General features: G+C 51.8%; 2 protein-coding genes across 2 annotated transcripts in view; one reads left to right on the top strand and one right to left on the bottom strand.

Moving 5' to 3' along the window:
- The window catches only part of LOC129693505 (uncharacterized), a 74,192-nt gene extending 63,364 nt beyond the window's left edge, over positions 1–10,828 (bottom strand). Inside the window, exon 1 of the mRNA XM_055630316.1 lies at positions 10,610–10,828. Coding sequence (XP_055486291.1) covers positions 10,610–10,661 — 52 coding nt within the window. The 5' untranslated portion in view covers positions 10,662–10,828. The remainder of the gene's footprint in view (positions 1–10,609) is intronic.
- Positions 10,829–17,057: 6,229 nt separating this feature from the next.
- LOC129693504 (mucin-5AC-like) lies at positions 17,058–68,686 on the top strand. Its single transcript, XM_055630315.1, has 12 exons — positions 17,058–17,147; positions 19,775–19,933; positions 23,025–23,205; positions 27,630–27,753; positions 33,047–34,538; positions 37,899–38,040; positions 40,829–41,689; positions 43,457–43,587; positions 52,399–53,470; positions 62,927–63,055; positions 67,226–67,366; positions 68,376–68,686. The coding sequence occupies exons 1-12, from the start codon at positions 17,058–17,060 to the stop codon at positions 68,684–68,686; spliced, it is 4,833 nt and encodes a 1,610-aa protein (XP_055486290.1).
- The last annotated feature ends 2,557 nt before the right edge of the window (positions 68,687–71,243 follow it).

Here is a 71,243-nt window from a genome sequence, read left to right as displayed (position 1 = left end):
GCCAGCACCGCCATTCAATGTGATCATGGCTGATCATCCACAATCAGTACCCCGTTCCTGCCTTCTCCCCATATCCCCTGACTCCGCTATCTTTAAGAGGCCTATCTAGCTCTCTCTTGAAAGTATCCAGAGAACCGGCCTCCACCGCCCTCTGAGGCAGAGAATTCCACAGACTCACCACTCTCTGTGTGAAAAAGTGTTTCCTCGTCTCCGTTCTAAATGGCTTACCCCTTATTCTTAAACTGTGGCCCCTGGTTCTGGACTCCCCCAACATCGGGAACATGTTTCCTGCCTCTAGCGTGTCCAAACCCTTAATAATCTTATATGTTTCAATAAGATGCCCTCTCATCCTGCTAAACTCCAGAGTGTACAAGCCCAGCCGCTCCATTCTCTCAGCATATGACAGTCCCGCCATCCCGGGAATTAACCTTGTGAACCTACGTTGCACTCAATGTCAAGAAAGTGCAAAAGTGTGAAAACGCACACCTCCAGATTCAGGGAGAGTTTCTTCCCATCCTACCACAACTAGAGCATGTTGTTCACCCCCCATCTACCTCATTGGAGACTCTCGGACTATCTTTAATCAAACTTTACTGGGCTTTTATCTTGCACTAAACGTTATTCCCTTTATCATGTGTCCGTACACTGTGGACGACTCGATTGTAATCCCACGTTGCCTTCCCGCTGTAAGGTTTGCATGTAACAAAAGCTTTTTACTGTACCTCGATACATGTGACAATTAACTAAAACTAAATTAAACTTTGTCATTGCCGATCGAGTTGGCACAGACACATAGAGAATAGGTGCAGGAGTTGGAGCCAGCACCACCATTCAATACGATCATGGCTGATCATCCACAATCAGTACCCCGTTCCTGCTTTCCCCCCATATCCCTTGAATCCGTTAGCCCTAAGAGCCATATCTAACTCTCTCTTGAAAACATCGAGTGAATTGGCTTCCACTGCCTTCTGTAGCAGAGAATTCCACAGGTTCACAACTATCTGGGTGAAACAGTTTTTCCTCATGGCCTACCACAGTCTTAAACTGTGATCCCTTGTTCTGGACTCCTCCAACATCGGGAATATGTTTTCTGAATCTAGCCTGTCCAATCCCTTAAGAATTTTATATCTTTCTATAAGATACCCTCTCATCCTTTTAAATTCCAGTGAATACAAGCCCAGCTGCTCCATTTTTTCATCATATGTCCGTCCCGCCATCCCGGGAATTAACCTGGTAAACCTACGCTGCACTCCCTCAATAGCAAGAATGTCCTTCCTCAAGTTAGGAGACCAAAACTGCACACAATACTCCAGGTGTGGTCTCACCAGGGCCCTCTCGCAAATCCTCTCGCAATGAAGGCCAACATGCCATAAGCTTTCTTCACCGCAGTGACTGATGTACAAAGACACCCCAGTCTCCCCTTTTCCTAATCATTCATTCATCATTCAGATAATGTGTGTAGGAAATAATTGTAAATGCTGGTTTAATTCGAAGATAGACACGAAATGCTGGAGCAACTCAGCGGGACAGGCGTCTCTGGAGAGAAGGAATGGGTGACCCGAAACATCTCCCATTCCTTCTCTCCAGAGATGCTGCCTGTCCCGCTGAGTTACTCCAGCATTTTCTGCCTATCTATCATTCAAATAATAATCTGTCTTCTTGTTCTTACTGGGCTAGTGCCTGAATTTGGCCCATAAATCCTTCCCGTCCACATATCTGTCCAAGTGGAACATAGAGAACAAAACTGCAGCACAGAAAACAGCCCTTTGGCCCACAATGCCCGTCATCAACACAATACCAATTCCCCCTACCTGCATGTGATCCATATCACTCAATATCCATGTGCCTAACTAAAAGCCCCTTAAACACCACTATCATATCTGCCTCCACCACCACCCCCAGCAGCGCGTTCCAGGCACACACCACCCTCTGTGTAAAAACCTGCCCCGCACATCTCCCCTCTTTGCCCCTCTCAACCTGTGCTCTCTAGCCTTTGATCTTTCCACCGGGGGGGGGGGAGGCTTTGTGTACCCTATCTATGCCTCTCATAATTTCTTTTTTTTAGTTCAGAGATACAGCGCAGAAACAGGCATTTTGACCCACCGAGTCCGCGCCGACCAGCGATCCCCGCACAGTAACACTATCCTACACACACCAGGGACATATTACAATTTTACCAAGCCAATTAACCTACAAAACTGTACGTCTTTGGAGCGAGGGATGAAACCGGAGCACCTGGAGAAAACCCACGCAGGTCACGGGGAGAACGTACAAACTCCGTACAGACAGCACCCGTAGTCAGGATCGAACACGGGTCTCTGGCGCTGTGAGGCAGCAACTCTACCGCTGCGCCACCGTGACATCCGTATTTTTCTATACTCTCCCTGCAACAACCTGCGTTCCAGAGAAAACAATCGCAGTCTGCCCAACCTCACCCAGTAGCTAATTCCCAGTCATCCTGTTAGCATCCTGGTAAACCTCCTCTGCACCTTCTCCAAAGCCTCCACGTTCCTTCCTGTTATGGCATGACAAGAATTCTAGCCGCTTCGACAGCTTCCACTGACAATAGACAATAGGTGCAGGAGTAGGCCATTCGGCCCTTCGAGCCAGCACCGCCATTCAATGTGATCATGGTTGATCATCCACAATCAGTACCCCGTTCCTGCCTTCTCCCCATATCCCCTGACTTCACTATCTTTAAGAGCCCTACCTAGCTCTCTCTTGAAAGTATCCAGAGAACCTGCCTCCACCGCCTTCTGAGGCAGAGATCTCCACAGACTGACAACTGCTTCTGGACTCCCCCAACATCGGGAACATGTTTCCTGCCTCTAAAGTGTCCAAGCCCTTAATAATCTTATATGTTTCAATGAGATTCCCTCTCATCCTTCTAACGCCACCCCTCAGCCTCCTACACTGCAAAGAAAAAAGTCCCAGCCTATCCAACTTCTCCCTGTAACTCAAGCCCAGGAACAAAACTCCCCCTAACCCTTACTCAGAGAGTCAGGGTCTCCCAACAAACTCAATAGCTATCCATATCACAAAATTACCTTGTCCACAGTCTTGTTGCAGATTCCCGTCTGCAGCGATCTTTGCTGACATTATCTGCAGCCACCATTCATCAGCCACACCTGACTGGGCTTTACTAGATTAGTCAGACGTGACCAATGAGTTAGAAATGTTTGCTGACTTCCCTTTAGCAGCTCAGACAGTCCGTCTGTGAGGCAACGTTTCAGTAACTTTTGTATTACTGAAATTGAAAGGCTTGGATAGAGTGGATGTGGAGAGGATGTTTCCACTGGTGGGAGAGTCTAGGACCAGAGGTCATGGCCTCAAAAATCAGAGGGCGTTCCTTTAGGAAAGAGATCAGGAGGAATATCTTTAGTTAAGAGGGTGGTCAAACTGTCAGAGAAGGCTGTGGAGGAAAAGTCAGTGGATATATTTGAGGTAGAGAGATTCAGGTGTCAGGGGTTATGGAGGCCAAGAGTGGATATATTAAAGGCAGAGAGATAGATTCTTGATTAGTACGGGTATCAGCCGTTATGGGGAGAAGGCAGGAGAATGTGGTTAGGAGGGAGAGTTAGATCAGCCATAATTGAATGGCGGAATAGACTTGATGGGCCGAATGGCCTAATTCTCCCCTACAACTTATAAGCCCTTCGGCCCACAAACTCCATGCCAAACATGATGGATGTCAAGAGCAACTCTCTCATCTGCCTGTACGTGATCCATATCCCTACATTCATTATATATCTGTGTGCCCATCCAAGAGTCTCTTGAATGCCACTATCGTATCTGTCCCCACCACCATCCAGGGAGAGGCTTCCATGAAAAACTTGCCGCACATCTCATCTTAAAGTCGTGGCCTGTAGTATTTAGATTTTTTATTAATGTCCCGTGCACGGAGGTACAGTACAAGACCCAAAACGTCCCCCATTCCTTCTCTCCACAGATGCTGCCTGATTTGCTGAGTTACTCCAGCATTCTGTGAAACGTGTTCTCCACAATGCTGCCTGACCCGCTGAGTTACTCCAACACTCTGTGAAACGTCACCTATCCATGTTCTCCACAGATGCTGCCTGACCCGCTGAGTTACTCCAGCACTCGGTGAAACGTCACCATTCCATGTTCTCCACAGATGCTGCCTGACCCGCTGAGTTACTCCAGCACTCTGTGAAACATCCCCTATCCATGTTCTCCACAGATGCTGCCTGACCCGCTGAGTTACTCCAGCACTCTGTGAAACGTCACCTATCCATGTTCTCCACAGATGCTGCCTGACCCGCTGAGTTACTCCAGCACTCTGTGAAACGTCACCTATCCATGATCTCCACAAATGCTGCCTGACCCGCTGAGTTACTCCCAGCACTCTGTGAAACGTCACCTATCCATGTTCTCCACAGATGCTGCCTGACCCGCTGAGTTACTCCAGCACTCTGTGAAACATCACCTATGTTCTCCCAGATGCTGCCTGACCCGCTGAGTTACTCCAGCACTCTGTGAAACGTCACCTATCCATGTTCTCCACAGATGCTGCCTGACCCGCTGAGTTTACCAGCATTTTGTGTCTCTTCGATGTAAACCAGCATCTGCAGTTCCTCTCTACACATTTTATTTTGCACGCTATGCAAACAGATCAGGTAATACTATGGGGTGGGAGGTTGCAACCTTCACCTGGTCCACCCTGTTTCGACTAATGCAATCAACCCGGCGTGCACAAACAAGATCAAATAGAACAAGTTGACCTCCAACTTTAGGCTGTGCACGCCATACGCAAGAAGTAGGTAATACTGCACATAAATGTAATCAGGCCAAACTCAAGGACAATAGATGGAGCAAAGGGGAAGATACAAAATGCAGAAAACATGTTCATCCTGTGAAAAAAGGTTCTGACTGTCTAACATATGTGTGCCTCTCATGATTTTATACACTTCTATCAAGGTCTCCCCACCAACCCCCAGCCTTCCAGAGAAAACGATCGAAGTCTGTCCAAGCTCTCCCTGTAGCTGACACCCCTAACTCAGGCAGCGTTGTGGTAAACCTCTTCTGCACCTTTGCCATGGCTCCTTGCTGTAATGGGGTGACCAGAACTGCATGCAATACACCACACATAGTCCTGCAAGTGTGCAGTTTTGGTCCCCTAATTTGAGGAAGGACATTCGTGCTATTGAGGGAGTGCAGTGTAGGTTTACAAGGTTAATTCCCGGGATGGCGGGACTGTCATATGCTGAGAGAATGTAGCGGCTGGGCTTGTACACTCTGGAGTTTAGAAGGATGAGAGGGAATCTCATTGAAACATATAAGATTGTTAAGGGCTTGGACACGCTAGAGGCAGGAAACATATTCCCGATGTTGGGGGAGACCAGAACTAGGGGCCACAGCTCAAGAATAAAGAGCAAGCCATTTAGAACGGAGACAAGCAAACACTTTTTCCTCACAGAGAGTGGTGAGTCTGTGGTGGAGGCCGGTTCTCTGGATACTTTCAAGAGAGAGCTAGATAGGGCTCTTAAAGATAGTGGAGTCAGGGGATATGGGGAGAAGGCAGGAACAGGGTACTGATTGGGGATGATTAGCCATGATCACATTAAATGGCGGTGTTGGCTCGAAGGGCCGAATGGCCTACTCCTGCACCTATTCTCTATGACTTTGGAAATGCTCTACACAGCAAGAGTTCCCAACCTGGGGCAGATATACGCCAGGGGGTAAAGTTCACCTACTCAGGGGTAAATTTGTTGATTCTGCATTTGAACATATTTTATCTCATTGACTGACTGTGTTTGGTTCTGTTATAGACAATAGGTGCAGGAGTAGGCCATTCGGCCCTTTGAGCCAACACCGCCATTCAATGTGATCATGGCTGATCATCCCCAATCAGTACCCCATTCCTGCTTTCTCCCCATATCCCCTGACTCCACTATCTTCAAGAGCCCTATCTAGCTCTCTCTTGAAAGTATCCAGAGAACTGGCCTCCACCGCCCTCAGAGGCAGAGAATTCCACACTCACAACTCTCTGTGTGAAAAAGTGTTTCCTCAACTCCGTTCTAAATGGCTTACCCCTTATTCTTAAACTGTGGCCCCTGGTTCAGGACTCCCCAACATCGGGAACATGTTTCCTGCCTGTAGCGTGTCCAAGCCCTTAACTCTCTTACGTTTCAATAAGATATCCTCTCATCCTTCTAAATTCCAGGCCCATTCTATCAACATACGACAAGCTCAGCCGCTCCTTTCTATCAACATATGACAAGCCCAGCCGCTCCATCTTCTCAGCATATGACAGTCCCGCCATCCTGGGAATTAACCTTGTGAACCTACGCTGCACTCCCTCAATAGCAAGAATGTCCTTCCTCAAATTAGGGGGCCAAAACTGCACACAATACTCCAGGTCTACCTCTATCTGTTGATCATTAGTTGTTCAGAAATAAATTGCTATTAAAGTTGCCGGGGGGTAAACGGGGGGAAAAAGGTTGGTAACCCTTGGTCTGCAGCTTTCCAACTTGAAGGCACAGTAGCTCTTCACCCCTCTTCACGGTGTGTACACATTCTCCAGACGTTGAGGCCAGCCTCCGCCCAGTGAAGATAAGCCAACTTGGCTCTCTTATTTGGGCTCAATTCAAATATTGCACAAGACATTTTATCAGGTCATGTTTGTTAATCGGTGTGGACTTGGCTTGCCGAAGGGCGTTTTCACACTGTATCTTTACAACTAAATACAGCGGATACAAGTACAATATTTAAAACAGACATACAGGTGAACATAGAAACATAGACAACAGGTGCAGGAGGAGGCCATTTGGCCCCTCGAGCCAGCACCGCCATTCATTGTGCTCATGGCTGATCATCCACAAACAATAACCCGGGCCTGCCTTCTCCTCATATCCCTTGATCCCGCTAGCCCAAAGAGCTCTATCTAACTCTCTGTTAAATTCATGCGGTGAATTGGCCTCCACTGCCTTCTGTGGCAGAGAATTCCACAGATTCACAACTCTCTGGGTGAAAACGTTTTTTTCTCATCTCAGTTTTAAATGGCCTCCCCTTTATTCTTTGATTGTGGCCCCTGGTTCTGGACTCCCCCAACATTGGGAACATGTTTCCTGCCTCTAGCATGTCCAAACCCTTAACAATCTATATGTTTCAATAAGATTCCCCCTCATCCTTCTAAATTCCAGAGTATACAAGCCCAGCCGCTCCATTCTCTCAACATATGACAGTCCCGCCATCCAGGGAATTAACCTTGTAAACCTACGCTGCACTCCCTGAATAGCAAGAATGTCCTTCCTCAAATTAGGGGACCAAAACTGCACACAATACTCCAGGTGTGGTCTCACCAGGGCTCTGTACAACTGCAGAAGGACCCCTTTGCTCCTCAACTCAACTTCCTCTTAAGATGGATGACTTAACGTGCTGCCAACAGGCCACGGCTCTACCATTGATATTCCGTCCATTCTTCAAACGGTGCCGAGACCTTCCAGAAAAGCTGCACATTTCTCCAGTTTGGGGATTTACTTTCAACAGGGATCAACTACAGAACAGCTGCAGGTATATGGCAGGGAGCACACTGACTGCTTGCATCATAGCCTGGTTCAGTAGCTCCAACGCCCAGCAACGAAGGAGATCATAGTGAGTAGTGGACACTGCCCAGGTCATCATGGGTATGGGCACAGAGGGTGGTGAATCTGTGGAATTCATTGCCACAGGTGGCTGTGGAGGCCAAGTCAACGGATATTTTTAAGGCAGAGATAGACAAATTCTTGATTAGAACGGGTGTCAAGGGTTCTAAGGAGATTGTGGATGAGAGGGAAAAGATAGATCAGCCATGATTGAATGGCAGAGTGGACTTGATGGGCCGAATGGCCTAATTCTGCTCTTACAACTTATGAACTCCCCACCATTGAAGGGATTGTCAGGAGTCTTACATTCTGTCAAAAGACATTGATAGAATTCTAACTAAAGATGCCACATTAAATACCTCGCAAGATTGGAATATCTTCATCCATTGCATTCTTTTCTGGAGTTACTCCATCACTTACACCCATTTCACTAGTTTGTACTGTTCAAGAAGGAACTGCAGATGCTGGAAGATTGAAGGTACACAAAATTGCTGGAGAAACTCAGTGGGTGCAGCAGCATCTATGGAGCAGTCTGAAGAAGGGTTTCGGCCTGAAACGTCGCCTATTTCCTTCGCTCCATAGATGCTGCTGCACCCGCTGAGTTTCTCCAGCAATTTTGTGTACCTTCACTAGTTTGTACTGTTTTCCCTAAATCTCCAGCCCTCTGCTCGTTGTCACTGTGAACACCACCATTCCTTAAGCCCCACCTCATCCCTTATCCCAGACAGCCCTTCACTCTAGATATATCTACAACTGCAGATGCTGGTGTAGACCAAAGATAGACAAACAGAGTGCTGAAGCAACTCAGTGGGTCAGGCAGCATTTGTGGAGAACATGGATAGGTGACGTTTCACAAAGTGCTGGAGTAACTCAGCGGGTCAGGCAGCATCTGTGGAGAACATGGATAGGTGACGTTTCGGGTTGAGACCTTTCCTCACACTCAAGGGTGTGAAGAAGGGTCCCGACCTGAAACGTCACTCATCCATGTTCTCCACAGACGCTGAGTTACTCCAGCACATGGTCTCTGGGAACATAGTATACCATCTGACCACTCCCAGGGCAATAGATGTGTCTTTGCGCTGGGATCTCGCTCCATCTCTTTCCTGCACTGTGCGGAGACGGGCAACTAATCCTTAACGGCCCTCCATCGCCACTCGCCAACTCCTTCCACGAACCTGCTACACTTCTCCACCCTCTCGTCTCAAGGGGAGGGGGTGCCGGGGAACAATCTCCCTGCATCATTACTTCTCTCTTGTTCCCCTGTCTCAGCTGAATGAGCCACCAGTCTCCTCACCAATCTCCATTCACTTTATCCCTGGGTCTGAACCCCCCCCCCCCCCCCCCCCTCCCACCCCCCCCAGACCCCCCCACCCCCTCCCCCCTCCCCTGTCCCCCCCCCCCCCCCCCCCCCCGCCCCCCCCATTGCACTCTAGGGGTGTTTCTTCCTCACTCTAGGGTGCTACCATCTGGCCAGGCACAGGTCATGTTCGCCCCGCACCCAACCACAGAAATATCGAGAAATAAGTGCAGGAGTAGGCCATTCGGCCCTTCCAGCCAGCACCGCCAATCAATATGTTCGTAGCGGATCATCCACAATCAGTACCCCGTTCCTGCCTTCTCCCCATAATCCCCTGACTCACTTGGCCCTAAGAGCTAAATCTAACTCTCGTTTGAAAACATCCAGTGAATTGGCCTCCAGAGAACCTGGGGAGTGGGGTCCTCCACCTTCTGTTCCCCCTCCAGCACCCGAGGAGGCCACTCCCTTTTCCCCCATCCAGCGGTGACTGATTTCCCCTCCTCAACCGCTCTCACCCTGGGGTGCCATAATCCTGCCAGGTACCCCAGGGTGCAGATCCCTCCCCCATCACTCTCCCTATTTTCTCCTCTGCTATTGCCTTCCCATCTCCATTCTCCTCTCCTCACCCTCTCCCCATCCCTCCCTTTTCTCCGCTCCCCCCACCCCTCTCCCTCCACCATCTTCTCCCCCCAATCCCTCTACCTCTCCTTTCCCGTTCTGTCTCCTCCCCACCCCTCTCCCTCCTTTCCGCTCTCCCTCCCTCCCCACAATCACTCCGCTCCTTCCCTCTGCACCCCTCTCCTTCCCCATCTCTCTACCTCTCCTTTCCCTCTCTCATATCTCCTCATCTCCCCATCCCTCTTTCCTCATCACCTCCCTCTCTCCTCCCTCTCTCCTCATCACCTCCCTCTCTCCTTCCCTCCCTCCACACCCCTCCGCATCCCTCCCTCCCTCCCACCCCCCCCCCCCCACGCCCCTTCTTCTCCCCCTCCCTCAACCATCTCCTTCCCTCCCCTCCCCCTCCTCTCCTCTCCCACCACCCCATCTTCCTCCCCCAATCCCTCAACCTCTCCTTTCCCCTCTCTCATCCCATCCTCCTCCCCTCCCCATCCCTCTCCTCCATCCTCAACACCTCCTCCCTCTCCCATTTCTCTCCTCCCCCATCCCTCCTCCTCTCCCATCCCTCCTCCCCCACATCCCATCTCTCCTTCCCGCTCTTCCTCCCCTCCTCTCCCTCTCCCTCCCCTCCCTCCACAACCCTCCTCCCCTCCATCACCCCTCCTCTCCCTCTCCCTCTCCTCCCTCCCCACCCCCCCTCTCCCTCCCACCCCCCTCTACCTCCACTCCCCCTCTCCTCCCCCCCCCCTACCTCCCCCCCCCTCTCCAAACCCTCCCCCTCCTCCCCCCTCTCCCTCCCTCCCCAACCCTCCCTCTCCCCCCCCCCTCTCCCTCCACTCCCCACCTCTACCTCCAACACCTCTCCCTCCCCTCCCTCCCTCCTCCCTCTCTCCCACCTCTCCCTCCAACCCTCTCCCTCCCCACCCTCCCCTCCCCCCTCCCTACCTCCCCCCCCCCCCCCTCCACCTCTCCCTCCACTCCCCCCTCTCCCTCCACCCCCCCTTCTCCCTCCATTCCCCCCCTCTCCCTCCAACACCTCTCCCTTCCCTCTCCCTCCACTCCCCTCCCTCCACTCCCCCCTCTCCCTCACCATCCTGCAGCCACCAGGCGGGCTCGATGTGTCCGTGCTCCTTGTCCGCCATGCTGCCCACGGCGCTGGCTGTCCGGCTGCTGCGCTGCTGGAGTCGAGTCCGGGCCGGCGGCCCCGCTCATCCCCGGCCTCCCGCTCCCTCAGTGACCGCTCCCCCGGTGTCAGGAGCCGCCGCCGCCGCTGCCCCAGCCCCGCGGGCCGCTCAACATCCCCGCCGGAGGCGGAACTGACGGGGGGAGGAGGGGAGGCAGCTTGCCAGGACAGCGCGCAGGGCAAGTAGGCAGCTGTGACAATTGATATGGTGCGGCGGCCATCTTTCAGACTGGCATCACTACAGTGAGTGGAGCGTCGGTGACTGGCACCGTCTAGACGGCCATCTTTCAGACTGGCATCACTACAGTGAGTGGAGCGTCGGTGACTGGCACTGTCTAGACGGCCATCTTTCAGACTGGCGCCACCTCCCACTGCAGTGAGTGGAGCGTCGGTGATTTGTATTAGACTGGCACCCTCGAGACGGCCATCTTTCAGACTGGCACTAACCGATCACTACAGACAGGGGGGCCCTGTGGCCATCTTTTAGACTGGCATCACCAGCAAAGATTATCCTCTATAATCTTTGATCACCAGTCCCAGCAAAGTGAAGGTTCCAGTGGCAACCTTTCAGATTGTCATCTCTCCCCAGGACAGGGCAATGCAATTTCCACTTGCTGCAGCTCCACAGACCTGTGCACACAATAACACACTGAATAAGGGGTAGGCCATTTAGGACTGAGATGAGGAAAAACTTCACCCAGAGAGTTGTGAATCTGTGGAATTCTCTGCCACAGAAGGCAGTGTAGGCCAATTCACGGGATGTTTTCAAGAACGAGTTAGATTTAGCTCTTGGGGCAAAAAGAATCAAGGGATATGAGAGAATGGAGCAGCTGGGCTTGTCCACTCTGGAATGTAGAAGGATGAGAGGGCATCTCATTGAAACATATAAAATTATTAAGGGTTTGGACACGCTAGAGGCAGGAAACATGTTCCCGATGTTGGGGGAGTCCTGAGCCAGGGGCCACAGTTTAAGAATAAGGAGCAAGCCATTTAGACGAGGAAATACTTTTTCTCACAAAGTTCCACGGTGTGCAAATTACAGACAGCCTCACCTGGTCCAGGAACACCACTGGGACCGTCACACGGGCCCATCAGCGACTGCACTTCCTGAGGAATCTAAAATAGGCCTCACTCCCCACCAACATCCTCAGGACTTTCTACAGGGGTACGGTGGAGTCTGTACTCACGAAGTGCATAAATACGTGGAACTCCACCTGCAACTGCTCGGACAGGAAGGCTCTGAAGAGGGTAGTGAGGGGAGCAGAGAGGATCATTGGCGTCTCCCTACCCTCGGTACAAGAACTGTTCCAGAGCCGCTGTCTGAAAAAAGCTCAGAGAATTGTTAAGGACAAACTGCAACCCCCTCCACATACACCTGGATCTCCTGCCATCAGGCAAGAGATATCACAGCATCAAAGCCCGGACTACAAGACTGCTAAACAGCTTCCTGCCGCAGGCTGTGAGGCTGCTAAACAGTCACTCCTTACTCACAGTCTCCTGATTCTGCGGCTTGGCACGGACACTTTAATAACTGGAAGGTACACAAAAATGCTGGAGAAACTCAGCAGGTGCAGCAGCATCTATGGAGCGAAGGAAATAGGTGACGTTTTGGGCCGAAACCCTTCTTCAGACTGATGGGGGGTGGGGGGGAGAAGGAAGGAAAAAGGGAGGAGGAGGAGGAGCCCGAGGGCGGGGGGATGGGAGGAGACAGCTCGAGGGCTAAGGAAGGGGAGGAGACAGCAAGGGCTAGCAAAATTAGGAGAATTCAATGTTCATGCCATCCGGACACAAGCAACCCAGGCAGAATATGAGGTGCTGTTCCTCCCATTTCCGGTGTTGCTCACTCTGGCAGTGGAGGAGACCCAGTGAGACTAAGCGGAGGTTGGACGATCGTTTCGCCGAACACCTCCGCTCAGTCCGCAATAACCTACCTGAACTCCCGGTGGCTCAGCACTTCAACTCCCCCTCCCATTCCCAATCCGACCTCTCTGTCCTGGGTCTCCTCCATTGCCAGAGTGAGCAACACCGGAAATTGGAGGAACAGCACCTCATATTCCGCCTGGGTTGCTTGCGTCCTGATGGCATGAACATTGAATTCTCCCAATTTTGCTAGCCCTTGTTGTCTCCTCCCCTTCCTTAACCCTCGAGCTGTCTCCTCCCATCCCCCCGCCCTCGGGCTCCTCCTCCTCCCTTTTTCCTTTTTCCTTCCTTCTCCCCCCACCCCCCATCAGTCTGAAGAAGGGTTTAGGGCCGAAACGTCACCTATTTCCTTCGCTCCATAGATGCTGCTGCACCCGCTGAGTTTCTTCAGCATTTTTGTGTACCTTCGATCTCCCAGCATCTGCAGTTCCTTCTTGAACACTTTAATAACTGGCACTGGCCACTTTAATAACTGGCACCGGCCATTCAAATCAGCTGCCCCGGACATTTTTATGATTGGTTTTACTGTATTTTAACGTTGTTGTTTTACCTGCTTTTAATTATTTATACTGTTCCATCAGGGACTGGATTGTTTTTACTGTTATTATGTGTGAAATGTTTTAAATTTTATGTGCGATGCTCCGGTATTCCCTGGGAAACGTCTTTTCACTTTGCACTGTACAACTGTTGCTTGCAAGATGATAATAAAGGTTGATTGGTTGATTGATTGAGTGATGACTCTGTGGAATTTTCTGCCTCAGAGTGTGGTGGAGGCAGGTTCTCTGGATGCTTTCAAGAAAGAGCTAGATAGGACTCTTAAAAATAGCGGAGTCAGGGGATATGGGGAGAAGGCAGGAACAGGGATACTGATTGGGGATGATCAGCCATGATCACATTGAATGGCGGTGCTGGCTCAAAGGGCTGAATGGCCTACTCCTGCACCTATTGCCTATTGTCTATTGATATGGGGGGAAAGCAGGAACGGGGTATAAATTTTGGATGATCATATTGAATGGTGGTGCTGGCTCGAAGGGCCGAATGGCCTACTCCTGCACCTATTTTGGTGCCTTGTAGAGCCTCAACATTGCAGCACTGTTTTTGTATTCAAGTCCTCTAGAAATAAATGCTGGCATTGAATTTGCCTTCCGGTCTCGGGTCGGACCCAGCAAGAGGTTTTGTCTCCACGGATGCTGCCCGACCTGCTGAGTTATTTTTAGAGATACAGCATGGAAACGGGCCCTTCGGCCCACTGAGTTCATGCCAAGCACTGATCACTCATTCACACTGGTTCCATGTAATCCCACTTTCTTATCCACTCCATACACACTTGAGCCAATTTACAATTTACCTATAAAGCCGCATGTATTTTTTGGATAGATAGACACAAAAAGCGGGAGTAACTCAGTGGGACAGGCAGCATCTCTGGAGAGAAGGAATGGGTGATGTCTTTTGGATATCATCTATCAGTTTTTTGCTGCAGATTGCAGCATCTGCAGGTTCTCTTTTATCTCCAAGAAAATCCACGAGATGTTTGTGAATCAGTAAATAAAAATAGAAAATGCTGGAAATATGCAGCAGCAGGTGAGACAGCATCTGTGGAGCGAGATAAGAACTCCGCAATTATACTTTTAGGCTCGCTTTTGAACGCGGTATTGCAGCATCTGCAATCTCTGTGTTGGTTCCCGCTGGCTGTTAACCGTGGGATGTCAGCATCTGCAGTTCTGTTCCCGCTGGGGTTTTAGCACGGGTTTGCAGCATCTGCAGGTTTGTACCACTGGGGTTTGAGTGCGCAATTGCAGCATCTGCAGTGATTGCATTTGGAAAGCAGTGACAGGATCAGTCAAAGTCAGCATGGATTTATAAAGGGGAAATCATGCTTGATTAATCTTCTGGAATATTTTGAGGATGTAACAAGTAGAATGGATAAGGGAGAGCCAGTGGATGTGGCGTATCTGGACTTTCAAAAAGCCTTTGACAAGGTCACACAAGAGATTAGTGGGCAAAATTAGAGCACATGGGGGTAGGGTGTTGACATGGATGGAGAACTGGTTGGCAGACAGGAAACAAAGAGTAAGAATTAACAGGTCCTTTTCAGAATGGCAGGCAGTGGCTAGTGGGGTGCCGCTAGGTTCGGTGCTGGGACCCCAGTTATTTACAATATATATTAACGATTTAGACGAGGGAATTAAGTGTGACATCTATAAGTTTGTGGATGACACAAAGCTGGGTGGCAGTGTGAGCTGCGATGAGGAAGCTATGAGGCTGCAGAGCGACTTGGGCAGGTTGGGTGAGTGGGCAGATGCAGTATAATGTGGATAAATGTGAGGTTATCCACTTTGGTGGCAAGAACAGGAAGGCTGATTATTATCTGAATGGAGTCAGATTAGGAGAAGGGGCAGTGCAACAAGACCTCGGTGTGCTTGTACATCAGTCACTGAAAGTAAGCATGCGGTACAACAGGCAGTGAAACATAGAACATAGAAAATAGGTGCAGGAGTAGGCCATTCGGCCCTTCGAGCCTGCACCGCCATTCAATATGATCTGTGGCAGAGAATTCTAGAGAGTCACCACTCTCTGTGTGAAAAATGTTTTTCTCATCTCGGTCCTAAAAGATTTCCCCCTTATCCTGGAACTGTGGCCCCTTGTTCTGGACTTCCCCAACATCGGGAACAATCTTCCTGCATCTAGCTGCAATCTTCCTGCATCTAGTGAAGAAAGCTAATAGTTGGCCTTCAGTGAAGAAGTTGGCCTTTATAGCGGTGATGTCAGGCACCGCTCCAGGAGCTCTTCCACCCCGCAACTCGGGCGGGAGAAGTCGCCGTTGCGAGAGCCCTGAAAAGCGGTCTCCCTCCAGGGACCCGCGGGCTCCCGGTGCCGCCGTCCGCCAGACCCGCAGTTGCAGCCTCCGAATCTCTGGAGGTCAGGCCGCAGCAGCAGCGCTACTCCACCCGCTCTGGACTCGGCCAGCTCCGTGACGGTGAGTCGTCGGCACCAGAGTCCCCGGTCTTCTCCTGTTGGAGGCCGCTCCTCGTTGCAGCCCCAACGACAACGGAGACCCGACAAGAAAAGGTCGGGTCTCCCGTGCAGGGAAAGATTTAAAAGTTACCCCCTCCCTCCCACCCCCGCCCCCCCACACACACACCCCCAACAAAAAATAACAAAAACTACATAGAAACATAGACAAAAAATAATAAAAACGCGGACGGGCCGCAGAGGCCGCTGCTGACGAGAGTCGCGCCGCCTACCGTAATTCCCGGCATGGCGGGACTGACATATGATGAAAGAATGGAGTGACTGGGCTTGTATTCACTTGAATTTAGAAGGATGAGAGGGTATCCTATAGTAACATATAGATTTCTTAAGAGGCACGTTAGAGGCAGGACAAATGTTCCCCATGTTGGTGAAGTCCAGGACCAGGGGTCAAGGTTTAAGACAAAGGTGTAGGCCATTTAGGACTGAGATGAGGAAAAGCTTTTTCACCCAGAGAGTTGTGAATCTGTGGAATTCTCTGCCACAGAAAGCAGTGGAGGCCAATTCACTGGATGTTTTCAAGAGATAGTTAAATTTAGTTCTTAGGGCTAAAGGAATCAAGGGATATGGGGAGAAAGCAGGAACGGGGTACAGATTTTGGATGATCAGCGATGATCATATTGAATGGCGGGCCGAATTGCCTACTCCTGCATCTATTTTCTATGTTTCTCTCCATTGGTTCCCGCTGGAGTTTTGCAGCATCTGCAGGTTAGTGGTGCTGGGGTTTGGGCGCGGGTTTTGCAGCATCTGCAGGTCTGTAGTGCTGGGGTTTGGGCGCGGGTTTTGCAGCATCTGCAGGTCTGTAGTGCTGGGGTTTGGGCGCGGGTTTTGCACCATCTGCAGGTCTGTAGTGCTGGGGTTTGGGCGCGGGTTTTGCAGCATCTGCAGGTTAGTGGTGCTGGGGTTTGGGCGCGGGTTCTGCAGCATCTGCAGGTTAGTGGTGCTGGGGTTTGGGCGCGGGTTTTGCATCATCTTTGGGCGCGGGTTTTGCAGCATCTGCAGGTCTGTAGTGCTGGGGTTTGGGCGCGGGTTTTGCAGCATCTGCAGGTTTGTGGTGCTGGGGTTTGGGCGCGGGTTTTGCATCATCTGCAGGTTAGTGGTGCTGGGGTTTGGGCGCGGGTTTTGCAGCATCTGCAGGTCTGTAGTGCTGGGGTTTGGGCGCGGGTTTTGCAGCATCTGCAGGTCTGTAGTGCTGGGGTTTGGGCGCGGGTTTTGCAGCATCTGCAGCCACTACATTGGTTCCCGCCGGGTTTTCCCGCCAATGGGCGGGTGGAGCGTCCTTGGCGACCGGCCGGGCGCCGAGCGAGGGGGCATGCGCAGTGCCGGCATTTTCCCGGCCGGAGCATGCGCAGTGGCTGCAAGTGAGGGGCTGGGAGCATGCGCAGTGGCCCGGGCGGGCTGAAGCATGCGCAGTGGGATGGCGCCCGGCAGGGGTTGGGTAGACGCATGCGCGGTGCGGCCTGGTGGCCTGGAGATGGAGGTCGGGCGGAGTGAGGTGAGAGAGAGGGAGAGAGGGGGGGGGGAGATATAGAGGGAGGGAGAGAGAGAGAGAGAGAGGGTAGAGAGAGGGGGGAGAGAGAGAGATGGAGAGAGAGGGGAGAGAGAGAGAGAGAGGAGAGAGAGAGAGGGGAGAGGGAGAGAGAGAGAGATGGAGAGAGAGAGAGAGAGGGGAGGGGGGGATAAAGGGACCAAGGGGGAGAGGGAGAGAGAGTAGGAGAGAGAGAGAGAGAGAGGAATAGAGGGAGAGAGGAAGAGAGAGGAGGAGAGAGAGGGAGAGGGAGGAAAGGGAGGGAGGGGGAGAAGCTGAGGGGGAGAAGCTGAGGGGGAGGGGAAAGAGGGGATGAGTGGGGGTGAGGAGGAGATGAGGGTGGTGATGTGGGTAGGAGGTTGATGGTTGGAGGGATGAGAGTTGGAGGGGGTGAGGGTGAGGTTGAGTGTGAAGAGTGGAGAGCAAGGGGGGTGAGGGGAGGAGGGAGTTGTGGGGACAGGAGAGGGGGGTGTGTGAGAACGGGGGAGGGTTAGAGGGAGAGGCACTGAGGGGAGGGGTGAGGAGGAATGTGAGGCAGGGAGGGTGAAGAGTGGTGGAAGGGGAGTGGGGGGGGGTGGGGTGGGGGGAGTGAAGGAAGGGGTTTGAGGGGGGGTGGAGGTTTTTAGAGGGGAGGGGTGAGGTAGGGGGAGCGGAGTGGGGGTCGGGGGGGGGGGTGAGGGTGGGTGAGCGGTTGGGGTGGGGGAATTGTTATTCATCAGCGCACGTTAATGGTGACTTTATAGAAACAGAAAAACAGGTGCAGGAGTAGGCCATTCAGCCCTTCGAGCCAGCCCCGCCATTCAATGTGATCATCCACAATCAGTACCCCGTTCCTGCTTTTTCCCCATATCCCTTGATTCCTTCAGCCCTAAGAGCTCTATCTAACTCTCTTGAAAGCATCCAGTGAATTGGCCTCCACTGCTTTCTGTGGCAGAGAATTCCACAGACTCACAACTCTCTGGGTGAAAACGTTTTTCCTCATCTTAGTCCTAAATGGCTTACCCCTTATTCGTAAACTGTGATCCCTGGTTCAGGACTCCCCCAACATGGGGAACATGTTTCCGGCCTCTAGCCTGTTACAACGGTCCATAAATCAGAATCCCTGCCTCCCTGCACCAACTATTCCGCCACAAATTCACCCGTCCCATCTCCGTGCTCCTACCCTCACCACAACATGGATAGGTAAACATGTAGCAGCACGGCACGGTGGCGCAGCGGTAGAGTTCCTGCCTCACCGCGTCAGAGAGCCGGGTTCCATCCTGACTACGGGTGCTGTCTGTAAGTTTGTACGTTCTCCCCGTGTCTGCGTGGTGCTCCGGTTTGCTCCCGCGCTCCAAAGACGAGCAGGTTTGTAGGTTAATTGGGTTTGGTAATTATAAATACACATAATTTACACAAATTGTGTGTAAGATAGTGTTAGTGTACGGGGATCGCTGGTCGGCGCGGACTCGGTGGGCCAAAGGGCCTATTCACGTGCTGTATCTCTAAACTAAATTAAACATTTCAGGTGATAAATGCCGGGGAGCCAGAGCAGCGGTTTACCGTGGTGGGACCATTCTGACCTTAAACGTTGCCTGCCCATTCTCTCCACAGATGCTGCCCGACCCACTGAGTTCCTCCAGCACTTTGTGTTTTGCCCAGAATCCCAGCATCTGCAGTCTCTTGTGTCTCCATTTTGTATTCTCTTGCTCCCACTCTACTCCCCGCCACCCCCTATCAGTCTGAAGAAGGGTTTTGGCCTGTAACGTTACCTATTTCCTTCGCTCCATAGATGCTGCTGCACCCGCTGAGTTTCTCCAGCATTTTTGTGTACCCATCTGTCCTGGGTCTCCTCCATTGCCAGAGTGAGCAACACCGGAAATTGGAGGAACAGCACCTCATATTCCGCTTGGGGAGCCTGCATCCGGCGGGCATGAACATTGAATTCTCCCAATTTTGTTAGCCCGTGCTGTCTCCTCCCCTTCCTTAGCCCTTGAGCTGTCTCCTCCCATCCCCCAGCCCTTGGGCTCCTCCTCCTTTTTCCTTCCTTCTCCCCCCCCCACCCCCTATCTATCAGTCTGAAGAAGGGTTTCGGCCCGAAACGTTGCCTATTTCCTTCGCTCCATAGATGCTGCTGCACCCGCTGAGTTTCTCCAGCATTTTTGTGTACCCTCTCTACTCAGGTGTTTTTCACACCTTATCCTTCCATTTCTCTATTTCTCCCTCTCTCCTGACACCTTCAGTCTAAAGAAGGGCGGTGGAGGCGGGTTCTCTGGATACTTTCAACAGAGAGCTAGATAGGGGTCTTAAAGATAGCGGAGTCAGGGGATATGGGGAGAAGGCAGGAACGGGGTACTGATTGGGGATGATCACATTGAATGGCGGTGCTGGCTTGAAGGGCCGAATGGCCTACTCCTCCACCTATTGTCTATTGTCCCAAAACATCACCCATTCCTTCCCATTGCTGCCTGTCCCGCTGAGTTACCCCAGCATTTTTGGTGTAAAGCAGCATCTGCCGTTCCTTGCTGCACACTTTCACGTTGCTCTCCTTCCGTGCATTGGGCAAGCTGTTGCCATTGTATGTTTTTGAGCGTCTGCGACGTGCTGTCTTGCAGGTGATTGCGACAACACCACCAAGAGCCTGTTGCATGGAGATGGAGGAGGAGGAGGAGGAGGAGGCTGTGAGTCAGGCCAGCAGTCCCGGCAGTGGGACCCACTTGTCTAGTGTGAGCGGCTTCTCACTGGGAGAGGCCATCGTCCAGCGAGCAAAGCAGGTAACCCTCAGCGCTGTCGAGAAGCCAGTCACAAAGATCTACAGGATGGAATCAGGCCCTTCGGCCCACTTTGTCCATGCTGACCAAGTTGGCTTACAGGGCTAGTCCCATGTGCCCGCATTCAACCCCTATCCCTCTAAACACTTCCGATCCGATTGATAGGTTCTTGATTAGTTGCTCCCCAGCTGTTATCAGGCAACTGAACCATCCTACCTCCAACTAGAGAGCGGTCCTGACCTCCCATCTACCTCTGGAGACCCTTGAACTATCTATAATCGGTCAGGATTGACTATCTTTGATTGGACTTTATGAATGAATGAATAAGTTTATTGGCCAAGTATTCACATACAAGGAATTTGCCGTGCTGCTCCGCCCACAAGTGACAACACGACAGTTAGGAATGACACATAAAACACTAAGCATTAACATTCTATTGCTCTAAACGTTATTTCCCTATCCTGTATCCGTACACTGTGGACAGCTTGATTGTAATCGTGTGTAGTCTTTCCTCTGACTGGTGAGCAGACAACAATAGGGCTTTTCACTGTACCTTGGTACACATAACAATAAACTAAAGTAAATTAATTAAGTTGATGTTAATATTGGAGCAGATTAGGAGCAGGGATATATACTCCAACTGTCTACCTCAGTAGAGACCCTTGGACTTTCTTAAATCGGACTTTACTGGCCTTGCACTAAACCTTGCGAATGGCATGTTGGCCTTTATAACAAGAGGAATCGAATACAGGAGCAAAGAGGTCCTTCTGCACTTGTGCAGGGCCCTAGTGAGACCACACCTGGAGTATTGTGTGCAGTTTTGGTCTCCTAATTTGAGGAAGGACATTCTTGCTATTGAGGGAGTGCAGTGTAGGTTTACAAGGTTAATTCCCAGGATGGGGGGACTGTCATATGCTGAGAGAATGGAGCGGCTCACCAGAGCCCTATACAACTGCAGAGGAACCTCTTTACTCCTATACTGAAATCCTCTTGTTATGAAGGCCAACATTCCATTAGCTTTCTAATGGAATTTGGTGCTTTCTGCTGTCCTTGATGTTCTTTTAAGAAAGAGATGAGGAGGAATTTCTTTAATCAGAGGGTGGTGAATCTGTGGAATTCTTTGCCACAGAAGACTGTGGAGGCCAAGCCAGTGGATATATTAAAGGCAGAGATAGATAGATTCTTGATTAGTGCGGGTGTCAGAGGTTACGGAGAAAAGGCATGGGAATGGGGTTAGGAGGGAGAGATAGATCAAATGTGCTTGAATGGCGGAGTAGACTTGATGGGTCGAATGGCCTGATTCTGCTCCTATCATTTATGATCTTATGATCTTCTATACCTTTGGCGTGATGGGATTTAATCTACTCTGACATGGAGAGAGAAATGAGGGAGGTCAAGGGGTCCTGTTGCAATTGTCACATCTGAAGGAAGTTTCAGTGGCGGGCGAGCTGCTGTTACGTCTGTGGAATTCTCTGCATCAGAGGGCGGTGGAGGCTGGTTCTCTGGATACCTTCAAGAGAGAGCTAGATAGGGCTCTTAAAGATAGCAGTCAGGGGATATGGGGAGAAGGCAGGAACGGGGCACTGATTGTGGATGATCAGCCATGATCACATTGAATGGAGCTGCTGGCTCGAAGGGCCAAATGGCCTACTCCTGCACCTGTTGTCTATTGTAAACAGGAACCACAACATCTTGGGCTTGTTTAACGTTCCTCTTGGGGGCAACCAATTTACACAGAGGGTGGTGGGTGTATGGAACGAGCTGCCAATAGACCATAGGTGCAGGAGCAGGCCATTCCGCCCTTCGAGCCAGCACTACCATTCAATGTAATCATGGCTGATCATCCCCAATCAGTACCCCGTTCCTGCCTTCTCCCCATATCTCCTGACTGCTATCTTTAAGAGCCCTATCCTTGAAAGTATCCAGAGAACCGGCCTCCACCACCCTCAGAGGCACAGAATATCGCAGACTCACCACTCTCTGAGAGAAAAAGTGTTTCCTCTTCTCCGTTTTAAATGGCTTACCCCTTACTCTTAAACTGTGGCCCCTGGTTCTGGACTGCCAGAGGAGGTTGTAGATTTAGAGGGATATGACGATGGTGGCGCAGTAGAAGAATTGGTGCCTCATGGCACCAGAAACCCGGGTTTCATCCGGACTACGGGTGCTGTCTGTACGGAGTTTGTACGTTCTCTCCGTGACTTGTGTGGGTTTTCTCTGGGTGCTTTGGTTTCCTCCCACACTCAAAAGATGTACAGATTTACTATAGCGAGAATTCTCCAGTCATCAGCTGTGGAGGTCTTCCTAGGCTTGCCAGTCCCTTTGCGATTAGTAATCTCAACAGTGCTCTTTTTCTTCTTAATAATGTTCCAAACAGTTGATTTTGGTAAGCCTATGGTTTGGCTGATGTCTCTACAGTTTTATTCTTGTTTCTCAGTCTTATAATGGCTTCTATGACTTTCATTGGCACAACTTTGGTCCTCGTGTTGATAAACAGCAATAAAAGTTTCCAAAGGTGATGGAAATACCAGAGAAAAGACTAAGTGCTGAGAGCTCACTTATACCTGCATTAAGGAGGCATTTAAACACACCTGAGCACTTACAAACACCTGTAAAGCCACGTGTCCCAAACATTATGGTGCCCTGAAATGGGGGGGGGGACTATGTGTAAACACAGCAGTGATTTCTACATGATAGACAATGTGTGCAGGAGTAGGTTATTCGGCCCTTCAAGCCAGCACCGCCATTCAATGTGATCATGGCTGATCATCCACAATCAGTACCCCATTCCTTATCCCTTAACTCCGCTATCCCTAAGAGCTCTATCTAACTCAAAATCTATAAAAATGTGAAACCAAATTGTATAAAACTGGCCTGTTATAAAATCTGACAATGTGCAATTTAATCACAAGTGAATTTTTTTCTATTACAAACCTCAAATTGTGGAGTGCAGGGGCAAATAAATAAGTGATGGGTCTTTGTCCCAAACATTATGGAGGGCACTGCGTTTGAGCGTGACCTCTTCTGCTGCTTGCAGTGTATCACTATTGGCAGATGTGCAGAGTGTGCTCACTTGCTGTTGCTGTCCTTGCTGCAGGGCAGTGAGCTGTGGTCCCAGCTTCCGTCAGGACCAGACACTGGAGAGCCGACTTCAGCAACGGCGACCCGTCTGCTCACGGCAGGAGCAGAGCTCTCGCAGACCCTGGAGGAGGGAACCATCACCGAGCAACTGAGCCCGCAGAGCCAATCCGGCCAATTCCAAAGCCCACACATGTTCGGTACGTGACCACATCAGTGTTGTGCATGAGTCCATGTTTTCATCTTCGTTGTATTTTTATAAATGGTTTGATTTAGTTTGAGAAACAAGCCTTTTGTTCCACAGTCCTTGCCCACCAGCGATCACCTGAACACTAGCACTATGCTGCACACTAGGGACAAGTTACAAAAGTCAATTCACCTACAAACTTACATGTCTTTGGAGTGTGGGTGGAACCGGAGCTGCAGGAGAAAACCCACGTGGACACAGGGAGAACGTACAAACTCCTCATAGACAGCACCCGTAGTCAGGATAGGACCCAGGTTCCACTGCGCCACCCTAGGAACAGCTAATGGAATAAGCAACAGTGCTGACAAGGTCTTTGTCAACTGTTCCTCATGCTTTAGGTTTACTGAGTTAACCGTTGTTGTGCATGCTATCTATTCATAAGATAATAATCGACGTAGATACAATCAGGTCAAACTCCAGTCCAACAGGTAGAGCAAAGGGGAAGATACAGAGTGCAGAATATAGTTCTCAGCATTGTAGCGCATCAGTTCCACAGACAAAGTCCAACGTCCACAATGGGGTAGAGGTGAATCGGACAGTACCCTAGCTTATGGAAGGACCGTTCAGAAGCCCGATAACAGAGGGGAAGAAGCTGTTCCTGAGTCTGGTGGTGCGCGCTGTCAAGCTCCTGTACCTTCTGCCGGACGGGAGCGGGGAGAAGAAGGAATGACCGGGGTGGGGATGTCTTTGATAGTGTTGGCTATTTTACTGAGGCAGCTTGGTGTAGATGGAGTCGATGGTGGGGAGTGTGTGAGTGCGTGATGGACTGGGCTACATCTACAATGGTGGGGAGTGTGGTGTGTGTGATGGACTGGGCTACATCTACAATGGTGGGGAGTGTGGTGTGTGTAATGGACTGGGCTACATCTACAATGGTGGGGAGTGTGGTGGAAGGGCCGTGTGTGATGGACTGGGCTACATCTACAAGGGTGGGGAGTGTGGTCTGCGTGATGGACTGGGCTACATCTACAATGGTGGGGGAGTGTGGTCTGCGTGATGACCAGGGTGGGGATGTACTTTGATGGGGTGTTGTGGTATTTTACTGATGGCAGCGTGAAGGCTAGATGGAGTCGATGGTGGGGAGTGTGGTGTGTGTGATGGACTGGGCTACATCTACAATGGTGGGGAGTGTGGTGTGTGTGATGGACTGGGCTACATCTACAACTCTGCAATGTCTTGTGGTCTTGGGTAGAGCTGTTCCCAAACCAAGATGTGGTGCATCCACAACCGTGTGCTTTCTGTGGTGCACCTGTAGAGTGTGTAGGAAACATTGGAGACATGCCGAGATTCCTCAGTTTCCTCGGGAAGCACCCTCTCCAGATTAATGACATCCCTCCTATACTGTAGTTCCAACAATGCAGTATCAAGGTTGTTTCCCATTTGCTTCCCTCCTTTTGGATTTCAAGTCGTTGAGCTTAACCTCATACTCACAAGTACGCTGAGATGCAGACACAATGGAAAAACCTGCTTGCAGCGATAACACAGGCACATAGACACAAACCAGTACACAAACTCATAAATCAGATGTAAATTACACATACAAAGTCTGCAGGACAGTTAAAAGAAATGTACAAAAAAAGTGTAAAACAACAACTAAATGTGGAAACTGCAGATGCTGGTTTAGAAAGGTTCAAACAATTCAGCACAGGAAGGGGCCCTTCAGCCCACCATGTTTGTGCCGAACATGATGCCCAGCTGAACTGATCTCACCTTACTGTGCATGATCCACGTCCATCTATTCTCCACATATACACATGCACCGGTGATTATACGGGTGTCAGGGGCTATGGGGAGAAGGCAGGAGATGGGGTTAGGAGGGAAAGATAGATCAGCCATGATTGAATGGCGGAGTAGACTTCATGGGCCTAATTCTACTACTATCACCTATGACCTTATGTACCGGTCTAAAAAATGGACCACGTTTGTCTGAAGAAAGCTCCTGACCCGATGTTCTCCGGAGATGCTGCCCGACCCGCAGAATTACTCCAGCACTTTGTGCTTTCTTCTGGTGAAAAAAAACCAAGTCCGTGGTAGGGCAAGAAGTGGTGTGTAATGTTGAGTAGTTGTTAGGGTTGTGTGTGACAGTTCAAGCATCTGATGGTGGCAGTGTGGGACTATAAGCTTCTGTGCCTTTTCCCAATGACAGGCATAGAGCGGTACAGCACAGATCAGCCATGATCACAATGAATGACGGTGCTGGCTCAAAGGGCCGAATGGCCTCCTCCTGCACCTATTTTCTATGTAAACCTTCTCCATGGCCCACCATGTCCATGCCAACCTTCAATACCTATCTCCCCCATGTTGGCCTTTATAATGAATGCATTTCGTTGTCTCTGTACTGTACACTGACAATGACAATTAAAATTGAATCTGAATCTGAATAACAAGAAAGAATCGAATATAGCAGCAAAGAGGTCCTTCTGCAGTTGTACAGGGCCCTAGTGAGACCACACCTGGAGTATTGTGTGCAGTTTTGGTCCCCTAATTTGAGGAAGAACATTCTTGCTATTCAGGGGGTGCAGCGTAGGTTTACAAGGTTAATTCCCGGGATGGCGGGACTGTCATATGCTGAGAGAATGGAGCGGCTGGGCTTGTACACTCTGGAGTTTAGAAGGATGAGGGGGGATCTTATTGAAACATATAAAATTATTAAGGGTTTGGACAGGCTAGAGGCAGGAAACATGTTCCCGATGTTGGGGGAGTCCAGAACCAGGGGCCACAGTTTAAGAATAAGGGATAAAGCCATTTAGAACGGAGACGAGGAAACACTTTTTCTCACAGAGAGTTGTGAGTCTGTGGAATTCTCTGCCTCAGAGGGCGGTGGAGGCCGGTTCTCAGGATACTTTCAAGAGAGAGCTAGATAGGGCTCTTAAAGATAGCGGACCATAGACAATAGTTGCAGGAGTAGGCCATTCGGCCCTTCGAGCCAGCACTGCCATTCAATGTGATCATGGCTGAGTAAGGGATACGGGTAGAAGGCAGGAATGGGGTACTAAACAGGAAGGCAGGAGAAGGCAGGAACGGGGTACTGATTGGGGATGATCAGCCATGATAACATTGAATGGCGGTGCTGGCTCGAAGGGCCGAATGGCCTACTCCTGCACCTATTGTCTATCGTCTATTGTCTGTTGCCTACCCCAGTCAAGTTTGCCCATAATAGGAACGTATTCTTTTTTGCCTGGTCTATTTAAGTGAATGCCAAAATGCCTTTTAAAGTTGCCCTGAGCAGAGGAATTGAGAACATGAAGACTTAGGTTTAAGGTGAGAGGGGGAAAGATTTAATAAGAATCTGAGGGGTAACCTTTTTACACAAAATGGTGGTGGGTTTGTGGAAGGAGCTGCTGGAGGAGGTAGTTAAGGTAAGTACTATCACAAATGTTTAAGAAACATTTAGACAGATACATGGATATGACAAGTTTAGAGGGGTATGAACCTAACGCAGGCAGGTGGAACTAGTGTAAATGGGACAGTGTTGGTCAGATTGGGCAAGTTGGGCCGAAGGGCCTGTTTCCACTCTGTATCACTCTATGACTATAACCTGGTAATCGTATCTGATTCCACCGCCTTCTTTGGCAGTGTGCTCTATATCCTGCACTCTGGTATTTTTCTCTTTGCACTATCAGCTGCACTTGTGTATCGTAAGGTCACAAGTGATAGGAGCAGAATTAGGCCATTCGGCCCATCAAGCCTACTCTGCCATTCAATCATGGCTGATCTATCTCTTCTAACCCTATTCTCCTGCCTTCTCCCCATAACTCTTGACACTTGACATCAAGAATCTATCTACCTCTGCTTTGAAAATATGTATGGTTGATTAGACGGCACTGGGCCTGTACTCGCTGGAGTTTAGAAGAACGGGAGAGGACCTCATTGAAGCGTACAGAACAGTGAAAGACTTGGATAGAGTGGATGTGGAGAGGATGTTTCCACTGGCGGGAGAGTCTAGGACTAGAGGTCACAGCCTCAGAATTAAAGGACATTCTTTTAGAAGGAGATGAGGAGGAGTTTCAAGAGCCAGAGGGTGGTGAATCTGTGGAATTCTTCGCCACAGACAGCTGTGGTTCCAAGTCAGTGGATATTTTTAAGGCAGAGATAGATAGATTCTTGATTAGTGCGGGTGTCAGAGGTTATGGGGAGACGGCAGGAGAATGGGGTTAGGAGGGAGAGATAGATCAGGCACGATTGAGTGGCGGAGTAGATTTGATGGGCCGAATGGCCTAATTCTACTATCCTTTATAATCTTATGATCTTCCTCGAGCAGTATGGTTGGACTGGATAGTACTGTGCCTGGGTAGACCCAGCAATAATAAGGCGGTAGCGGTTTCCTTGAACACTCTGTACACAGCGAGTGCTGACTGGACTTGTCTTCCCCGACAGAGATGCAGGAGAGTGCTTTGTCCCCTGCCCTGGCTCTGGTTACTGCCTGCTCCACACAGCTCCTGGACGGTGACCTGTCCCAGTCCTTCTTTCATCGCTCTCCGCTGGAGTTTGCCCCTCTGAGGTAAGAAACGCTCCAAAGCAGTGTGTGCTGAATCTGATCAATGGGTCGATGGTTCCCTTCTTATCCCGTGTACAGGCTGTCACATGGCAATGAGCGCCTGGATTATGGTGATGGTGGGACTGTCATATGAGGAAAGATTGAAAAGACTAGGCTTGTATTCACTGGAGTTTAGAAGGATGAGGGGGAATCTTATAGAAACATATAAAATTATAAAATGACTGGACAAGCTAGATGCAGGAAAAATGTTCCCACTGTTGGGCGAGTCCAGAACCAGGGGCCACAGTCTTAGAATAAAGGGGAGGTCATTTAAGACTGAGATGAGAAATAACTTTTTCACCCAGAGAGTTGTGAATTTATGGAATTCCCTGCCACAGAGGGCAGTCACTGGATGGATTTAAGAGAGAGTTAGATAGAGCTCTAGGGGCTAGTGGAGTCAAGGGATAAGGGGAGAAGGCAGGCACGGGTTATTGATAGGGGACGATCAGCCATGATCACAATGAATGGCGGTGCTGGCTCGAAGGACCGAATGGCCTCCTCCTGCACCTATTGTCTATGTTTCTATGGATGCCTCGTGCGTATGAACAGGGGACGGGCGGGATAGATCTGGGTGCATTTGCTGGCTGCTGAGGGGATTCAGGGAGCTGCTGTTGGACCTTTGATTGGACTTTGCTGGCTTTACCTTGCACGAAACGTCTTTCCCATTATCATGTATCTATACACTGGCCAGTGGGCAGGTGCTATAGACCTGCACGGGAAGGTAGAAGCTCCCGCCCCCACGAGTCTAGGGCAGATGGGGAACGTCAGCCTGGGAAGGCAGTCCATCTAGGAGAGGGGAAACTCTGATTTAAAACCTCCACTGCCTTGTGGCCATCCATATCCAGTCATGGAAAAGGCTCCAGGAGTAAACCTCAAGAAAATCCGGAGTCGGAGCCCCCTAAGGCAGTTCGTCGTTGTCTACAACCTCACTCTGGCAGCTTCTGCGACGGCACTTGTGACAAACTGTAACGGCCCTGCTGTTCCTTTGGATCGATCAGCGACGTGGAGAGGGGGGGACGTGCTGCATGGGCAACAATCTGTCTGTCCTCCATATGATATCGATCGCCCAGGCTTGCATCCGACCACACATCACCTGCAAACTAGGGTGGGGAGGGGTGGTTTGGGTGGGAAGGGATGAGTTAACCAGGGAGCTGCGGAGGGAACGGTCTGTTCGGAAGGCGGGAAGGGGTGGAGACGGGAAAATGTGGCTGGTGGTGGGATCCTGTTGGAGGCGGTGGAAATTTCAGAGGATTTCCACTGTCTTTCCACTGACTGGATAGCAGGCAACATAAGATCATAAGGATTAGAGTAGAATTAGGCCATTCGGCCCATCAAGTCCACTCCACCATTCAATCATGGCTGATCTATCTCTCCCTCCTAACCCCATAAAAATAATATAATAATAATATATTTTATTGCCATTGCACATAAGTGCAACGAGATTTGGTATGCAGCTTCCATCCGATGTCATAACTTAAATAACTAATAACATTTAGATTTAGATCCCCCGAGAAAATGGTTTGTAAAAAGAACATTACAACAATAAATAGTCGAAACAGTTCAAACAGACTAAAGTGCAGATGTGTCTGTGCGACGTGACCATCCGAGGGAGACAGTCCATGGGGGGGGGGGGGGGGCACTCAGCAGGGCCTGTTCAGAGCCGCTATAGCTCTGGGAATGAAACTGTTCCTGAGTCTGGAGGTTCGGGCGTAGAAGGCCTTGTAACGTCTGCCGGAGGAAAGTAGTTCGAACAGACCATTACAGGGGTGTGAGGAGTCTTTATGGATGCTGACGGCCTTCCTGAGGCACCGTGTGTGGTAGATGTCCTCCAAGGCCTTTTCCCCATAACCCCTGTGGATGCCTCTCATAATGTTATCTACCTCTATCAGGTCTCCCTTCAGCTTTGGACAGTCCAGTGATACTAACATGTTGATTTGTAAAACCTATTGGTCAGTGTGAAAGCAATGAGCAAGTTTTTCTGGAAAAGTGAACAGTTTTTACTGTACCTCGGTACACGTGACAATAAACCAAACTAAAACTGAAGCTTCTAGGTGTGGATGAATTATTGCCATGTGTAGCAAGGTACAGTGAAAAACGTTGTCTGCATGCTATCGAATCAGTTCAGTTTAGAGATACAGTGTGGACAGGCCCTTCAGCCCACCGAGTGCGATCCCCGTACACCAGAACTATTCTACACACACTTGGGACAATTTATAATTTTACCAAGCCAAATAACCTACAAAACTCTACGTCTTTGAAATGGGATGAAGCCGGAGCTTCCGGAGAAAACCCACGCAGGTCACGGAGAGAGCGTACAAACTCCGTACAGACAGCACCCGCAGTCAGGGTGGAACGTGGTGCTGTGAGGCAGCACTGTGCCCACTTCAGTTAATACTATACATACATACAATCAACTCAAACTCAAGTACAGTAGGTAAAGCAAAGGGGAAGATACAGAGTGCAGAATATGGAGGGTGTAGAAGAGGATTAACAGGGTGCAGCATTATAGTACAGCACATGCCCTTCGGCCCACAGTCTGTGCTGGTCATGATTCCAAGACTCTTTTACAGTATCTACCTGCGTATAATGCATGCTCCTCCATTGCAGTGCATCAGTTCCAATGTCCACAATGGGGTAGAGGACAGTACCCTCACTTATGGAAGGACTGTTCAGAAGCCTGCTAACAGTTCCACAGGTGTGCCGTAGAAAGCATTTTATCGGGATGCATCACACCTCAGTTTGGGAACAGCTCCATCCAAGACCGCAGGAAATGGCAGCCCAATTGTGGACGTAGCCCAGACCATCACACAAACCAACCTCCTTTCCATTAACTCCATTAAAGATAGCGGAGTCAGGGGATATGGGGAGAAGGCAGGAACGGAGTACTGATTGGGGATGATCAGCCATGGTCACATTGAATGGGCCTGAGGGGCCGAATGGCCTACTCCTGCACCGATTGTCTATTGGCTATTTATACCTAACGCTGCCTCGGCAAGACCAGCAGCATAATCAAGGCCCAATATCACCCTGGTCACTCTCTCTTCTCCCCTCTCCCTGTTAAAAAGTCATAGATACGGTGCGGAAACAGGCCTTTCAGCCCAACTTGTCCACACCGGCCAACATATCCCAGCTATACGAGTCCATCCTGCCTGCGATTGATCCATATCCCTCCAAACCTGTCCTATCCATGTACCTGTCTAACTGTTTCTTAAACGCTGGGATAGTCCCAGCCTCGACTACCTCCACTGGCAGCTCGTTCCATACACCCACCACCCTCTGTGTGCAAAATCTGTCATAAAGTACAGTTGCCTGGTCGAGTTGTTCACCAAAGAAACAGCTACTTTGGCTGATCATGACCATACAAACCATCTTACCCCCCCCCCCCCCCCCCCTATGACCAATCCCGTTGACCAGTATTTGGTCCTTAGCTTTCCATGCTTGGAATTCTGTGTGCAGCATTGTAGAAATGTTCACCAGAAATGGGCCCTGTAGCTCATCTTCTCCACGCTGACCTTGATGCCCCATTTACACTAGTCCCACCTGCCTGCGCTTGGCTCGTATCCCTCTCAACCTGTCTTATTGTATTGCAGGGAATTGTGGATGTAACCCAGGCCATCACACGAACCAACCTCCCTCCCTACACCTCACGCTGCCTCGGCAAGGCCAGCAGCATCATCAAAGACTACTCACACCCCGGCCACTCCCTCTTCTCCCCTCTCCCATCGGCCAAAAGGTACAGAAGTGTGAAAACGCACACCTCCAGATTCAGGGACAGTTTTTTCTTCCCGGCTGTTATCAGGCAACTGAACCATCCAACCACAACCAGAGAGCAGTGCTGAACTACTATCTACCTTATTAGTGACCCTCGGACAGCCCCTTGGTCTGAAGAAGGGTCGAGACCAGAAACGTCACCTATTCCTTCGCTCCATAGAGTTTCTCCGGCATTTTTGTCTACCTTGGACTATCCTTGATCACCTCGAGGAACAGCTTCTTTCCGGCGGCTGTCACTCTCATCAAAACACTCACCCCGGCCACTCCCTCTCCCATCGGCCAAGAGGTACAGACGTACCTCTGTGACTGCCAATCAGGCAAACTGACCCCCCCCCCCCCCCCCCCCAACCCCCCCCCCCCTGACACTTATTATTTTTTTTTAATTCAAATCGTTTGCTATGTCGCTCTTCAAGGGAGATGCTAAATGCATTTCGTTGTCTCTGTACTGTACACTGACAATGACAATTAAATTGAATCTGAATCTGAATCTGAATCTGAATCAGACTTAAACATAGAAACATAGAAAATAGGTGCAGGAGAAGGCCATTCGGCTTTACCTTGCACCAAACGTTATCCCCTTATCATGTATCTATACATTGTAAATGGCTGCATTGTAATCATGCATTGCCTTTCCACCGACTGGTTAGCACACAACAAAAGCTTTCACTGACAATACACTAAACTGAACTGAACCATTCCTATCCATGTACCTGTCTAAATGACTTTGAATCATTGAAATTGCATCCACTGGCAACTCATTCTCCCGCCCATCCCCGCTAAACTACCTCCACTACCTGAAGCCATTGCCCACTATTATCTGCATGTTATCTACATGAATGATTTTGGTTAGCCTAGTTAGTAAATTCCAGATACAGGTCCTTCACAATAGACAATAGGTGCAGGAGTAGGCCATTTGGCCCTTCGAGCCAGCACCGCCATTCAATGTGATCACGGCTGATCATCCCCAATCAGTACCCGTTCCTGCCTTCTCCCCATATCCCCTGACTCCGCTATCTTTAAGATCCCTATCTAGCTCTCTCTTGAAAGCATCCAGAGAACTGGCCTCCACCACCCTCTGAGGCAGAGAATTCCACAGACTCACCACTCTCTGTGAGAAAAAATGTTTCCTCGTCTCCGTTCTAAATGGCTTCCTCCTTATTCTTAAACTGACCCCTGGTTCTGGACTCCCCCAACATCGGGAACATGTTTCCTGTCTCTAGCGTGTCCAAATCCTTAATATTCTTGTATGTTTCAATGATATCTCCTCTCATCCTTCTAAACTCCAGAGTGTACAAGCCCAGCTGCTCCATTCTCTCAGCATATGACAGTCCCACCATCCCGGGAATTAACCTTGTAAACCTACGCTGCACTCCCTCAATAGCAAGAATGTCCTTCCTCCAATTAGGGGACCTGTATTTTTAAGTTTGCGTCTGTGCCAGGTGCAGCAGCATTGAAGCATTCACCTTGCTGCATGATTGTGTTGCAGGGCTGCTCCGGACCTGTCCGTGGGCTCGCCGGACGGATGCGCAGGAGCGTTCCAGGCCAACAACTTGCTGCAGTTGCTGATATCGGAGGTTTCGGCGGACTGCGTGAGGGGCAGCCTGTCCCTGTCCCAGGAAGTGTCCCGGGACGGCAGCGAGGCCTTCCCCCTGTCCCAGCACCCCCTCAGTCCCCCGACGCCCAGCTCCGAGGACGACGACTTCACCCGCGCCGACTCCTACTTCCGCGACCAGCGCTTCATGGAGCTCCCGTCCCGGCCCACGGGCGGCGGAGCTGGCCCCCGGCTCGGGCCCCCGCTGGGCAACGAGGGGGTGGAGGAGCCCCAGGACCCGTCCGGTGCCGATCGGAGCAGCGGCCAGCCGGGGGACGGGGCCGTACCCGAGGGGGGCGTGCAGAGAGTTGCTGGCCTGCACGGTTGTCACACAGACGATGGGGAGAGTTTGGAGCCCCTGTGGAACCTGGAGGAGTCTGACGGGACGGTCCCATTCCATGGTCAGCCAGTGGACGGGACGGTCTCACTCCGGGGTCAGCCAGTGGATGGGACGGATCCGCTCCAGGTTCAGCCAGCGGTCAAGACCAGCCCAGCGTCGGGTCCTGGTGCAAGCAGCCGACCTGTGTCCACGGGGTCACCAGCGTGCAGCAGCGGCCAGGCTGTGGGTCCGGGGGCGAGACCGGTGACTCCCAGCACAGAGTCCCTCACCCCCAACAGCAGCAAGAACGACACGGCCATCGAGGTGGTGCCGGGCGGGGGCGATGAGCGCAGCGGAGCGGGGCATGAGTGCGGGCTGTCTCCTGCGCCCGTCCCCGCCCAGCCCAGCCGCCGCCGCTCCACGCTGGAGGAGGGCGCGGTTGAGAACGCTCCCGGTGGGCAGGGACCGGCCAGACACCAGCGGGCGCCGCTGGCCCCGGCCTTTGCCTCGCCTCCCCCTCCGGGCCGGAGCCAGTGGCCGACCTTCGACAGCCTGGTGCTGCAAGGGCTGAGGGGCGTGGCCCCCCGGCAACAAGCCTACCGTGCCGTGGCCGACTCCCTCAACCGCATGCTGGCTCGGGCTAACGTGGGGGCAGAGGGGAGAGGGAGCCCAGAGCGAGCCTCCCCTCACCCCCCAGCAGACCTGGGGGACAGAGGGACAGCCCCCGGGGGGTCAAGCCCAGCAGTGGCGATCCTCTCCCCCCCCGACCCCGCACCCAGCGACGGGCAGGGGCCCGAGACTGGCGGCAGCGGCTGGAGCTCCGCGCTGACCCCCCCTGGCCCGTACACGCTGACCACCGCTCATGCCCACCAGCTGGACACCACCCCCACGGACGACGGCCTCCTCCCGCCGGGCAGCTCGCTGGACACCAGCCGGGCAGCCGAGCGCACGCTGACCATGTCCAGCCACTCGCTGACCAGCCTGGAGGTGGACAACTACGTGCCAGCGTGGGCACCGTCAACTCTCACCCCCGAAGCCAATCACTTCAACATCGACGACAGGATACAGGTAGGGCTTCTTGATTCCTCAGCGGCCCAGGCTCACTGGCTGTGCTCAAATAGAAACATAGACAATAGGGGCAGGAGTAGGCCATTCGGCCCTTCGAGCCTGCACCGCCATTCAATATGATCATGACTGATCAACTCAGTATCCTGTACCTGCTTTCTCTCAATACCCCTTGATCCCTTTAGCCACAAGGGCCACATCTAACTCCCTCTAGGTTTAGGAGGATATGGACCAAGCACAGGCAGGCGGGACTAGTATAGTTGGGACATTGTTGGACCAGTGTGGGCGAGTTGGGCCGAAGGGCCTGTTTCCACACTGTGTCACTGTCACTCGTAGATACATAGAAATTAGGTGCAGGAGTAGGCCATTCGGCCCTTCGAGCCTGCACCGCCATTCAATATGATCATGGCTGATCATCCAACTCAGTATCCTGTACCTGCCTTCTCTCCATACCCCTTGATCCCTTTAGCCACAAGGGCCACATCTAACTCCCTCTTAAATATAGCCAATGAACTGTGGCCTCAACTACCTTCTGTGGCAGAGAATTCCAGAGATTAACCACTCTATGTGTGAAAAATGTTTTTCTCATCTCGGTCCTAAAAGATTTCCCCCTTATCGTTAAACTGTGACCCCTTGTTCTGGACTTCCCCAACATCGGGAACAATCTTCCTGCATCTAGCCTGTCCAACCGCTTAAAAATGTTGTCAGTTTCTACAAGATCCCCTCTCAATCTTCTAAATTCTAGCGAGCACAAGCCGAGTCTTTCTTCATATGAAAGTCCTGCCATCCCAGGAATCAGTCTGGTGAACCTTCCCTGTACTCCCTCTATGGCAAGAATGTCTTTCCTCAGATTAGGAGACCCAAATTCACTTGAGTTTAGAGATAGTGGGAAAGCCCACCAAGTCCACACCGACCAGCGATCCCTGCACACTAACACTATCCTACACACACTAGGGACTATTTTACATTCATGCCAAGCCAATTAACCTACAAACCTGTACGTCTTTGGAGTGTGGAAGGAATCAGAAGATCTCAGTGAAAACCCACGCAGGTCACGGGGACAATGTACAAACTCTGTACAGACAGCACCCGTAGTCAGGATTGAACCCGGGTCTCTGGTGCTGTGAGGCAGCAACTCCACCACTGCGCCACCGTGCTGCCCTAAATTAAGAGTTAATAGTTCATAAGTCATAGAAGCAGAATTAGGCCATTCGGCCCATCAAGTCTACTCCGCCGTTCAATCATGGTTGATCTATCTTTCCCTCTCGACTCCATTCTCCTGCCTTCTCCCCGTAACCCCTGATGCCCACACTAATCAAGTATCTGTCCATCTCTGCTTTAAAAATATCCATTGACGGCCTCCACAGTCATCTGTGGCAATGAATTCCACAGATTCACCACCTTCTAACTGAAGAAGTTCCTCCTCCTTTCTAAATGTGCGTCCTTTTATTCTGAAGCTATGCCATCTGATCCGAGACTCTCTCACTAATGGAAACATCCTCTCTGCATCCATGCCTTTCAATATTCAGCAACCTCTGACTAAAGAAATTCCTCCTCATCTCCTTCCTAAAGGAACATCCTTTAATTCTGAGGCTGTGACCTCTAGTCCTAGACTCTCCCACTAGTGGAAACATGCTCTCCACATCAAAGTATTCAAAGGTTTTTATTAGTCACATTCACATACACCGAGGTGTAGTGAAGTGAAATGCTTTTTGCCATTTTGCAGCACACAAAAAAAATACAGACATAACACCAATGAGAGTCTTAAACACAAAGAACATCCCCCCACAATGGCTCCCACCATGAGGTAAGGCACAAAGTCCAGTCCCCAACCCCAGTTCACCCATAGTCGGGCCTATTGAGGCCTCCACAGTTGCCTCTATGGAGGCCCGATGTTCCTGGCCGTTCTCGCCGGGTGGTGGTGCTCCGGCGTCGGGAGAGTCCTCACAGCGGCCTGGGAACCCTGGAACGGCCGCCTCCGTACTGGAGGCCGCGGCTTCCGAAGCCGACAAGGCCGCGCCGGATGGAGTTCCACAACTGGTGATCTCATCTAGAGATCCCAGGCTCCCGATGTTAAGTTCAGCGCTGCAGCCCGCAGCTGGTCACTCAATCCAAGTCTTTCACTATTTCACTATTCTGTACGTTTCAATGAGGTTCCACCTCATTCTTCTAAACTCCAGCGAGTACAGGCCCAGTGCCGACAAACGCTCGTCATATATTAACCCATTCAGTCCTGGGATCATTCTGAATAGTTGCTTTATTGTCACATGTACCTAGAAGTGAAATGCTTTGATTTGCAAACAGTCCAGTCAAAATGGAAATATACATAAACACAATCGTACATAAGTACAAGAGTGTAATCATTGTAAGAACATTGTAAAACTTATAAGAAGGCAGTGGTGACCAATTCTCTGAATACTTTCAAGAGAGAGTTAGATAGAACTCTTGAAAAATAGACAATAGGTGCAGGAGTAGGCCATTCGGCCCTTTCAGCCAGCACCGCCATTCAGTGTGATCATGGCTGATCATCCCCAATCAGTACCCCGTTCCTGCCTTCTCCCCATATCCCCTGACTGCGCTATCTTTAAGAGCTCTATCTAACTCATGAATATATCCAGAGAATTGGCCTCCACTACTTTCTGAGGCAGAGAATAGCACAGATTCACAACTCTCTGGGTGAAAAAGAATTTCCTCATCTCTGTTCTAAACAGACTACCCGTTATTCTTAAACTGTGGCCCCAACATCGGAAACATGTTTCCTGCATCTAGTGTGTCCAATCCCTTAATAATCTATATGTTTCAATAAGATTTCCTCTCATCCTTCTAAATTCCAGAGTGTACAAGCCCAGCCACTCCATTCTCTCAGCATATGAGACTCCCGCCATCCCGGGAATTAAACTTGTGAACCTACGCTGCACTCCCTCAATAGCAAGAATGTCTTTCCTTAAATTTGGAGACCAAAAATGCACACAATACTCCAGGTGTGGTCTCACTATGGCCCTGTACATCTGCAGAAGGACCTCTTTGCTTCCTCTACTCAACTCCTCTTGTTATGAATGACAACATGCCATTCATTTTCTTCACTGCCTGGTGTACCTCCATGCTTACTTTCATAGACTGATGTACAAGGACCCCCAGATCTCTTTGTACTTAGCGGAGTCAGGGGATATGGGGAGAAGGCAGGAACGGGGTACTGATTGTGGATGATGAGCCATGATTACAGTGAATGGCGGTGCTGGCTCGAAGGGCTGAATGGCCTCCTCCTGCACCTATTGTCTATAGTGTAATTGTTAGAATGTCAGTGCAATGTAAAGGAACATCTGATGGGTTGCAGCTTCTAACCAGGTGTCTTACATCCCCCAGGTGTACCTTCGCAACCTGGGCATTAGCCAGTCTCCCAGCAGCATCCTGGCATCACAAGGGCCCGACCAAGACACAGAATTCAACCATGCTGAACTGAGGAAGTTGCCAGGGGAGGCCACGCGAGGATATCAGGGTGAAGAAGGTAAAGACCTGCTGCTGTTGGCGTTGTATCTCCATTATCTACATGCAGCATAGTCACACAGCACGGAATCAGGCCCCTCACTGACGTCCAACATAGACTTGATGGGCCGAATGGCTTAATTCTACTATGCTGCCTCACCTGCTGAGTTACTCCACTAGACTGCAGCAACTGCAGTTTCTTGTGTATCCTCTGCTGCTTGCCAAGGCATAGTGCAGGTCTGAGCCTGTGACAGCTGCAAACTGTGTGTGTGTGTGTGTGTGTTTCTCTTTCTCTCTATCTCTCTCTCTCTCTTTCTCTTTTTCTCTCTCTCTCTCTCTCTCTCTCTCTCTCTCTCTCTCTCTCTCTCTCTCTCTCTCTCTCTCTCTCTCTCTCTCTCTCTCTTTCTCTCTCTCTCTCTCTCTCTCTCTCTCTCTCTCTTTCTCTCTATCTCTCTCTCTCTTCTCTCTCTCTCTCTCTCTCTCTCTCTCTTTCTTATCCACCTCTCTCTCTTTCTCTCTCTCTCTCTCTCTCTCTCTCTCTCTCTCTCTCTCTCTCCTCTCTCTATCCACATCTCTCTCTCTCAGTTCTTTCTCTTTCTATCTCTCTCTTCTCTCTCTCTCTCTCTCTCTCTCTCTCTCTCTCTTTCTCTCTCTCTCTCTCTCTCTCTCTCCTTCCTCTCTTTCCCTCTCTCTCTCTCTCTCTCTCTCTTTCTCTCTCTTTTCTTTCTTCCCCACCCCCCAACCCGTGTGTGTGTGTGTGTGTCTCTGCGCGTCTGTCTGCTTGTTCGGCCAGACTTGGATTGTTTCCCTAGGAATGCAAGAGGATGATGGCAAGAGCTGACAACGTATATAAAATGATGAGAGGCACGGATAGGGTAGACAGTCAGAACCTTTTTCCCAGCATGGAAAATTCAAATACTGATGGACATATCTTTAAAAGGTGAGAGGGGCAAAGTTTAGAGGAGGTGTGCGGGGCAATTTTGATTACACTGATGTTAGTGTACGCCTGGAACATGCTGCCAGGGCTGATGGTGGAGGCAGATATGATAGTGGTGTTTATGAATGAATGAATGAATGAATAAGTTTATTGGCCAAGTATTCACATACAAGGAATTTGCCTTGATGCTCTGCCCACAAGTGACAACATGACATGCAGTGACATGGCAGTTAGGAATGGCATAAAACATTAATAATAAAACATTAGTGATCAAGCATGTGAATTAAATAAAATACCAGATCAAAGGAAGGTTACAGATTTTTGGCTGTTGAGTAGAGCAACTACTTGTGGATAAAAACTGCTTTTATGTCTGGCTGTGGCAGCTTTGACAGTCCGGAGTCGCCTTCCAGAGGGAAGTGATTCAAAGAGTTTGTGGCCAGGGTGAGAGGGGTCAGAGATGATCTTGCCCACTCGCTTCCTGGCCCTTGCAGTGTACAGTTCATCAATGGAGGGAAGGTTGCAGCCAATAGCCTTCTCTGCTGATCGGACGATTCGCTGCAGCCTCCAGGTGTCGTGCTTGGTGGCTGAGCCAAACCAGACCATGATGGAGAAGGTGAGGACAGACTCTACGATGGCCGTGTAGAATTGGACCATCATTGCCTGTGGCAGATTGTGCTTCCTCAGCTGCCGCAGGAAGTACATCCTCTGTTGTGCCTTTTTGACTGTGGAGTTGATGGTAGCCCCCCACTTAATGTCCTTGGAGATGATGATTCCCAGGAACTTAAAAGACTCCCCAGATGTGACTGTGGTGTTGTTGATGGTGAGTGGTGTGAGGGGAGGGGGAGCTCTCCTAACGTCTACAATCAATTCCACTGTCTTAAGAGCATTGAGCTCCAGGATTATAAACTTACACAGGCACATGGATATGCAGGGAATGGAGTAATCTGGGTCACATGCAGGCAGATTAAAACTGGTCTTGGCATTATGTTTGGCAAGGATATTGTGGGCCAAAGGGCTTGTGTGTGTGTGTGTGTGTGTGTGTGTGTGTGTGGAATTTTCTGCCATTTTATGCTGTACCCCATACCCTTCCCCCGCCTTTACTCAGAGTAGTGTGCACCAGGGAACACTTTGGGTTCTCTAACACTGGTTCCCACTGTGAAGGCCTTCAATAAACCAACTCACCGCTGATCTACGAGCTGTTTCATTTTGTGTCTGTGCCTCTCTGGGTAAAGCCAGATAGAGAGTAAGAGTATTATTCTTCAATAAGGGTATTTAAGAATAAGGGGTAAGCCATTTAGAACGGTGATGAGGAAACACTTCTTCACCCAGAGAGTTGTGAGTCTGTGGAATTCTCTGCCTGAGGGCGTTTGAGGCCAGTTCTCCGGATACTTTCAAGAGAGAGCTGGATAGGGCTCTTAAAGATAGTGGAGCCAGGGGATATGGGGAGAAGGCAGGAACGGGGTACTGATTGTGGATGATCACATTGCCATGATCACATTGAATGTCGGTGCTGGCTCGAAGGGCCGAATGGCCTACTCCTGCACCTGTTGTCTAGAAACATAGAAATATAGAAATTAGGTGCAGGAGTAGGCCATTCGGCCCTTCGAGCCTGCACCGCCATTCAATATGATCATGGCTGATCTTCCAACTCAGTATCCCGTACCTGCCTTCTCTCCATACCCTCTGATCCCCTTGGCCACAAGGGCCACATCTAACTCCCTCTTAAATATAGCTATAGTCTATGGTCCCCTGAAGCTTGTTGTTTGTTGTGCTGTGATGTTCTATGTTGGTAGCGGGTGGGAAGGGGACCAGTTCTTGTTTCTGTCCCGTGTAGTAACTCTGTATTAACTGAATGTTTCTCCCTGTGTTGCAGGCGTGTCTGCGCTGGACCGTGACTCTGGGAGCACCTTCTACTCCAACGTCCTGACCCACAGCATCTCCATTGGGCTGGGCTCGGAGGCAGGCAGCGATAGTCCCCAGCCCACCCAGCCGTGGGAGGGGAGGGGGATGGAGGCCGCTGACAGCCGCAGCCACTCTGGGTACTGTCCGGACCCCCGCGCCAGCTCCCCGCTCCCGGCCCCCGACCTCTCACTCACGGGGGACTCGCTGGATGAGAACGGGGCGCTGACCCCTCCGGCCGGCCCGGCGGCCCACCGCTCCGGGGGCTTCTTCCCGGGGCTCGATTCTCCCGGCCTCTCGCCCGCCGGCAGGGGAGCGGTGACTGAGCCCCCCTTGCCCAGCGCGGGGGGCTCCCCTCTCCCCCGTCACGGTGATGACCCGTACCGGCGTGGCGAGTCCTTCGTCGGCTCGGAGACTCTGAGCGAGATCCGGAAGCTGCTGGGGGAAGCGGCCCGGATCTCCGCCTGGAGACCAGACCTCCGCTCGCCCACGCCCACGCCCGACTCCAGCAGGCACCGGTCGCCACTCCCGGCCGAGACTGACCACGCACGGGATCCTGGTGGCGGCTCCCGGCCCCTCCCCGAGGGGGCCGCTCTGACCAGCCTCTTGTCCAACCCAGGCCCAGACCTGGCCCGACCCCCCCCACCCACCTCCGTGCCCCTTCCCCGACCTGGCGGGGCCTGGGCAGCAGCCAGCGGCAGCACCAAGCCCGGCAAATCAACGGACGGCAGCAGCCGCACAGACCAACTGACCAGCCGGACAAGAGACCAGAGTCCCGTCACACTGACCAGCTACCGCTGCCCAACCACACCGGAGATGGACCTCAGGGCACAAGGTGGGAGAACGGCAGGGTCTCGGGGGGGTTATGGGGAGAAGGCCGGAGAATGAGGATGAGAGGGAGAGATCGATCAGCCATGGTTTATTGGCGGTGTGGTGTGAGACTGATGTGAGGGGGGGGGTGGTGGGGGAAGAAGAAAGGAGGAGGAGGAGCCAGAGGGTTGAGGGCGAGCTGAGGAGGAGACAGCAAGGGCTACCGGAAATTGGAGAAGTCAATGTTCAAGCCGCTGGGGTGCAGACTGCCCAAGCGGAATATGAGGTGCTGCTCCTCCAGTTTCCAGTGGTGCTCACTCTGGCTATGGAGGAGCCCAGGACAGAAAGGTCGGATACGGAATGGGAGGGGGAGTTGAAGTGCTGAGCCACCGGGAAATCAGGTTGGTTAATGTGGACCGAGCAGAGGCGTTCGGCGAAACGATCGCCAAGCCTACGCTTGGTCTCGCCGATGTAGATCAGCTGACATCTAGAGCAGCGGATGAGGCTGGAGGAGATGCAGGTGAACCTCTGTCGCACCTGGAACGACTGCTTGGGTCCTCGAACGGAGTCGAGGGGGGAGGTAAAGCGACAAGTGTAGCATTTCTTGCGGTTGCAAGGGAAAGTGCCCGGGGAGGGGGTGGTACGGGAGGGAAGGGAAGAATTGACCAGGGAGTTATGGAGGGAGCGGTCTTTGCGGAAAGCAGACATGGGGGGAGATGGGAAGATGTGGCGAGTGGTGGGGTCACGTTGGAGGTGGCGAAAATGGCGGAGGATTATTTGTTGTACGTGACGGCAAGTGGGGTGGAAGGTGAGGACTAGGGGGACTCTGTCCGAGTGGGGGGATGGGGAGAGAGAGCAGTGTTGCGGGGTATTAAAGAGACCCTGGTGAAAGCCTCATCTATATTAGGGGAGGGAACCCCCATTCCCTGAAGAACGAGGACATTTCCGATGTCCTGGTGTGGAACGCCTCATCCTGGGAGCAGATGCGGCGTAGACGGAGGAATTGGGGAGTAGGGGATGGAGTCCCTACAGGAAGCAGGGTGGGAGGATAGCCATGGGAGTCAGTGGGTTTATAGTTCATTTTCACCACCTCCAACATGACCCCACCACTCGCCACATCTTCCCATCCCTGCATGAACATTGACTTCTCCAATTTCTGGTAGCCCTTGCTGTCTCCTCCCCTTCTCAGCTCTCCCTCAGCCCTCTGGCTCCTTCTCTTCCTTTCTTCTTCCCCCCTCCCCTCACCCACCCTACATCAGTCTGAAGAAGGGTTTCAGCCCGAAACGTTGCCCATTTCCTACGCTCCATAGATGCTGCTGCACCCGCTGGGTTTCTCAGCAGCATTTTTGTCTGCTTTAGAGATACAGCATGGAAACAGGCCATTTGGCCCTCCGGGTACATGCCGGCCCTTGATTCGCATTAGTCATCCCACTACGTACTAGGGACTATTTTACAGAGGCCAATTACCTACAAACATGCACGTCTTTGGGATGTGGGGGGAAACCCACATGGTCACAGGAACAACGTGCTAACTCCACACAGACAGCCCCTGAGGTCAAGATCGAACCCGGGTCGCTTGCACCGTGAGGTAGCAGCTCAACCCCTGCCATTCAGTGGGATATGGGCCAAGTGCAGGTAAATGGGTGCAGCCCAGTATGGCAACTTGGTCAGCGTGGACAAGGTGGGCCGAATGGCCTGTTTCCGGCTAAATACCTTGACGTCTTTAACGTTGCAGCCAAGAGCCACAACAATCTCCACTCATCGCATCTTGGCATCTTCTCTGTCCTTCCAGGTTGGGGACGATCTAAAGGGTCAACGTGGCCTCTGGACGCACTCTCCATCCTCGACGAGGAAGACCGGAGGAAGATCGATGAAATCAAAGCAGAACTACTTCACAACTCAAAGACTTCCACCTCCCCACAGGTAGGTTTGAGAGAGCTCCTGCCCTCACACAGGTGGCCTGTGGAGCCCCTTTTCTGACAGTGCTTGGTTAGGTTTTGGTTAACGTTTGGCTGATCAGCCATGATCATATTGAATGGCGGTGCAGGCTCGAAGGGCCGACTGGCCTACTCCTGCACCTATTTTCTATGTTTCACCTGTACTTGTTTTGCATGCTGTAGAACGTGGAGAGAGTGGAGTTGAGAGGGGAGAAAGGGGAGCTAGGTGGACAGATCTGTGGTGAACACCACCCAGGGTTGGATTTCCTACCCATGGGACGGCGTATTGTTTATCTGAGAAGCAGTTTCCAGGTGAGAGCACAACTCTCTTTCCCCACTCTTCATTCTCCTGTCACCTGTGAGACTGGAGTTGAATGAAGCCAGAGTCCCCGGGTGCCGTCAGTGGGAGCTGTGCATGTTTGGGCAATCTTCAGTGAACAAAGAGGGACAAGTCTAGACCTGACCCGTGCTGTCAGAGCAGGCCAGTTTGATGTGTAACCAGCAGGAGTGGTTGCAGACACTGTGTGTCTACACAGGGTCAGTCAACATCACCATCAGATGCCTGCCGGTAAGCTGTTCGTACATTTCTGTAATATGTGAGAAGGAACTGCACATCCAGGTTTACACCGAAGATAGGCACAAAATGCTGGAGTAACTCAGCGGATCAGGCAGCATCTCTGGAGAGAGGAACGGGTGACGTTTCTGGTCGAGACCCTGCTTCACCTATTCCTTCTCTCCAGAGATGCTGCCCGTCCCGTTGAGTTACTCCAGCTTATAGTGCCTATCTTCTCATATTTCTGTATTGTGTGTAGTCTTTGTGCTTGATAATGTCTACCTCACGCTAACACTACTCACGTCCGTAGGCGAGGCTGCGTTTGGGGTAGTGTTCCGTTTTGGTCATCCTGTTATCGGAAGGGTGTCGTTAAGCTGGAAGTGGCGCAGAGAAGATTTCTGAGGATGTGTCCGGGATCAAGGCTCTGAGCTATAGTGAGAGGCAGTGCAGGCGAGGACTCTATTCCTTGGAGCACAGGTCATCTTAAAGAGGTGTATAAAAATCAGGAGAGGGATAGATTGGGTGAATGCACAGTCTTTTTCCCCAGGATTGGAGTATCAAGAACCAGAGAACAGAGGTTTCAGGTGAGAGGGGAAACATTTAATAGAAATCTGAGGGGTAGCTTTTTCACAAAGGGTGACATGGAATGAGCTGCCAGAGGAGGTGGTTGAGGCAGGACGTTATTCCTTGGAGGGCAAGAGACTGAGGGGTAATCTTATGAGGTGTATACAATAATGAAAGCAATAGATCAGCTAAATGCACAGCCTTTTACACAGAGTAGGGGAATCAAGATATAGACTGGCAATAGACAATAGGTGCAGGAGGAGGCCATTCGGCCCTTCAAGCCAGCACCGTCATTCAATGTGATCATGGCTGATCATCCACAATCAGTACCCCGTTCCTGCCTTCTCCCCATATCCCCTGACTCCGCTATCTTTAAGATCCCTATCTAGCTCTCTGTTGAAAGTATCCAGAGAACCCGCCTCCACCGCCCTCTGAGGCAGAGAATTCCACAGACTCACAACTCTCTGTGTGAAAAAGTGTTTCCTCATCTCCATTCTAAATGGCTCACCCCTTATTCTTAAACTGTGGCCCCTGGTTCTGGACTCCCCCAACATCGGGAACGTGTTTCCTGCCTCTAGCGCGTCCAAGCCCTTAACAATCTTATATGTTTCAATAAGATATCCTCTCATTCTTCTAAACTCCAGAGTGTACAAGCCCAGCCGCTCCATTCTCTCAGCATATGACAGTCCCGCCATCCCGGGAATTAACCTTGTAAACCTACGCTGCACTCCCTCAATAGCAAGAATGTCCTTCCTCAAATTAGGGGACCAAAACTGCACACAACACTCCAGGTGTGGTCTCACTAGGGCCCATTGTGTGATGTGGACACAGGTGAGGAGAGGGGGCGATTTAAAAAAAAAAAGACATATGGAATAGTGAGTGAAGAGGAGTCAACTGTAAAGTCAGAGGGTGAGATATCGGTGGGTTGGAGCGGAGAGAAAAGAATCAAGAGAGTGTAACCTCATGCAACAGGTAGAGAACAATGAAAGTCCAACTGGCTGCAGCTTTCCGGGCCCATTAACACCACAAAACAAACAAATATACCATCCACATCTCTCATCAAGGGGATAAATAATGAGTGAAATTTGGGTTAAGATGTACAAGATGGAGGGTCTCGACCCGAAACGTCACCTATTCCTTCGCTCCATAGATGCTGCCTCACCCGCTGAGTTTCTCCTGTATTTCTGTCTACCAAGTGTAATATGGGAATGGCTAGGATGGGACCAAAATCAATAATACAATAACATTTAAAAAGGCCCATACCACTCTCTGTGTAAAAAAAAAACCACACCTACCCCACACATCTCCATTCAACTGGTTAGGAGGGAGAGCAGACTTGTTGGGCCGAATGGCTGAGTTCTGCTCCTATCACCTATGACCTTAAATTTTCCCCCTCTGAGTTGTGAGTGTGTGGAATTGTCTGCCTCAGAGGGCTTTGGAGGCCGGTTCTCTGGATACTTTCAAGAGAGAGCTAGATAGGGCTCTTATAGATAGCGGAGTCAGGGGATTTGGGGAGAAGGCAGGAACGGGGTACTGATTGTGGATGATCAGCCATGATCACATTGAATGGCGGTGCTGGCTCGAAGGGCCAAATGGCCTACTCCTGCACATTATTGGACATTTCCACCCTGGGACAAAGATTCTGACTGTTTATAGACACACAATGCTGGAGTAACTCAGCGGGACAGGCAGCATATCTGGGGAGAAGGAATGGGTGACGTTTTGGGTGTTGCCTGGGTTTCAACAACTAAGTTACAGAGAAAGGTTGAATAAGTTAGGTCTTTATTCTCTGGAGCGCAGAATGTTAAGGGGGGACTTGATAGAGGTCTTTAAAATGATGAGAGGGATAGACAGAGTTGATGTGGATCAGCTTTTCCCTTTGAGAATAGGGAAGATTCAAACAAGAGAACATGACTTCAGAATTAAGGGACAGAAGTTTAGGGGTAACATGAGGGGGAACTTCTTTACTCAGAGAGTGGTAGCGGTGTGGAATGAGCTTACAGTGGAAGTGGTGGAGGCAAGTTCGTTGGTATCATTTAAAAATAAATTGGATAGGCATATGGATGAGAAGGGAATGGAGGGTTATGGTATGAGTGCAGGCAGGTGGGACTAAGGGAAAAAAGTTGTTCGGCACGGACTTGTAGGGCCGAGATGGCCTGTTTCCGTGCTGTAATTGTTATATGGGTCAAGACCCTTCTTCAGACTGATTCACGGGCTGTTCTGACTGTTTAACCTATCTATGCCTCTCCTAATTTTATATACATCCATCAAGTCACCCGTCAAACTCTGATGTTCCAGAGAAAACAATCCAAGATTGTCCAACCTCTCCCTGTAGCTAATATCCTTGAGTTCGGGCATCATTCTGTAAACCTCTGCTGCCACTTTTCCAAAGTGCCCACATCCTTCTTGTAAAGGGCGATGGGGAGAAGGCAGGAGAATGGGGTTGAGAGGGAAAGATAAATCAGGTATGATTGAATAGTGGAGTCGACTTGAAGGGTAAATAGCCTAATGGGCCTGTCCCACACGCAACTTTTTCGGCGACTGCCGGCACCCGTCATCGGTAGCTGAAAATGTTCAACATGTTGAAAATTCGGCGGCGTCCAGAAAGATGCTACGACTCTTTGGGTGACTAGGAGACAACTCACGGCCATACAGGCGACACCCTGGTGACATTTTGTGAGTAGTCGCCCAAAGAGTCGTACCTTGTTCTTGTCGCCGCTGGAATTTCAACATGTTGAAAAAATTCCGATACTATGGATGGGAGCCGGCAAGTTGCCAAAAAAATCACGTAAGTGGGACAGGCCCATCATTCTGCTCCTACAGTTTACAGTTTAGTTTACTGCCACGTGTTCCGAGATACAGTGAATAGCTTTTTGTTGCGTGCTATCTAGCCAGAAGAAAGACAATACATGATTACTATCAAACTATTTACAGTGTAACTTACGAACTGCACACAATACTGCAAGTGCGGCCTCACTCAAGCCCTACAAAGCTGCCAGGTGAGGTGCTGATGCTCGCTGCCAATGCCTCCTTCCTTGCCTTCCCCTGGGCAATGTTGTTGAGGCTCCTCTCAGACAGACTGGCCAGCGCAGGATTCCCCACTGCAGGCGCGGATACCCTGCACCAAGCCGCCACGCCGTAAGTTGCTGCATTGCCAGTGTGTGGCGCCCCCTGGTGTGTCACCGACAGTCTACCACCTCCAGGCGGTGGGCTGCTCGACCCACCAGGAGCATGCTTTGAGTGTGGAAACCAGGAACTGCATAGAGAGACACAAAGTGCTGGAGTAACTCAACATCTCTGGAGAACGCGGATAGACGCTTTTCACTAAAAGCTTGTCACTGTACCTTGGTACACGTGACAATAAACTCAACAAAACTAAACTAGACAATGTTTAGTTCTTCAGACTGACCTATCCGTGTTCTCCACAGATGCTGCCTGACCCACTGAGTTACTCCAGCACTCTGTGAAACGTCACCTATCCATGTTCTCCACAGATGCTGCCTAACCCGCTGAGTTACTCCAGCACTCTGTGAAACGTCACCTATCCATGTTCTCCACAGATGCTGCCTGACCCGCTGAGTTACTCCAGCACTCTGTGAAACGTCAGCTATCCATGTTCTCCACAGATGCTGCCTGACCCACTGAGTTACTCCAGCACTCTGTGAAACGTCACCTATCCATGTTCTCCACAGTTGCTGCCTGACCCGCTGAGTTACTCCAGCCCTCTGTGAAACATCACCTATCCATGTTCTCCACAGATGCTGCCTGACCCGCTGTGTTACTCCAGCACTCTGTGCCTTGTTTTATCATGTGTTGAGTGTGGGCTGACCAGCATGCAGTGGAGGTCAGTGTTGTGCTCCCACGTGTGCGGTGAACCTCTTTTGAATTGTATTGAAAGATACAGCATGATATCAGGCCCTTCGGCCCACCGCGTCCTCGCCGGCCCGTTCACACTGGTTCTCTGTTATCTCACTTTCGCATCCACTCCCAACACAGCAGGGGGCAATTTACAGAGGCCAATTAACCAACTAACCAACCGCACGTCGTTGGGATGTGGGTTGAAACTGGAGGAAACCCATGCGGTCACGGGGAGAACGTGCAAACTCCACACAGACAGCACGAGGTCAGGATGGAACCCGGGTCTCTGGTGCTGTGAGGCAGCAGCTCTATCGCTGCACTGTCTTTTATGGAGGAGAAGGACAGTTATTGTGTGTGCTGTTTGTGGGCCTCCTGTGTGTGTGTATGTGTGGTGTCATATCTCTTAACTGCGGTGGGGGCAGGCAAACACTCAAACCGGGAATGGCCTCACAGCGCCAGAGACCCGGGTTCCATTCTGACTATGGGCACTGTTTGAACGGAGTTTGTATGTTCTCCCCGTGACCTCGTGGGTTTACTCCGGGTGCTCCGGTTTCCTCCCACACTCCAAAGGTTATGGGTTCATTGGCTTCTGTAAATGGTAAATTACCCTTATTAAGTGTAGGACAAGGGGTCACAGCTTAAGGATAAGGGGGAAATCCTTTAAAACCGAGATGAGAATAACTTTTTTCACACAGAGAGTGGTGAATCTCTGGAACTCTCTGCCACAGAGGGTAGTTGAGGCCAGTTCATTGGCTATATTTAAGAGGGAGTTAGATGTGGCCCTTCTGGCTAAGGGGATCAGGGGGTATGGAGAGAAGGCAGGTACGGCATACTGAGTTGGATGATCAGCTGTGATCATATTGAATGGCGGTGCAGGCTTGAAGGGCCGAATGGCCTACTGCTGCACCTAACTATGTTTCTATGTTTTTAGGACAGTGTTAGTGTGTGGGGTGATTCTTGTGGTCGGTGGACTGTAGGGTCTATTTCCACACTATGCCTAAAGTCTACACTGTGATCCTCAGCAAGATGTGATGTACTTTAGGGAGTCATCTTTGACTCAACCTGGCCACAAACTCTTTGAATCACTTCCCTCTGGAAGGCGACTCCGGACTGTCAAAGCCGCCACAACCAGACATAAAAACAACTTTTTTCCACGTGTTGTAGCTCTACTCAACAACCCAAACAAAAAAATGTTTTAAAACCAACCAGACGTCGGTAGCCTCCTTTTGCTCTGGTATTTTATTATATTGCATGTTTAATCGATAATGTTTTATTACTAATGTTTAATGTTTTATGTTTTATTCTTAACTGTCACTGTGTGTCGTGTTGTTATTTGCGAGCAGAGCACCAAGGTAAATTCCTTGTATCTGTACACACTTGGCCAATAAACGTATTCATTCGTCATGGATAGGGAAGATTCAGATGGGTATGGGCCAAATATGGGCTGTGCGGGTGGTGGAGTGTGTGGCGAAAGAGGGAATGACTGGGGTGTGAGTGGTCCTTGGTTATATTGGTGGAACGACCAGAGTGTGCGGTCCTGAGATTGCCCGAGTGTGGCTGAGTAGCAGAGTTCACGCGGAGTTGCTGGGTATGTAGGGGGAAAAACAGGGCCCTGGGGGGGTCATTCTTGATAATGTCTGTGCGTGTGTCCATGTGTGGCCCTAGGGCCATGGTGTCAGTGTGTGGGCCCCTTGTGGGCCCTAAGGCCTGTGTCAGTGTGTGGGCCCTAGGGCCTGTGTCCGTGTGTGGGCCCTAGGGCCTGTGTCCATGTGTGGGCCCTAGGGCCTGTGTCCATGTGTGGGCCCTAGGGCCTGTGTCCGTGTGTGGGCCCTAGGGCCTGTGTCAGTGTGGGCCCTAAGGCCTGTGTCCGTGTTTGGTGGGCCCTAAGGCCTGTGTCCGTGTGTGGGCCCTAGGGCCTGTGTCCGTGTGTGGGCCCTAGGGCCTGTGTCCGTGTGTGGGCCCTAGGGCCTGTGTCCGTGTGTGGGCCCTAGGGCCTGTGTCCGTGTGTGGGCCCTAGGGCCTGTGTCCGTGTGTGGGCCCTAGGGCCTGTGTCCGTGTGTGTGGGCCCTAGGGCCTGTGTCCGTGTGTAGGCCCTAGGGCCTGTGTCTGTGTGTGGGCCCTAGGGCCTGTGTCCTTGTGTGGGCCGTAGGGCCTGTGTCAGTGTGTGTGGGCCCTAGGGCCTGTGTCCGTGTGTGTGGGCCCTAGGGCCTGTGTCCATGTGTGGGCCCTAGGGCCTGTGTCCGTGTATGTGGGCCGTAGGGCCTGTGTCAGTGTGTGTGTGTAGGGCCTGTGTCTGTGTGTGGGCCCTAGGGCCTGTGTCCGTGTGTGGGCCCTAGAGCCTGTGTCCGTGTGTGGGCCCTAGGACATGTGTCTGTGTGTGGGCCTGTGTCTGTGTGGGCCTGTAGGGCCTGTGTCTGTGTGTGTGGGCCCTAGGGCCAGTGTCAGTGTGTGGCCCTAGGGCCTGTGTCCGTGTGTGAGCCCTTGAGCCTGTTTCCATGTGTGGCCCTGGGGCCTGTGTCCGCGTGTGGACCCTAGGGCCTGTGTCAATGTGGGCCCTAGGGCCCATGTCTGCTGTGTGGGCCTAGGGCCTGTGTGTGGGCCCTAGGGCCTGTGTCCGTGTGTGTGGGCCCTAGGGCCTGTGTCCGTGTGTGGGCTGTAGGGCCTGGGTCAGTGTGGGTGGGCCCTAGGGCCTGTGTCCGTGTGGGCCTAGGGCCTGTGTCCTTGTGTGGGCCTGTGTCAGTGTGTGGGCCGTAGGGCCTGTGTCAGTGTGTGTGGGCCCTAGGGCCTGTGTCCGTGTGTGGGCCCTAGGGCCTGTGTCCGTGTGTGGGCCCTAGGGCCTGTGTCCGTGTGTGGGCTGTAGGGCCTGTGTCAGTGTGTGTGGGCCCTAGGGCACGTGCCTTGAGCCTGTGTCCTTGTGTGGACCCTAGGGCCTGTGTCTGTGTGTGGGCCCTAGGGCCTGTGTCCTGTGTGTGGGCCCTAGGGCCTGTGTCCTTGTGTGTGGGTAGGGCCTGTGTGTGGGGCCTGTGTCCTGTGTTGTGTGCCCTAGGGCCCTAGGGCCTGTGTCTGTGTGTGGTCCCTAGGGCCTGTGTCCATGTGTGTGGGCCATGTAGGGCCTGTGTCCATGTGTGTGCCCTGGCACGTGTCCTGTGTGGCCCTAGGTGTCCGTGTGTGTGGCCTAGGGCCTGTGTGTGTGGGCCCTAGGGCACGGCCGTGTGTTCGACCCTAGGGCCTGTGTCTGTGTGGGCCCTAGGGCCTGTGTCCGTGTGTGTGGGCCCTAGGGCCTGTGTCTGTGTGTGGGCCCTAGGGCACGTGTCCGTGTGTGTGGGCCCTAGGGCCTGTGTCTGTGTGTGGGCCCTAGGGCCTGTGTCCGTGTGTGTGGGCCCTAGGGCCTGTGTCTGTGTGTGGGCCCTAGGGCACGTGTCCGTGTGTGTGGGCCCTAGGGCCTGTGTCTGTGTGTGGGCCCTAGGGCCTGTGTCCGTGTGTGGGCCCTAGGGCCTGTGTCCATGTGTGGGCCCTAGGGCCTGTGTCAGTGTGTGGCCCTAGGGCCTTTGTCACTGTGTGACCCTAGGGCCTGTGTCCGTGTGTGGGCCTAGGGCCTGTGTCCATGTGTGGCCCTAGGGCACGTGTCCGTGTGTGGGCCCTAGGGCACGTGTCCGTGTGTGGGCCCTAGGGCCTGTGTCCGTGTGTGGGCCCTAGGGCACGTGTCCGTGTGTGGGCCCTAGGGCCCGTGTCCGTGCTGAGACACTGAGCCTGTAGTCTTTGGGCTGGGTGGGTGGGAGCTGTACCGGCGAGCAGACAGATTGATGCTGGTGTCTTTGGCAGGGAACGTGGTGGGCTGGAGCCGAGGATTCATCGCTGAAGTCGGACCCCTCCTCGTCTGCAGACTCCAGCTGGCCTGCCCACCCCCTGGCCAGGCTCCCGTCCCTCGGCACAGCAAGATCCCGGCCCCAGAGCCCAGCGGGAGGGGCTGCCCTGGGAGGGTCCATGGGGGAACTCGTGCCCGTCCCCTCCGTCTGCCAGCAGGCACAGCCCATTGCTGCCATCACCTTCTCCTCCCGCAGGAAACCTTGTCATGCCAGCCTCTCGCCCTCCACTACACAAGCCGCCAGCCCCTCCGCTCCTCAAGCCTCCAGCCTCCTGCCCTCTGCTCCCCATCCATCCAGCGCCTCATATTCTGCCCCCCTCCCCTCCAGTGCCCTGTCCTCCACTTCCCTCCCCACCAGCCTCCCACCCTCTGCTCCCCTCCCCGCGCCCCCTCCTGTGGACGCCGCCCCCGCCCACGGCTCCCCCGAGGCCGGGCTCGGAGGGGAGGAGGGGTGGTGGCCGCGGGGTGACCCGTGGGCAGCGGGCAAGTCCCATCGGGTGGGAGGGGGCCCAGCAGAGTCCTGCTCCCCCCCCCTCCCCCCCCGCCGGAACCTGATGTCTCACGTCAGGGTCACCCTGTCCCCCAACCGGCCCGACACCCTGGGCACCCCTCCCTCGCCCCCGGGGATGTCCCGGCTCACGGGCACAGATGCAGAGTGGACGGGTCTGGTCTCCGGACGGCACCCCTCACCGTCACCTCCCCACCCCTCCTCTGCCCCTGCAGCGGCCCACACCGGCCCACCTTACCCCCCCCTGCCAATGCCCGTGCCGGCATTCTGCCCCTCCCTCCCCCTCTTGTTCGAGCGCCCCTCGGAAGGTCCGTCCGCAGAGGCCGGGCAGACCCTCGGTCGGGACGCGGCGGGACAGCGGGTTGCTGCGGTGAAGGACGGCAGCAAGGTGGACGTGTCCACACAGACGTCGGGGCTCGGCCAGTCGCCACCACCACCGGCACAGTGCCACGACTCCACCGAGGGAACAGCGCCGGAAACCACGGGAACCACCACCGTCTCTGGCCATGCCGGACACACAGGTCAGTGCCGGAATTAGTTCCGTTTGTTGTCACGTGTACCGAGGTACAGTGAAAAGCTTTTGTTGCCTGCTAATTGTCCAGGGGCCACAGTTTAACCCAGGGGCCACGGTTTAACCCAGGGGCCACAGTTAACCCAGGGGCCACACAGTACAGTGTAACCCAGGGGCCACAGTTTAACCCAGGGGCCACAGTTTAACCCAGGGGCCACAGTTTAACCCAGGGGACACAGTGTAACCCAGGGGCCACAGTTTAACAAAGGGGCCACAGTTTAACCCAGGGGCCACAGTTTAACCCAGGGGCCACAGTTTAACACAGGGGCCACAGTTTAACCCAGGGGCCACATTTTTACCCAGGGGCCACAGTTTAACAAAGGGGCCACAGTTTAACCCAGGGGCCACAGTTTAACCCAGGGGCCACAGTTTACCCCAGGGACACAGTGTAACCCAGGGGCCACAGTTTAACAAAGGGGCCACAGTTTAACCCAGGGGCCACAGTTTAACCCAGGGGCCACAGTTTAACCCAGGGGCCACAGTTTAACCCAGGGGCCACGGTTTAACCCAGGGGCCACGGTTTAACCCAGGGGCCACAGTTTAACCCAGGGGCCACAGTTTAACCCAGGGGCCACAGTTTAACCCAGGGGCCACAGTTTAACCCAGGGGCCACAGTTTAACCCAGGGGCCACTGTTTAACCCAGGGGCCACTGTTTAACCCAGGGGCCACAGTTTAACCCAGGGGCCACAGTTTAACCCAGGGGTCACGGTTTAACCCAGGGGCCACAGTTTAACCCAGGGGCCACAGTTTAACCCAGGGGTCACGGTTTAACCCAGGGGCCACGGTTTAACCCAGGGGCCACAGTTTAACCCAGGGGTCACAGTTTAACCCAGGGGTCACGGTTTAAGAATAAGGGGTAAGCCATTTAGAACGGAGACGAGGAAACACTTTTTCTCACAGAGAGTGGTGAGTCTGTGGAATTCTCTGCTTCAGAGGGCAGTGCAGGCCGGTTCTCTGGATGCTTTCAAGAGAGAGCTAGATAGGGCTCTTAAAGATAGTGGAGTCAGGGGGATATGGGGAGAAGGCAGGAACGGGGTACTGATTGGGGATGATCAGCCATGATCACATTGAATGGCGGTGCTGGCTCGAAGGGCTGAATGGCCTACTCCTGCACCTGTTGTCTATTGTCTATCCAGTCAGCGGAAAGACTACACATGATTACCATCGAGCTATCCACCCTGTACAGATGCAGGATAAAGGGAATAACGTTTAGTGCGGTGTAAAGTCCAATTAAAGATACAGTGCCCTCCATAATGTTTGGGACAAAGACCCATCATTTATTAATTTGCCTCTACTCCACAATTTGAGATTTGTAATTGAAGAAAATCACATGTGGTTAAAGTGTACATTTTCAGATTTTAATAAAAGCCTTTTTTATACATTTTGGTGTCACCATGTAGAAATGACAGGTATGTTTATACATGGGAAGGGGCGTGAATGGCTGGTTTACATTGGTTATTGCCATGTGTACCCAGGTACAGGGAAAAGCTTTGTTTTGCCTGCAAGTCATCAGGGTCAGATAATACTATACATTAGTACAATCAAATTAAAGTAACGTACAATAGGCAGAGAGGTCTGAAGAAGGGTCACCTATTCATGTGCTCCACAGATGCTGCGTGACCCACTGAGTTACTCCAGCACTTTGTGTCTGTCTTGACCAGCCTATCTATCTACTTGTTCGGACTAGATGACGATTCGGGTTAGGTCTGAAGAAGGGTTCTGACCCGAAACATCACCTTTTCCTTTACTCCAGAGATGCTGCCTGATCTGCTGAGTTACTCCAGCATCTTGTGTCTAAGCCGTGTGTTTGTACAAGTACATGGAGTATTGTGTGCAGTTTTGGTCCCCTAATTTAAGGAAGGACATTCTTGCTATTGAGGGAGTGCAGCGTAGGTTCACAAGGTGAATTCCCAGGATGGCGGGACTGTCGTATGCTGAGAGAATGGAGTGGCTGGGCTTGTACACTCTGGAGTTTAGAAGGATGAGAGGGGATCTTATTGAAACATACAAGATTATTAAGGATTTGGACACGCTAGAGGCACGAAACATGTTCCCGATGTTGGGGGAATCCAGAACCAGGAGCCACAGTTGGTGATGCTCCTCTAAGGTCAGCCATCATCCTCCACCTGTTCCACCGTCGAGGTGTTTTGTTGGATTGCTCTTTGTCAGAGACCTCCCCCTCGACCTTACCGCCATGGGTGGCCCTACCAGGAGCATAGATAGCTCCAGGCGGCATCGCTCTCAGGATCTCAGGGACCCCACAAGCTTCTCCACCATGACAAGGTGACGATCCACAGAGGATTGAGAGTGCTGAAGGCTGTGTTGCCTGCCTGGTGCCCAGGTTCAGGACATCTCATCTGACCCGCAGAGGAATTTGGAGTGGGAGGGGAAAGATCCAGCCGTCGTGGTCCATTTGGGTAGCAATGACGTAGGTGGAATGAGGAAAGAGGTTCTGCTAAAGGAATTTGAACAGCTAGGTACCAAATTGAAAAGCAGAACCAAGAAGGTAATTTTCTCACCCTAGGGTTCTGAAAGAGGTGGCTTTAGAGATTGTGGGGGCATTGGCAGTGATATTTCAGGAATCACTAGAGTCAGGAGACGTCCCAGATGATTGGAAAATTGCCAATATTACCCCGCTGCACAAGAAGGGAGCAAAGCAGAATAGTGGGAACTCTAGGCCCACTAGCGGTTAGTCTGACTTTGGTGGTTTGTAATATTTTAGAGTCCATTATAAAGGATGAGGTTACAGAGTACAATGAGATTCACGATAAAATAGTCAGCGTGGCTTTGTGAAGGGGACGTCTTGCTTGACAAACTTGCTGGAATTCTTTGAAGAAGTCAATAGCAGGACAGACAAAGGAGAGCCAGTAGATGTTGTTTACTTAGATTTGCAGAAAGTCTTTGATAAGGTGCCACACGTGAGGCTGCTAAGGAAGATGAGAGCCCACAGCATCAAGGGGCAGATACTAGCATGGGTAGCAGGTTGGCTGGATGGCAGAAGACAAAGAGTGGCTTGGCTGCCAGTGACTAGCGGAGTTCCGCAAGGGTCGGTGCTGGGGCCGTTACTCTTCACGTTGTATATTAATGATTTGGACGAGGGGATTGACGATTTGTGGCCAAGTTTGCGGATGATACGAAAATAGGTGGAGGGGCAGGTAGTGTAGAGAAAGCAGGGACTCTGCAGAAGGACTTGGACAGGTTGGGAGAGTGGGCAGAGAAGTGGCAGATGGAATATAGTGTAGCAAAGTGTGGAGTTGGTCGTAGGAATAAAGGCGTAGACTATTTTCTAAATGGGGAGAGAATCCAGAAATCGGAGGTGCAAAGGGACTTGGGAGTGTTGGTGCAGTTAATCTGCAAGTTGAATCAGTTGTAAAGAAAACAAACTCAATGCTAGCATTTATTTCAAGAGGGCTTGGATACAATAACAGGGATGTAATGCTGAGGCTCTATAAGGTGCTGGTCAGGCTGCATTTGGAATATTGTGAGCAATTTTAGAGAGAGTACAGAGGAGATTTACTAGAATGTTGCCTGGGTTTCAGCAACTAAGTTACAGAGAAAGGTTGAACAAGTTAGGGCTTTATTCTTTGGAGCGCAGAAGGTTAAGGGGGGACCTGATAGAGGTCTTTAAAATGATGAGAGGGATAGACAGAGTTGACGTGGAAAAGCTTTTCCCACTGAGAGTAGGGAAGATTCAAACAAGGGGACATGACATGAGAATTAAGGGACTGAAGTTTAGGGGTAACATGAGGGGAACTTCTTTACTCAGAGAGTCGTAGCTGTGTGGAATGAGCTTCCAGTGAAGGTGGTGGAGGCAGGTTCGTTTTTATCATTTAAAAATAAATTGGATAGTTGTATGGATGGGAAGGGAATGGAGGGTTATGGTCTGAGCGCAGATATATGGGACTAGGGGAGATTATGTGTTCGGCACGGACTAGAAGGGTCGAGATGGCCTGTTTCCGTGCTGTAATTGTTATATGGTTATATGGTTTAGACCCCATATCTGAGGAAGGATGTGCTGGCTCTGGAGAGGGTCCAGAGGAGGTTTACAATATTCCAGGAATGAGTGGGTTAACCTATGATGAGCGTTTGTCGGCACTGGGCCTGTACTCGCTGGAGTTTAGAAGGAGTTTAGGGGAGATCTCATTGAAACGTACAGAATAGTGAAAGGATTGGATAGAGTGAATGTGGAGAGGATGTTTCCACTAGTGGGAGAGTCACAGCCTCAGAATTGAAGGACGTTCTTTTAGGAAGGAGATGAGGAGGAATTTCTTTAGCCAGAGGGTAGTGAATCTGTGGAATTATTTGCCACAGAAGGCTTCTGTGGCAAATATCCAATATCGGTGGATTTTAAGGTATCCATTTTTGATACCTTAAAATCACTTTTTTGTTTAAATTATAATTCACGGTTATATGGTTTACTTAATAATAGTATTCTGTTTTTTCTATGTATTTTTCAACGCACTTCTTTTTTCTTCCTATGGAGGTTCAATAGACGGAGGAGATGTAAAATAACGTTAATAGGGGCCGGTTACCCCACACCCAATCTCTTTTAGAGGCATGTGGGACAAGAGTAGATGAGACATCTTGGCCAGCATGGACTTGTTGGGCCGATGGGCCTGTCCACTATGTATTACTATGATTCCATTGGTTTTATTGCTGGCTATAAAGCTCATGCATTCTTGTGGACTGGATCCTTAGCCATAGAGACATTCAACGTGGAAACGGGCCATTCAGCCCAACCTGCCCACATTGACCATCATGTCCCATCTACACTAGTCCCACCTGCTTGCCTGCTATTCCCGTAACCCTCTCCTCTCCATCTACCAGTCTAAATATTTCTTAAACGTTTCGACACTCCCTGCATCAAGCACCTCCTCCGAGCAGCTTGTTTCATACACCCATCACAATTTGTGTTAAAAACAAAATTAACCCTCCGGTTTCCATCAAATCTTTTCCCCTTCATCTTAAACCTACGTCCCCTGGTCCTCGATTCCCATACTCTGGGCAAGAGATTCTGTGCATCTACCCGATCTATTCCTCTCATGATGTTGCACATCTCTATAAGATCTCCCCTCATCCTCCTGCACTGCAAAGAATAGCCTGCTCAACCTCTCCCCACAGCTCAGACCCTCGAGTCCTCGCACTGTCTCGTGAATCTTTTCTGGAACCTTCCAATTTTGACATCTCCCAACATCTTTCCTATAGCATGGCCTCCAGATCTGAATACAATACTGTGAATGTGGCCGCACCAACGTCGTATATTATATATATAGTTCAGAGTTTGTTTGAAGTTGTGTTTAATAGTCTGATAGCTGTGGAGAAGTAGCTGTTCCTGAACTTGGATGTACCAGATTTCAGGCTCCTGTACCTTCTACCCGATGGCAGCGGAGAGATGAGTGTGTGGCCAGGATGGTGTGGATCCTTGATGATGCTGCCAGCCTTTTTGAGGCAGCGACTGCGATAGGTCCCCTCGACGGTAGGGAGGTCAGAGCCAATGATGGACTGGGCAGTGTTTACTACTTTTTGTAGTCTTTTCTGATCCTCAGGCGGCCAAACCAAGCCACGATGCAACCAGTCAGCATGCTCTCTACTGTGCACCTGTAGAAGTTAGAGAGAGTCCTCCTTGACAAACCGACTCTCCGTACTCTTCTCAGGAAGTAGAGGCGCTGTGGTCTGTGCATGGGCCTTGACGTGGTTGAAGTTAGGGGAGAGCAAGGGCTGACTTTCTGTTCCGTTACTGGGCTAAATATGGAACAATGCATTTCCTTTGCCATCATGGCAGTGCTTTGTGTGACATCACGGGCCCGAGTTCTGGCCCTGGTGGTGGAGTTTGGGCACCACTGCAGGTTGTCATGTAGACTGGTCGCATTGATGTACTGGCCGGCAGCGCGGGGGCCAAAGGGCCAGGCTGGAGACTGGCTGTAGGGGGTTGCCAAGCTGCTGCCAGGGTCAATGGGCCAGAGGGAGTCTGGTGCCTGGACCCACAGGGGGTAGGCCTGGGGATCGGGGAGTGTGGCACTGTCAGAGTTTGTGTGCGGGTGGTGGGGGGCAGTCCGGTGCACGGGTCTCAGGGGGTGGGGGGGGGGGGGGGGGGCAGGGGTTTGCTGGGTTTGAGTCTTGCTAGGGCCGAAGATAGACACAGCGTGCTGGAGTAACTCGGCGGGTCAGGCAGCATCTGTGGCAAACATGGATAGGTGACGTTTCGGGTCAAAACCCTTCCTCAGACAGCATTCTAATAGTGGATGGCACGGTGGCGCAGCGGTAGAGTTGCTGCCTTGCGGCGCTTGCAGCGCCAGAGACCCGGGTTCAATCCCGACTACGGGTGCTGTCTGTACGGAGTTTGCACGTTCTCCCCGTGACCTGCGTGGGTTTTCCTCCGAGATTTTCAGTTTCCTCCCACACTCCAAAGACGTGCAGGTTTGTAGGTTAATTGGCTTGGTGCAAATGTAAATTGTCCCTAGTGTGTGTAGGGTCGAGTTAGTGTACGGGGTGATCGCTGGTCGCTGCGGACTGGGTGGGCCGAAGGGTCTGTTTCCGCTCTATATCTCTGTCACCTGTTCATAAGGTTATATGTGATAGGAGCAGATGTTGGCCATTTGGCCCATCGTCCACTCCGCCTTTAAATCGTGGCTGATCTATCTCTCCCTCTCAACCCCATTCTCCAGCCATCTCCCCGTAATCCCTGACACTCGTACCACTCGAGAATTTTCTTTTCACCAGAGACGCTGCCTGTCCCGCTGAGTTACGGCAGCATTTTGAATTTATCTCTGGTGTAAACCAGGATCTGCAGTTCCTTCCTAAACCGTTGCTAGGGCCAGTGAATTGCTACGTGATGCTAATGGAATGTTGGCCGTCATAACAAGAGGATTTCAGTATGGGAGGTTCTTCTGCAGTTGTATAGGGCTCTGGTGAGACCACATCTGGAGTATTGTGTACAGTTTTGGTCTCCTAATTTGAGGAAGGACATCCTTGTATTTGAGGCGGTGCAGCGTAGGTTCGCGAGATTGATCCCTGGGATGGCGGGACTGTCATATGAGGAAAGATTGAAAAGACTAGGCTTGTATTCACTGGAGTTTAGAAGGATGAGGGGGATCTTATAGAAACATATAACATTATAAAAGGACTGGACAAGCTAGATGCAGGAAAAATGTTCCCAATGTTGGGCGAGTCCAGAACCAGGGGCCACAGTCTTAGAATAAAGGGGAGGCCATTTAAAACTGAGGTGAGAAGAAACCTTTTCACCTAGAGAGTTGTGAATTTGCGGAAATCCCTGCCACAGAGGGCAGTGGAGGCCAAGTCACTGGATGGATTTAAGAGAGAGTTAGATAGAGCTCTAGGGGCCAGTGGAGTCAAAGGATATGGGTAGAAGGCAGGCACAGGTTATTGATAGGGGACGATCAGCCATGATCACAATGAATGGCAGTGCTGGCTCAAAGGACCAAATGGCCTCCTCCTGCACCAATTTTCTATGTCTATGTGATTGAGAGGGGGGGGGGGTTGCCACTTAGGTCTCTGCCTTATTACATTGTTGTAACTGGATAGGCTAGATCTTGTTTCCTTGGAGGGCTGGAGGGGTGAGCTTATGGAGCTTATGGTGTATGAAACCATCAGCAACAACAATAAGGTCCTCAGAGTAGGGGAATCAAAAACCAGAGCACACAGGTTCCAGGTGAAAGGGGAAAGATTGAATAGGAAACTGAGGGGCAACTTGTCCACACATGGAATGGAACGAGCTGCCAGAGGAGGTCGTGGACAATAGACAATAGGTGCAGGAGTAGGCCATTCGGCCCTTCGAGTCAGCACCGCCATTCAATGTGATCCTGGCTGATCATCCCCAATCAGTACCCCGTTCCTGCCTACTCCCCATATCCGCTGACTCTGCTATCTTTAAGAGCCCTATCTAGCTCTATGTTGAAAGTACCGCCTCCACCGCCCTCTGAGGCAGAAAATTCCCCAGACTCACAACTCTCTGTTAAGGCAGGGATTATAATAACATTTAGACAGGTACATGGATAGGAAGGGTTTAGCCCAGAGGTTACCAACCTTATTTGTCCCGTTTACCCCTGGCAACTTTAATAGCACATAACAGTGTTATTTCACTTATTTATGAACAACTGATGATGAACAGATACCGGTACACCAGAACCAAACACATTAACACCCTGGGTCGGATAAATTTACCCCCTGGGGGTAAAACTACCCCAGGTTGGAAACCTGTTCAAGAAGGAACTGCAGATGCTGGAAAATTGAAGGTAGACAAAATTGCTGGAGAAACTCAGCGGGTGAGGCAGCATCTATGGAACGAAGGTTTCGGCCGAAACCCTTCTTCAGACTTCCCGTCCCTGCCTTCTCCCCATATCCCCTGACTTCGCTATTTTTAAGAGCCCTATCTAGCTCTCTGTTGAAAGTATCCAGAGAACCGGCCTCCACCGCCCTCTGAGGCAGAGAATTCCACAGACTCACAACTCTCTGTGTGAAAAAGTGTTTCCTCATCTCCATTTTATATGACCTACCCCTTATTCTTAAACTGTGGCCCCTGGTTCTGGACTCCCCCAACATCTTTCTTCTCTGTCCTTTCCCTCCCTTGACGCTCCCTAACTTGCTGAGTTCCTCCAGCACTTTGTGTTTTGTTCATATATCTGTCCAAATGTCTTAAAGGTTGTAATTGCATCCACTTCTGCAGCTTGGCTCCAGATATGGACCACCCGCTGAGTGAAAAAGTTGACCCAGAGGTCGCCCTTACACCTCTCCCCCTCTCATGCTCTCTAGTTTTAGAATCCTCTACTCTGAGCGTTCTCTATCTTCGGTGTAAACCAGCACCTTCGTACAATTCTGGATCTTGCAGCACAGGCTGCTGAAGAGACGGCTAGATAGACAGTTGTTTTTCAGACCGGAGGCATCTCTGATTGTGTGATTAGTGCGGGTGTCGGGGGGGTTATGGGGAGAAGGCAGGAGAATGGGGTTGAGAGGGAGAGATGGATCAGCCATGATTGAATGGTGGCGTAGACATGATGGGCCGAACGGCCTAATGCATGTTCATAAGTTGTATGAGCAGAATGAGGTTTCCCCTTACATTCCTGGTCCCAAGGCAGGGTGTCAACCTGAAATGTCGACAATCCCTTTTGCCGCCACTGATGGATGCTGCTTGACCCGCTGAGATTTTGTTTCTGCCACAAACACGACCCAGCCAAGCTCGCGTCTCTTCAGTGTAATATAACAAAGTTGCAGATCACCCAGATCAGACCTAGTGCATGAACCTAGTGCGGGTGTCAGGTGGGTAATGGGGAGAAGGCAGGAGAATGGGGTTGAGAGGATGATTGAATGGTGGAGTAGACTTGATGGGCCGAATGGCCTAATTGTGCTGCAATGCGTCGTGCGTGACCTGTCCCATGTGTGGCCTTGCAGATGTTCCCCTGATGTTGCCCTACAAACCGGCGGGCAGCTCGGAGCTGTTCTACGTCGCCAATGCAGGGATGAGGAGGTGTAGGATTGGCCTCGGGGACTCGGAGAACAGCAGTGATGTCTGCAGGACAGGTCAGCACACGCTCTCTCCACCTCTCATAGAAACACAGAAACATAGACAATAGGTGCAGGAGTAGGCCATTCAGCCCTTCGAGCCTGCACCACCATTCAATATGATCATGGCTGATCATCCAACTCAGTATCCTGTACCTGCCTTCTCTCCATACCCCCTGATCCCTTTAGCCACAAGGGCCACATCTAACTCCCTCTTAAATATAGCCAATGAACTGGCCTCAACTACCTTCTGTGGCAAAGAATTCCACAGATTCACCACTCTCTGTGTGAAAAATGTTTTTCTCATCTCGGCCCTAAAAGATTTCCCCCTTATCCTTAAACTGTGACCCCTTGTTCTGCACCTCCCCAACATCGGGAACAATCTTCCTGCATCTAGCCTGTCCAACCCCTTAAGAATTTTGTAAGTTTCTATAAGATCCCCCCTCAATCTTCTAAATTCTAGCATCTCTCATAACATCATAAGTGATAGGAGCTGAATTAGCCATTCGGCCCATCGTCCACTCCACCATTCAATCATGGCTGCTCTATCTCTCCCTCCTAACCCCATTCTCCTGCCTTCTCCCCATAACGGACACCCGTACTAATCAAGAATCTATCTATCTCTGCCTTAAAAATATCCATTGGCCTCCACAGCCTTCTGTGGCAATTAATTCCGCAGATTCACCACAAAAGAAATTCCTCCTCATCTCCTTCTTAAAGGAACATCCTTTAATTCTGAGGGTGTAATCTCTAGTCCTAGAGTCTCCCACAAGTGGAAACATCCTCTCCACATCCACTCTATCCTGGCCTTTCATTATTCGGGAAGTTTCAGTGAGGGTTCCCCCCCCTTCATTCTTCTAAACTCCAGCGAGTACAGGCCCAGTGCCGTCAAACACTCTTCCAGCACCGGGTTCTTGGCACGGGCTCTCTCTCAACCTAGACAGACACATAATGCTGGATTAACTCAGCGGGACAGGCTACAGCACGGGATAGAAGGAATGGGTGACGTTTCGGGTCGAGACCCTTCTTCAGGCTGAATCGAGGGAGAGGGAGACACAGAGATATGGAAGGTTAAGGTGAAAACGAGAGCTCAAAGGGGAGATGAAGGAAAATGTAAAATAGATCATTGTTCGCTGAGGGGAAGATGATGAGGTCTACTAAGTAATATACAACATTTTATATCACAGTTTAGTCAGGAGGACAGTCAGATTGGCCGGCCGGGGAATTAGGATGTGGGAGGGATGGAGAGAGGGAATGCAAGGATTACTTGAAGTTAGACAGGTCAATAAACATATCGAAACACAGAGCAATAGATGCAGGAGGAGGCCATTCGCCCTTCGAGCCAGCACCGCCATTCAATGTGATCATCCACAATCAGTGCCCTGTTCCTGCTTTTTCTCCAGATCCCTTCATTCCGTGAGCCCTAAGAGCTACATCTAACTCTCTCTTGAAAACATCCAGAGAATTGGCCTCCACTGTCTTCTGTGGCAGAGAATTCCACAGACTCGCAACTCTCTGGGTGCGATGTTTTTCCTCATCTCAGTCCTAAATGGCTTACCCCTTATTCTGTCCTGGGCCTCCTCCATGGCCAGAGTGAGCAACACCGGAAATTGGAGGAACAGCGCATCATGGGGAGTCTGCATCCTGGTGGCATGAACATTGAATTCTCACAATTCTGTTAGCCCTTGCTGTCTCCTCCCCTTCCTACCTCAGCCCTCGGGCTCCTCCTCCTCCTCCTCCTCCTCCTCCTCCTTTTTCCTTTCTTCTCCTCACCTCCCCCCACCCCCTATCCGAAACTTTGCCTATCTCTTTCGCTCCATAGATGCTGCAGCACCCGCTAAGTTTCTCCAGCGTTTTTGTGTACCTTCTTAAACTGTGACCTCTGGTTCTGGACTCACCCAACATTGGGAACATTTTTCTTGCATCTAGCCTGTTCAATCCTTTAAAAATTTAATATGTTTCTATGAGATTCCCTCTCATCCTTCTAAATTCCAGTGAATACAAGCCCAGTCGCCCCATTCTTTCATCATATGTCAGTCCTGCCATCCCGGGAACTAACCTGGTGAACCTACTCTGCACTCCCTCAATAGCAAGAATGTCCTTCCTCAAATTAGGAGACCAAAATTGCACGCAATACTCCAGGTGTGGTCTCACCAGGGCCCTGTACAACTGCAGAAGGACCTCTTTGCTCCTAAACTTAAATCCTTTTGCAATGAAGGCCACCATTGCCATTAACTTACTTCACTGCCTGTTGTACCTGCATGTTTACTTTCAGTGACTGATGTACAAGGACACCCAGGTCACGTTGCACCTCCCCTTTTCCTAATCTGACACCATTTAGATAAGAATCTGCCTTCCTGTTCTGGCCACCAAAGTGGATAACCTCACATTTATCCACACTATACTGCATCTGCCCACTCACCCAACCTATCCAAGTCACCCTGCATCCTCATAGCATCCTCCTCACAGCTCACACTGCCACGCAGCTTTGTGTCATCCGCAAACTTGGAGATGTCACATTTAATTCCCTCGTCTAAATCGTTAATATATATTGTAAATAACTGGGGTCCCAGCACCGAGCCTTGCGGCACCCCACTAGTCACTGCCTGCCATTCTGAAAAGGAACCGTTAATTCCTACTCTTTGCTTCCTGTCTGCCAACCAGTTCTCTATCCACGTCAATACCCTACCCCCAATACCATGTGCTCTCATTTTGCACACTAATCTCTTGTGTGGAACCTTGTCAAAGGCTTTTTGAAAGTCCCGATATGCCACATCCACTGGCTCTCCCTTGTCCATTCTGCTTGTTACATCCTCAAATAATTCCAGAAGATTAGTCAAGCACGATTTCCCCTTCATAAATCCATGCTGAGTTTGACCGATCTTGTCACTGCTTTCCAAATGCGCTGCTATAACATCTCTAACAATCGACTCCAGCATCTTCCCCACTACCGATGTAAGGCTAACTGGTCTATAATTCCCCCTTTTCTATCTCCCTCTCTCCTTTCTTAAAAAGTGGAGTTACATTGGCTACCCTCCAGTCCTCAGGAACTGATCCAGAGTCTATAGAATATTGGAAAATAATCACCAATGTATCCATGATTTATTGGGCTACCCCTTGCGTTCTCTGGGATGTAGACCCAGGCCCTGGGGATTTATCTGCCTTCAGTCACTACAGTTTACCTAACACCATTTCCTGACTAATGTGGATTCCCTTCAGTCCCTCCCTCCCGCTAGATGCTCGGTCCCCTAGTATTTCTGGGACTAGTGAAGACAGAACTCGTTTAACTGTTTTGCCATTTCTTGTTTCTCATTATAAATTCACCTGTCTCTGACATTTGTCTTCACTAATCTTTTCCTTTTTACATGTCTAAAGCAGCTTTTACAGTCAGTTTTTATTTTCCCCGCAAGCTTTCTTTCATGCTCTTTTCCCCCTCTCTTAATGAACCCCTTTGTCCTCTGTTGAGTTCTAAATTTCTCCCAGTGCTCCGGTTTGCTGCTTCCTCTGACCAATGTATTTGCCTCTTTCTTGGATTTAACACTATCCTGGATTTCCCTCGTTAGCCACCGTTGAGCCGCCTTCCCCGTTTTATTATTTCGCTAGACAGGGATAAACAATTTCTGGAGTTCATCTTTGCCATTGCATCTCCACCGTTAACCCTTTGAGCATAATTTGCCCGTCTATCCGAGCCAATTCCATCTCATACCTTCCAAGTCTCCTTTCTTTAATTTCAGGACCCTAGTCTGTGAATTAACTGTGTCACTCTCCATCCTAATGCAGAATTCCACCATATTATGGTCACTGTTGCCCAAGGGGCTTTGAACAACAAGATCGCTAACTAATTACCTTCCTCATTACACAATACCCAGTCTAGGATGGCCTGCCCTCTAGTCGGTTCCTCCACATATTGGTTTAAAAACCCATCCCGTGTATATTCCTGGAAATCCTCCTCCTTAGTGCTGCTACCAATTTGTTTGACCCAATCTATATGTAGATTAAAGTCACCCATGATAACCGCTGTACCTTTGCTACATGCATCTCTAAAGTCAGTCTGAAGAAAGTTCTGAACCCGATACATCACCCATTCCTTCTCCAGAGATGCTGCCTGTCCCGCTGAGTTACTGCGGCATGTTGTGTAAAGCAGCATCTGCAGTTCCCTCCCACTCATCCTCCCTTTCAACCTGGCAGATCCGCTTGAGGCCGCTCGTGATGCCGTGCCGTCCCACGCTGGCCGCTCCAGGGGCTACTGCTCGCTGAGGGCAAGAGGGGAGCGTGGAGAGAGTGGGCCGGCAACAACCTCGTACCTGACCAGGGGTACGGAGGACAGAGGTGAGCCTGTGTGGGGGTGGGGGGGGTGGGGGGGACACGGGGTGAGTGTGGTGCGAGCAGGGGCGATATCTGGCACTGGGCGCTCCATCTAAGACCCGCAAGAAATTGCAGTGAATTGTGGACGCAGCCCAGACCATCACACAAACCGACCTCCCTTCCATTGACTCCATCTACACCTCACGCTGCCTCGGCAAGGCCAGCAGCATCATCAAGGACCAGTCTCACCCCGGCCACTCCCTCTTCTCCCCTCTCCCATCGGGCAAGAGGTACAGAAGTGTGAAAACGCACACCTCCAGATTCGGGGACAGTTTCTTCCCGGCTGATATCAGGCAACTGAACCATCCTACCACAGCCAGAGAGCGGTGCTGAACTACTATCCACCTTATTGGTGACCCTCAGACTATACTTGATCGGACTTTGCTGGCTGTATTTTGTACTAAACGTTATCCACATTGTTCCCTCTATCCTGTATCAGGACATTGTAATCATGTATTGTCTTTCCGCTGACTGGACAGCACGTAACAAAAGCTTTTCACTGTACCTCGGTACACATGATGAAAGTCTCATCTCAAACTTGCATGTGGCGGGTGTCCTGGTATCTGCCCGACATAGCAACGCAGCACGGAAACAGGCCCTTCACTGGAGTTTGGCAACTCTCTCCCTCTAAACCTCAGATAGACAGAGTGCTGGAGTAACTCAGTGGGTCAGGCAGCATCTGTGGAGAACATGGATAGGTGACGTTTCACAGAGTGCTGGAGTAACTCAGCGGGTCAGGCAGCATCTGTGGAGAACATGGATAGGTGACGTTTCACAGAGTGCTGGAGTAACTCAGCAGGTCAGGCAGCATCTGTGGAGAACATGGATAGGTCGGGACCCCTTTTTGGGGTGGGGGGGGTGGTAGGGAAGTGGTGAGTTAGGGGGTTGGGGGGGGGGGTATGAATGGAGGGGTGGTGAGATCACGCCCCCCCCACAGCCATGCCTCATTGCCCCCCATCTACTCTCCCCACAGGTGCCAGACGTCCCCGGACCCACCCCACCCACCGTGCTGCCGTCTCCGTGCCCCTGCTGACCAGAGACCCCGGGGGTGAGGGCTCTCCCCCCAGGGCTGGGGCGTCTCCCCCCGGGGGTGAGGGCTCAGCCTCAGCCTCGCGCTGGCCCCCCGCAGCCTGGGGTGGGGGTGGGAGTGGGCAGTCGAGGGCAGGCCTGGCCGGGGGAGGTGGGGGCGGCAGGGTTGTCGTACAAGGAACGGGCGAAAGGCGGCGGCGAGGAGAGGGCTTGCAGGGCCTGGGGGGGAGAGGGCCGGGGGAGAGGAGGGGCTGAGGGGGGGAGAGAGGACCTAGGGGGAGAGGGGACTGGGGAGGAGTTAGAGGGAGCTGGGGGTGAGGGACTGGGGGGAGAGGGAGCTGGGGATGAGAGAGGTGGGGTGAGAGACTGGGGGGGAGAGAGAGCTGGGGGAGAGAGACCTGGGGGAGAGAGGGCCGAGGTGGGGGAGAGAGAACTGGGGGAGAGAGAGCCAGGGGTGATGGGGACTGGGGGAGAGAGAACTTGGGGTGAGGGGCCAGAGGGAGACCTGGGGGTGAGAGGTGGGGAGCGGGTTTGGGGGAGTGAGGGGCCTGGAGGGGTGAGGGAGCGGTCCCTGAGAGAGAGGAGCCCGGGAGAGAGTGGCCCCGGTGGAGTGGGGTGGAAGAGTGAGGGGGTCGGGGGAGCAGGGGGTGAGGGGGGCCAGGGGAGCGAGGGCTGAGGGGCCTGGAGGGGTCCCCGGGGGTGGACCCGGAGAGAGTGGCCCCAGTGGATGGGGGTGGGAGAGTGAGGGGGTCGGGGGGCAGCAGGGGTGTTGGGGGTCTGGAGAGAGCTGAGGGCAGCGTTTCGGGGGGGCCCCCAGCGTCCCCAGGGGGGCTGGACGAGCTGTGGCAGCGTTTCAGGGTCGTCAGCAGAGCCTGGGATCCAGCACGGCCAGCGAGCTGTCGCTGCTGGAGCGACTGGATCGCCCTGGCCCGGCTGCTGGAGGTCCCAGGGGGCCGCAGACAGGCAGCCCCCCCTCGTCCCCCCACCACCCGGCCCCCCACCAGCCCCCGGCGAGGGGCAGCAGCGGCTCGGACTCCAGCGGCCAGCCCGACTCCTCCAGCAGCCCCTCCACCATCTCGACACGGCACGTCTGGTCAGGGCCTTCGGGCCCGACAGGGTCCTGCCCCTCGCACGCCTCTACTCCAGCATCCAGCGGCAGAGAGACGGGCCCACGCAGCGCAGGGATAGACAGCACAGGGGCACTGGGCACCCCACACAGGTCAGTCTGGCTCCTCTCCTCCAACTCCCTCCTCCCCGCATCTCCTCCCCGCATCTCCTCCCCGCATCTCTCTCCCCCCTCCCTCCCCCTCCTCTCCCCCCCACCCTCCCCTCTCCCCACCCTCCCACCCTCTCCTCTCCCCTCCCCCCACCCTCTCCTCTTCCCCCACTCTCTCCTCTCCCCCCACTCTCCTCTCCCCTACCTCGCCTCCCCCTCTCCTCTGTCCCCACTCCCCCCCTCCTCTCCTCCCCCCCCTCCACTACCCCCTCCTCCTCCTCTCCTCCCCGCCTCTCCTCCCCGCTTCTCCTCCCTGTCTCTCCTCTCCCCCCACCCTCTCCTCTCCTCTCTCTCTCCCTCCCCTCTCCCTCCCTCTACCTCTCCAGCCCCTCTCCTCTCCCCCCTCCTCTCCGCCGCTCCTCTCCCCCTCTTCTCCTCCACCCTCCCCCCCTCTCCTCCCTGCCTCTGCCCCTCTCATCTCCTCTCCGCCCTCTCCCTCCTCTCCTCTCCTCTCCCCCTTCTCCCCCCTCTCCTCTTGCCGTTCCTCTCCTCCCATAACTGCACCTCCACAGGTCAGTCTGGACTCCCCCACACCTCCCTCCATCCCCTGCTGCCTCCCCACACATTCCCTCCATCTCCCTCCCTCTGTCTCCCTATTTCCCAATTCCCCACATTCTCCCCATCTCCCTCCCTCTCCCAACCCCCCTGTGTCCCCCCCCCCCCCCCCCCCCCCCCCCCCGTCCTGCCCGGTCCCCCCTGCTGTGACGAGCTGCCTGCACGATGCCGGTCCCCAGCCTCCTGGAGCCACACAGAGCAGTAGCAGCAGGTTCAACTCTGGTCCTATGTGGCTGCGTTTGGCCCAGGTCCCCAACCTTCCCCGTCACCCTGCTGCCCGTCCCGTGTCCAGGCCCAGCGCGGTGATGGGTGTATCCTACATCTGTGTGTTCCCCGTGGCTGCCCCATGTACCCACTGGCCTGGCATCACACTGATACCCCACAGGTCTCCATGTCCCCCGTACCCACACTGGGTGAGACCTGACTCACCCCACACAGGTGTCCACATGTACCTGACCCCACTCCCTGTTGCTGCAGCTGCTGCTGCCGCACACCCACACACACACACACACACACACACACACACACACACACACACACACACACACACACACACACACACACACACACACACACACACACACACACACACACACACACCCCGGGCTGATGCTTCTCTCTTCTCCCCCCCCCCCCCCCCCCCCCACAGGTGTCTCAGCCGCCACCCTCCCCCGCTCTCGTCCACCACGTCAGACTCTGTGGCCGCTCGGCCCCCCCGCCGTCCCACCGTCAGGCTGGTCACCAGGAAGGGCGTCCGGCTGGTGGACCAGGGAGTGCAGGCAGGTCAGTGAACTCACCGCTCACTCACTCGCACGCTCACAAGCACGCACGCTTCTTTACTCCCGTAACCCTTCCCCATCCACGGGGACTCCAGCCGGTAAAGCAGCTGCCTCACAGCGCCAGGGACCCGGGGTCAATCCTGACTATGCGGGTGCTGTCTGTACACAGTTTGCACGTTCTCCCCGTGACTTGCGTGGGTTT

Source organism: Leucoraja erinacea, unplaced genomic scaffold (genome assembly GCF_028641065.1).
Source record: "Leucoraja erinacea ecotype New England unplaced genomic scaffold, Leri_hhj_1 Leri_316S, whole genome shotgun sequence".
NCBI lineage: Eukaryota > Metazoa > Chordata > Chondrichthyes > Rajiformes > Rajidae > Leucoraja > Leucoraja erinaceus.
This window is presented reverse-complemented; position numbering and strand designations above follow the sequence as displayed.

Coding starts and splice junctions, on each gene's coding strand:
- LOC129693504 (XM_055630315.1), top strand. CDS start 17,058: ATGCGCAGTGGGATGGCGCCCGGCAGGGGTTGGGTAGACGCATGCGCG. Junction 43,588..52,398: donor AGACTTCCACCTCCCCACAG/GTAGGTTTGAGA, acceptor TGTCTTTGGCAG/GGAACGTGGTGGGCTGGAGC. Junction 67,367..68,375: donor CAGGGGTACGGAGGACAGAG/GTGAGCCTGTGT, acceptor CTCTCCCCACAG/GTGCCAGACGTCCCCGGACC.